This window comes from Pangasianodon hypophthalmus, chromosome 18 (genome assembly GCF_027358585.1).
Source record: "Pangasianodon hypophthalmus isolate fPanHyp1 chromosome 18, fPanHyp1.pri, whole genome shotgun sequence".
NCBI lineage: Eukaryota > Metazoa > Chordata > Actinopteri > Siluriformes > Pangasiidae > Pangasianodon > Pangasianodon hypophthalmus.
Window position 1 is genome coordinate 14,270,925 of NC_069727.1, and position 71,879 is coordinate 14,342,803.

General features: G+C 39.8%; 4 protein-coding genes across 7 annotated transcripts; 2 read left to right on the forward strand and 2 right to left on the reverse strand.

The window, feature by feature from the left end:
* Positions 1-18,721: 18,721 nt before the first annotated feature.
* On the reverse strand, positions 18,722-38,506 carry brd1a (bromodomain containing 1a). 4 transcript variants are annotated; one of them, XM_034313343.2, is made up of 13 exons: positions 38,484-38,506; positions 35,100-36,468; positions 33,730-33,886; positions 33,515-33,646; positions 32,476-32,604; positions 30,055-30,367; positions 28,677-28,928; positions 27,017-27,463; positions 26,608-26,734; positions 23,047-23,180; positions 21,815-21,924; positions 21,045-21,199; positions 18,722-20,117 (listed from the first exon to the last, which is right to left on the reverse strand). In XM_034313343.2, exons 2-13 carry the CDS (start codon positions 36,449-36,451, stop codon positions 19,934-19,936), a joined length of 3,492 nt encoding a protein of 1,163 aa, XP_034169234.2. In that variant the 5' UTR covers positions 36,452-36,468; positions 38,484-38,506; the 3' UTR covers positions 18,722-19,933. The 4 variants fall into 4 exon arrangements, with proteins under 4 accessions (XP_034169234.2, XP_053097606.1, XP_053097608.1 ...); XM_053241631.1 differs by lacking the exon at positions 38,484-38,506 and adding an exon at positions 37,489-38,143; XM_053241633.1 differs by lacking the exons at positions 27,017-27,463; positions 38,484-38,506 and adding an exon at positions 37,489-38,144.
* A 120-nt stretch (positions 38,507-38,626) lies between these two features.
* Positions 38,627-49,514, forward strand: zbed4 (zinc finger, BED-type containing 4). The gene is made up of 2 exons (XM_026923591.3): positions 38,627-39,064; positions 44,718-49,514. Exon 2 carries the CDS (start codon positions 44,920-44,922, stop codon positions 48,670-48,672), a length of 3,753 nt encoding a protein of 1,250 aa, XP_026779392.3. The 5' UTR covers positions 38,627-39,064; positions 44,718-44,919; the 3' UTR covers positions 48,673-49,514.
* Positions 49,515-50,459: 945 nt separating this feature from the next.
* On the reverse strand, positions 50,460-55,802 carry alg12 (ALG12 alpha-1,6-mannosyltransferase). The gene is made up of 9 exons (XM_053241634.1): positions 55,560-55,802; positions 55,164-55,296; positions 54,905-55,078; positions 54,529-54,723; positions 54,331-54,435; positions 52,038-52,260; positions 51,098-51,267; positions 50,924-50,999; positions 50,460-50,831 (listed from the first exon to the last, which is right to left on the reverse strand). Exons 1-9 carry the CDS (start codon positions 55,785-55,787, stop codon positions 50,594-50,596), a joined length of 1,542 nt encoding a protein of 513 aa, XP_053097609.1. The 5' UTR covers positions 55,788-55,802; the 3' UTR covers positions 50,460-50,593.
* A 1,168-nt stretch (positions 55,803-56,970) lies between these two features.
* Positions 56,971-62,507, forward strand: creld2 (cysteine-rich with EGF-like domains 2). Its single transcript, XM_026922741.3, has 10 exons — positions 56,971-57,331; positions 57,460-57,542; positions 58,325-58,435; positions 58,566-58,657; positions 58,734-58,910; positions 60,281-60,379; positions 60,546-60,629; positions 61,135-61,230; positions 61,337-61,477; positions 62,172-62,507. Exons 1-10 carry the CDS (start codon positions 57,203-57,205, stop codon positions 62,249-62,251), a joined length of 1,092 nt encoding a protein of 363 aa, XP_026778542.3. The 5' UTR covers positions 56,971-57,202; the 3' UTR covers positions 62,252-62,507.
* The last annotated feature ends 9,372 nt before the right edge of the window (positions 62,508-71,879 follow it).

The window sequence follows — 71,879 nt, forward strand, 5'->3', positions numbered from 1 at the left end:
AAATAATTTAAACTACTTACACAACCAAAACAAGCATGCAGTAGCTAATGTGAACTATCAAATCTGATTAAATATTTAATTCATCTTACTGCATTTAAGGACATTTAAGGATTTGCCACTGTTGTGCTACCTCTGCTAAAACCTCTCCAAACATTCCAGACAACTTTGTAGGCCTGATATGTTGTGACTAATTAATTTATTATGAGTAAATAAATAAATAATCCTATTTTTGTGCTGTGTTAGGTGTTTTATAGCCAGATTTACTAAAACAAAATCCACTGAATTAGCAGAAAAATTCACAAGAAAGACACTGGAGAGCTTCCAATCCCTTAACACTGAAATTAGATGCAGTTAATGACACTGTGTTCACTGTTCTTACTAACATTACAACGCCTAAATGCAGCTGTCACTTTAATGCCTCGCTAGTTTGGACATCAAGAGTTCCTTTGTGCTCTATTATTTGGAGGCTGTCAAAGCTGTAATATCACAAATGTTTCATCTCAGTGCTTTTGGCCTGATAACTGGCCAGCACAGCAGCAGTGGGGAATTCTAACAAGGTCGTTAGTAAGAGGGGGTTTTACAGTGCAATGTCGTTAGTAAGGGGTTTTACAGTCATTATCTTTTAGAAGCAGGCTGAGGCATTAACAAAGCTGTCAGCTGTGAGTTAATTCACTCAGTGATTATTTGTGTCCTTCACAGCCATATATTTGCCTTCATTTTGTGAGGTGCTTTGCTATTTATGCACAGATAAAAGCTTTGCTCAAGACAAGAGCCTTCAGCAAGACATGATGTCCCAGTGAAGCTTCAGTGAACAGATATGCAGTGAGTGTAGGTTCACCCTTTCCCCTTCCATACTCCTTTCTCAACTCTCTATCACTTTAAGGCTTTTGTGCATCTCCTAATATTGTATTCTTTGCACATCTGCAGTTGGGCTGGTAATGGACCCTTTTTATCCTATTTGAGAAACGTGAGAGACCTTTTTTTTTACCTTTGTCTCATCTGTCTAAAGGACTCGTACAGGAGTGCAGGAGTTGATGTATGGAAGAGTGAGTTTGTGCGGAGCCACAGGAGCATCGCATTAGCATATGTAGACAGGAGGTTAATAGCCCAGAGGCTCTGGTCTGACAGAATCACAAAGGTTACTGAAGCGAAAGGAAAAAAATGTCTGATATCTAGATTTCAAGCCAACTGAAGCAAGTGCAATTAGGCTTCTGTTGTTATGGCTGATTTCAGATGGGACATTGAGTCAAAACTGAAACATTTCCGTTCTAAATATGAAAGAGACAGAAATTTCACCCACTTTGACAAGAGTTAACATTGGCTGGCAACAAGATTCCAATCTGTCAATTTTACAGGATATCTGAAAGAAAAGTCAACAGACAGATGTGATTTTACATCAAATAATTATTACCCATTTTGTACACTTTTACACTGAAATAGATGCTTTTACAATAAACTCAAGCTGTATCACACTGAGCCTTTAGTGGAAAGGCTGTCAAATCAATATCCATCCATTCAGCCAGTTTTATTCTTATTTGTAACAGGGTAGTTAAAAACAGTCCCAAGTCAGGAGTTCAAGTGACACAGCCCATTAAAGTCAAGCAGTAAAAGTCAGTTCTTAGCAGTAGAGTGGTCAGAGTCTTGGAAAAATCCCATCAAGGCCTTATGTCTTTCTCGGCAGGGTTAGAAAGGAGTGAGTACCTCTCTCTCTCTTCATATCTTTTATGTTCTAAGCTTCACAGTGTAAAATAACATCAACAATAAAACTGAGTGACATAATGCAAGCACTTTTTATGGCTAAAATAAATCATATCGACTATCGACAGTGATGCAACAGAAATGCGTTTGCTCTAAAGTCAAGAGATCGCAAGTTTGAATCCCGACAACGAGACAGGAGAGCGAGGAGATGCCAAGGGAGCGAAATTGGCTGTGCTGTCTGGGTGGGAGGGATGGCACACTGTCTCTCCTCTGTCAATCACAGTGACACTAGCCGATCATGGGCCTCTGTGAGTTCATGTATGCAGAAGAGTGTGGAAAGCGCTTTCCTCTGAGTGTGTTACGCTGCCCTGTGATGCTGCATGAGCAACAGTTCAGAAAGATGTGGTTGGCTGGCTTCACACATCTCGGAGGAAGCATGTGTTAGCCTTTACCCTCCCTGGTTGGTAACTGTCGTATGATAGAGCAGAGCTGACTTGTGGGTGGGTGTGAAATATATATTTGAAATATATAGTATATATGCATGTGAGTATGAATATCTATATTATACATTATTTTTATTAAAGGGTATGGTTGAAATTTGCTTCTAAGACAAATGTGAACAGAGTTCATGTCTATGTATTAATGTATTTCTGAATCAAAATTCATTCATCCATTTATCTTCATTAAATACTTTCTGCTGGTTAGGGTCACAGTGAAGCCGGACCCTGTCCCAACAACTCTGGATGAAAGGCAAGAATACAGCCTGGATGAGACACCAATCCATTGCTTGTCAACACTTTTACACACTCAAGCACACACTCATTCACACCTAGAGGCCATTTCTCATAGCCAATCCACCTATCAGCATGGGAGGTGGGAGGAAACCAGGAAACCTGGAGGAAACCCATGCAGGACACGGGGAAGACAAGTGAAACTCCACAAAGACACAGCTCTTACACCGAGCTCAAGATCAAACTGAATCTGAACCAAAATGTAATTTTCATAAATAGTTTTTACTTTTTAAAAAATTACAGTGCAAAAACTTTTCATTTAGATCAAATGAGAAGCAGTGAGGAGCTATTTGAGAAACTTAAGAAAAGCTTCTCCCTGATGCAGCTGGTTGAGAAAATGCCAAGAATGTATAAAACTTCATCAGGAATACTGTTAAGAATTTAAAATGTAAAATTATTTTGTTTAACACTCTAGGTCACTGGATAAAGTAATATGTGTAATTTCATGGTGTTAAAATCTTCATTATTAGTCTAAAAGAGTAGAAAAGAGTAAAAATGAAGAAACCTTTTTGGCTGGTAGTGTACCTACTCATTATTCTTATTTTGTTGACTTTGGTTTGTCAGAACATGAGGGCCATGTGTTCTGCAGTGTTTTTGTGCACTCTCGATGAACAGAGACAGAAGTTTGCCATCACCAAAGGGAGCTATCGACAGGCAGGGAATCAGTCTCATCTTTATGCATAATGAGGAAGTTTATTTTGGAAACATCAGGTCCTTTTTTTCTAAATTTTATCTTACAGGGGATGAGACATGATGTTTCTATTCCCCGCTCTGCACTCCACTTCGCCGCATCACACCACTGCAGAAAAAAAAAGGAGCAGTGGGAATTCATCATGAATACAGAAGCATAATTCAAAGCTGCAGATACAAAACAACCTTGTTTGCAGTGAGGGCGATGCGAAAAAAAGTTAAGACTCTGATTCCACACTCTTGTTCTTTAAATATGATGGTATTTCAATTGTTTTAAATATAGATGGGTCCATAAATAGTGGAAATCCATAGCAGTAACAGAGATTTTGCCGTTGGCTGCCATGTGTTTTCACAATCTCCCATTTCAGCACTACATCTTCTAGAGACACGACTGAAATAAACAAAGAATGTGAGAGCTTTGTGGGAGTAGCAAAGTCATAAGAAATAATTCCCTTTTCTATCACTTTGGGTCTGCCAATAAAAGCATCTGAAATAGATGTGTGTCTCAGGACAGTTTAAAAACGAAGGAATACAGCAATAGTAATCCACAGGACACAGCGACACAATAAGGTCAGGCCTAGGATAATTGCACACCACGATGTGAGAAGCACAACGATTAGGTAATTTTGACACTTTAGATATCTTTGAATCTAATGAGTATAGATGTATATAATTTACATTACTTTGAAATATTATCTTCCAGACTGCCAAGTGTGAGACTGGTTCATTAACCTTACTGTGGCTCCTCCGATTTCTTTGTAATCACTGCAAAAATATATATCTTAGCAATAAGTATAGGCAAATACAGTACTGTGCAAAAGTCTTACACACAAGCAAAGAAATGCTGTAGAGCAAAGATGCTTTCAAAAATAATGAAAGTAAATGTTTCTACATTTTAAAAAACATAGCATAAAGAGCAGTAAATGGTAATAAATTAAACAAAGTCAATATTTGGTGTGATGACCCTTTGCTTTAAAAAAAAAAATGAGTAGTATCAGGTACAATTAGTGCAGTTTTATAAGGAAATTAGCTGTAAGCTTTACTTGCATCTTGCAGAACCAGCCACAGTTGTTCTGGAGACTTTGACCGTCGCACTCGCTTCTTATTTTTGCAGCCTTTATTATGTTTTTTTGTCTGAAAAGTGGTATCTTACTTAATATCCTGCCTTCTTTACTGACATACAAACATTTTTTTAGTAACATTAAATTTTTTGCTGGAAAACTAAGATTTGGTCATCTAAAATGTTTTTGTACTGAATCAATAACTTAGAAGTCATAAAATAAAATCTATAACAAAGTTTGTACTAAAAAATAGGGTGCCTAAGACTTTGCACAGTACTGTACATCTAATATTTCTCATTATGAGCTTATTAAAAATAATTTATGTAGCCTATTTTATACATTTTTACTACTGTCAACTTTTACATTTTCCAACTGTGTCGTTCCATAGGCAGATAATTCAACTTAAATTTTTTTTTTTTTTTTTACAAATAAGCTTAATTATATGCCGGTTGAATAAAACTATTTTGAAATGAATAAACTTCTCTAGAAATAGAGTAAATATAGGAAACTAAGGGGTTGGTTGTTTTCCTGTGACAGCATATTCCAATTTTTTTTATTCTGCTTATACCATATCACTCGGAACAATTACACATTTTTATTTATTACAAAACATTTTGTCCATTTATAGTTACCTTTAATGTAGTGAAACATCAGTGAAACAAGTAAGTTCCTCTGGTTACTTTATAACAGCTCATGACACTCATTCTTCTCTCTCTCTTTTGAATTTACTAAGGCAAGAAAATGTCATGTTATTCATAAACCATAAAGCACCAAGTCATCTGCCTTGAAGACTATCCACCAGTGGAAAACTTTATTTACTTTACAGTTTATCTCTCACTGTAATAAAGTGCTGAGACTGGAGACTCCTTCCATAAATGTTGAATTCTGGCAACCTGCACAATATCAACTATTATATAGTTTTGTTTGTTTGCTTGATTTTTCAAACAGCACTTTTTAAATACAATTATTTTTAGCTTAAATTATGTGAGCATACACCATACAAGTGCTTTGGTTGTTACTATACAAATGATTAGATAACTTATTAGAAAGGGTTCATTAATAAATATGTGATTTGCATTGCAGCCAGAACTACTGTTACAGAAAAGTGATCAATAACTTCTGCCCAATCAGCACCAACAGTTATAGGAAGTACACTGTATCTCAATTTGCCAGTATTCAAAAATTCAGTTGCTCTCATTTTTTGCTGTGCTGGATCCTTTTTCACATATAATGAAAAATTTTATCTGGGTGCCTCATTTCCGAAGAACTGCTGATATGATTATAAATCAGTGCATGCCATCAAAACCAGTTCTGTGCTATTTCCATATTAAGACTCTCACATACAATATTATTATTTCTAACATCCTGTATATGTTTAATATAATCAATACTGTACCTTTCCTCTGCAGGACCCAAGTACTATTATACTGTGATTCATCAAGAACATCAAAATCCCCTCATCTGGTGTCACCCACAAGAGGAGGGTTTCCTGTTTGAGCCTTGCTTTTCTCTAGGTTTCCTTCTTGTGCTTTCTCAAGGGAGTTTTTCCTTGCCACACTCACCTCTGGCTAGCTCATTAGTGGTCTAGACTGGGATTTCTGTAAAGCTGCTTTGTGACAGTGCCTGTTGTTAAAAGTGCTATACAAATAAAATTTTAATGATTCTCTTTTTTCCATTTTTTTTCCATTACTCTTTCCATACATTTCATTAAATTTAATTAAAATATGTTTGGCAGCCTGGGGGTCCCTGGAGGACTAGTGGTTAGGCCTCAGCACTCTCACTGCCCCGGCCCAGGTTTGATTCCTGGCCAGGGAACCAACCCCAGCCACTAGGGTTGTACACGACAATGCTCTCCCAGTGCCGGGCCCGAGTCAGGATAAAACTGGGGAGGATTGCGTCAGTAAAAACTGTGCCAAATCAAATATGTGGACCAATGATCCACTATGGCAACCGCTAACGGGAGCACCCAAAAGAAGAAGAACAATGTGTGGAAGCCTGGCCAAATTTTGAAATTTTGTACTATACATACATGATGTGGCCAAAAGTTTGTGGGCACGTGATCATCACACCTACATGTGCTTTTTGAACATCTCATTCCATTTTCAGTTCCCCCTTTGCTGTTATAATGACTTCCACTATTCTGGGAAGGCTTTCCATTAGACTTCGGAGAATGGATGTGGGGAGATGTGTTCATTCAGCCACAAGAGCATTAGTGAGGTCAGACGTTGATGTCGGGTGAGGAGGCCTGAGGTGCAGTCAGTGTTTCAGTTCATCCCAAAGGTGTTTAGTGGGGTTAAGGTCAGGGCTTTGTGCAGCCCACTTGAGCTCTTCCACTCCAGCTTTGTCAAAACATGTCTCCATGGAGCTCGCTTTGTACACAGGGGCATTGTCATGCTGGAAATGGTTTGGACCGCTTAGTTCCAGTGAAGGGAAATTGTAATGTTACAGCATATAAAGACATCATAAACAATTGTGTGCTTCCAACTTTGTGGAAATAGTTTGGGAAGCCACTCAGAGCCTCATTTTCATCTCTTCACTTGACTGATCTCTGTTCACTCTAACGTCAGTGGAGAAATAATCGCTGATTCGTTCAGTCAGTTCTGTTCTGTTGGTTAAATTTCTTGTTATTAATGTCTTTTTATTAGGCCATTTAAACAATTTTAAAATTTGTCTTCTGTCATGTGTACAGAGTGTGTAAGTGCTCTTCTCTGTTTTGATGATGCTGTGATGCAGAAGGAGCACCACAGACATTTTGACAGCCTGTATCTGATTACAAATTTAAGTGATTAGGCTTATGTCCATTTTGCTATGATGTTACTATCCAAACACTTGATCAAATCATGAGAAATGGACACTTAGCTGGCAAGATTTTGACATATTTAGGCAGACTGACTGCAAACTGGCTCCATACCAACAATCAGACAGCCAAGGACAGAAAGTAACCAAATAGGGAATGTAACTTCAAGGTATTTCAAATAAAAAGCTATTTCCATTGTTAATCAATTTCCTCCTGTTTTGTTGACCGCTTGCTTATTAATGAATAGCAGCCTGTGATATATCGACATGTTTGTCAGACCGCTCGGTTAACCGACAGCTAGACTAACCTCTTCTCCAGTTTGCTTATCTGCTCCTGCTCTCCTCTATAATGGCTCTGTTAGTGGGCTGGTACAGTGCCAGCGGTGACGGCGGAGAGATTGATGTCCACAGCCTGTATGGTGTCGACAGCAAAGCAGGGCACGGTGTTTCTAGCCGTGACAGGCCGCAGGGGGAGAATACGAGATGGAGTGGCCTGTGGAGCCCGTGATCCTGTCCTTACTCTTATGGCCCAATTTCAGGCATCAGGGTGGTCAATGCATACTAGAGAGCTCACACAGAGTGAAAGAAAGGGATATTGAGAAAAGGCAATAAGGCAAAACATGTAAAGAAAGGGGATTTAACACATCGTCTGAGTGGAGAATGGACTGAAAATGCCCTGCATCCAAATGCAACAAAAACCTGCTACATCATTTCAGGACATTTTCTGCAGCATATTCTACATTATTTGCACATTAATGGCAGTGTTTAAACATTTCTGCTGGCTACCATCGTCTCTCTCTCTCTCGCTCTCTCTCGCTGTCTTTCTCTCCTACTCCCACAGGCAGCAGACCTCAAACCTCCAGCATATAAATTACTCTGTTTCCCACTGGAGTCCATTTCAGGCATTCGCTCGCCCACACACACTCTGGTGCCCAACGTACCTCCGCTTCAAGGCTGAGGCCTGGGGTCCAGCCTGGGGGCCACTTCACACACAAATACTGTACTGGATAAAAAAAAACAAGAGCACAGACCAGGTCCTTTTCAAGAGAATTGGAGTTCAGGGTTAAACAGGTACCCCCTGTCATTGTTCCAGTGTACTAACCTCACTCCCAGTCCTCTGGTCCTCCCAGTGCTTCTTTGCTTCTCTCCTTTGTCTAGGAGATATTGATAATGCTAAATGAACCCTTAAATTTATCATCTCACAATGAATACTGAACTGAGCTACCATGCAATATGCATGCAGGATCATCCTTTCTCTAAATTGTATCCATGAACTCCAACTTGTTTCAAATATTCATTTTATATTACTATGAATTTTACAAGGATTTCTACTGAATGTTAAGAGTAGAAATCTCAGCACATTAAAGTTACTACTGCTGGGTACATGGGCAAGGCCCTTAACCTTTTCTGCTTCAGGGGTCATATCATGGCAGACTGTGCTCTGACCCCAGCTTCCTTCCAAGCTGGGATATTCTATATATACTCCAGTTTTCTCCCACCTCACAAAAACATGCCAGTAGGTGGATTAGCTACTCTAAATTGCCTGTAGGTGTGAATGAGTGTACGAGTGGTGCCGTGTGATGGACAGGCATCCCATCCAGGGTGTACTTTCCTTCAGTGTTCCTGGGAGAGACGCCGGATCTACCACAATTCTGAACAAGATACAGCAGCTATGGAAGATAAATGAATGAATTCAGTAATTGAAATGTAAAATAGCAGTTTGTGGTTTTTGGCAGCATGGTGCCACAGCAGGTAGTGTTGGTGCCTCACAGGTCAAGGGTCAAGGGTCTTGGGCTCAATCCTGAGCTCAAGCTAAGCTGTTTGTACACTTCAAATAAAAAAGATGTTTTTTTGAAGAAGAAAGACGCAGTGGTTTCAGTCTTTGTTCTAAAATCTCCCACTGTCCTCAGTTGGTTGAAATATCACGATTGTTTGCACCACTGTGTAAAGTGGCAGAGTAATTCATTGTGATTTGCTTGTCTTTTGCAGCTAGAATACATTTGAGGGAACACTTTATTATACCTTCCTTTTCTGACTTTTTAATTTGTTAAATAAACCAACACTACATCCCACATGTTTCATTGTCACATCCATGCCTCTGACACCACTGCTCTTCTTTATTTGCTCGCTGTTTGACAGGGTTGCCAAATGTATTACAAAAATACAAGCCAAACACAAGCCAAATCCTCAGAATAAACTCCTTTCAAACCCTTTACATTGATTTCAATATAACAGAATCAAAATAAATATTTCCCTAAAGAGTTCTTTTACAAAGGTCCTAAAGTGATCTTGTAATCTTAGAGATACATAAAGAACAGCTATGGGAATGAGTAGACCAGTTCCACTGATGTACAACATAATACACTGATACAGTTATGTGCACACTTAATGCTAAGACAAAGCATTCAACCCATGGCAGAAGTTCAGAGTAATCTATAGATTCTGGAAACATCATGATGTCACACATGGGCTCGGCTATCAACACCTTCTGGCCCCTAGGGGAGCAGTGTCCTAGAAAGACATATAACAAATTTTTAATAGCATAAAGATGACTAGATGTTCACCAGTGGTTCTTGTTTGTATCGTTCTTTTGACATGGGTTTCCTCTATTTCTCCACTTTTCTTCCACCTGTAGGAGGGCTGCCTATGCTAAATTGCCCCTAAGGGTTTGAATGTGTGTGACTCATCCCAGCCAGGCAGTATTTCTGCTGTCTAATGTTCTCTGAAATGGTTCCAAATCTACCATGACCCTGACCAGGATCAATCATTTCCTGAAGCTGAATGGGTTTGTAATTTTCACATCCAACCAATTTTTAAGTCTCCGTACTGTTCTTAACATCCCCTACCCAAGAGTCTTTACGGAGCCTGGCTATCCAGTCGAAAGCAGAAGCCACCCAGCCCAAGTTCTCAGAATTCTCCCCATTATTACAAGTGCACAATAACTCTCTGTATCATTCAGTTGAGAGTGTGAAATCTACATTCACAAATACAGACTTGGGGGAACTCTTGCAAACATTTAAACACACACACACAGACAGCCACATTTGAACAAAACTAGTGTATAGAGCAGACATGCATTAAGCCACTTTGACATGAGGAGCAGTGCAGGTGATGGTCAGATAACACTGGAGGTAATTACCCTGCATCCACCTTGTAATTTGAGGGGCATTGTCTCTTTTCCTTTGTCCTCAGATCAATTCTCTTGAGAATGAGCAACAGTGTTTTATTCACTAGTAATCAGTCAACACCACAGACTGAGTGATGGAGACAGACAGAGGATGACTGCACTGAAACACAGCATGTTCTCCATTCAGTGGAATAGGATAGTGGATCTAAAACTAGCTCAAACCTGTCTGCTATCCTTCATTCAAGGTAAAACAACATGAAAGACATGCAGAAGGGTCAGCTCTTTTTAGTCTCTCTTGGAAATTGCATTGTGACTGTCTTTTGCTACAATTTCAAAATATATCCTGGTGAAGTACCGGCCATCATACCGTCTCCACTGCAGTGACAGAGCTCTGTGACAGGGTGGATATCTTCCAAATTCAGTTCGCTCTAATGACACTCTTGCCAATTTCATCGCAGTGAGAAAGCTATCTTAAGACAGACAGAATGGGCTTTTTTGTGAACACCCGGGCAAGCATCAGGAAGACCCTGACTGAGATTGACATTAAGAGCCAGAGACATAATGCCTTCAGGGCAAATGAAGAGATTTTTACATTCATAATACAGTTTTCTTCTCTGACTGAGACAGACTGAGTGTAAGTTTATAACAAACATTCATCAGTCCTCTTAACTGTGGCAGGAGAAGTCAGGCACTGCTAGATGAAGGAAGGTTCCAATTATGCTGGAAATGTTTTAGACAGAAAAGCTGACTAAAAATTTAAATAGCTCATTTATTAAGCCCAGAATAAATATTAAAAACAAGGTTTATGTGCACTTAATCATCCATTGTCTAGTGTTGGAATGATGCAGTAGTGAATCTGCCTCTTAATTTGATACAAAACAACAAAAAAAGATTTAAGACTTGCTTTGCCTCCTCCAAGTTTTAAACAGAGAGAGAGAGAGAGAGAAACAAGTAAAACTCTTGTAATTTTACCCCATTTTATTGTTAATTCATGCTCTCTCTCTTTCTCTCTCTCTCTCTCTCTCACTCTCTCTCTCACACACACACACACACACACACACACACACTTCCACAGCCCTTCTTCAAGGAGAACAATGATGGTGGCACTGTTATGGTGGCATGGTGGTGCAGTGTCAAGGTTTCTGGTTTGATCCTGAGCTCAGGATTGTGTGAAGCTTTACATATTCTCTCTCCCAGTGGATAAGAGTTTCACAGTTTCCCTCTCTCCGAGTTCTCCGGTTTCCTCTCACCCCCCAAAACACTGAATGTGTGTATGGTGGCCTGCCATGTACTGGCATGTCTTCTACTGTGTATTCATGTCTTGTGCCCAGTATGCCAGGGATCCACAAGTGGGTACAGTCTCAAAGAAAAGTTTTGACAAACCTGTACCCACTATAGCCTTAGATTCCTGCACTTGGCTGACAGGAGTGGAACCAAATGTGATCTTCGTGAGATGGTTTTCTGCTGACCATGGTTGCAAAGAGTGGTTATTTGAGTTGCTATAGACTTCCTGTCAGCTCAAACCCATCTGGCCATTCTCCTCTGACCTCTCTCACCTACAAAGCATTTCCACCCGCAGAACTGCCGCTCACTGCATCGCTCTTGTTTTTCACACCTTTCAGTGTGTACTTTGAACACTGTTGTACATGAAAATCCCAGGAAATCAGCCATTTTTGAAATACTCAAACCAGCCAACAGCTTGGCACCAATAACCATGCAAATGTCACTGAGATCACATTTATTCACATGTTTGATGTGAATATTAAGTGAAGCTCTGGACCTGTATCTGCATTATTTTATGCATTGCACTGCTGCCATATGATTGGCTACAGGTACATACATAAATATATATATATATATATATATATATATATATATATATATATATATATATATATATATATATATATATATATATATGAAATTTCTCTGTCAGCCAATTAATCATAAACTGAACACTACAAGCTGCTCTGTAAATATATTGCTCTGTAACACACCCCCACACATAGACACATATGCTTGTACATTATTTACCCCTTTTTATCATGTATATCATTTGATATAAATGGCAGATTTGATTAGAGCAAACAGAATATGCTGTACAAACCTCCTCCTCTACAATAACACATGTGCTTCCCTGTGTACTGCTGTAATTAGGCTCTGCTCTGCAAAGAAGCATCATATACAGTCAGAAGTGTGTAGTCTCTAGTCTATTTACTTTAAAACTGGACTCAGCTAATTACCTTCACAGCACAACTAATTATGCCTCACTTCAAAGCATCTCCTGATGTGGCTTGAGTTCCCCTGTTTCCAAGGTGGACTGAATCGTGACATTATGGAGAACCGAGTAATAACCATGTTTCCTCAAGGAGAACAGGCACACACTGGCTTGATTACTAGATGAACACAAATCTTTTGCTCTTCATTCCTCATCTTTTGTTGTTGGAACAGAAGACGGTCATGAAAGAACCATTTCCGAAAGCAGGCCAGTTTCAACACTTGCTATATGCTGATAAATCTTGATACAAAAGGAGCCCAAAAGACGCGTCACGACACCAGCTAGTGAGTAATCCATTTTCTCTATCTAAATATTTATTCCATCTGATCATTTTGCAGTACTAACATCAGCAGCTGCCACAGTGTTCTTTGTTACAGTTTCCAGGGCTCTATTAGCATAAAAATCAATCGTGTGTGTAGGTAAATGTGGCCCACCAGCAGAGTTTGGCAATGCAGAGGAAGCACATCAATGACAAATGAGCCTGGGCTTGCCATTTTTAATCAGAGATATGATTACAGAGACTGCATTTGAGAGCTACAACAGATGGAATAGATTTATCCTGTTTAAGTTCATGATGCCTTATCAGTTTGATGCTGGTGTAATTCATAGATGGCAAAGGGGACAATCAGTGATTCAGAAGATTTAAAAGACAAGCTGGCTGATAGAGAGTTTAGAAGCAAGACTCTTCCGTCAGTCATCTTGAGATTTTTGAACCATCACTGGAAACAAGTGCACTCATGATGGCAGAAGCAATGATCCTGTTTGATCCTGTTGATCTGAACCTACTGTCTTCATTTAATGCTTGAAATACTGTAAAGATGGTGCGAACCAAACACCTGTAAAAACATACTCTGTTGGTTTGGAACAATTTTTCATTCTGAGTAATAAAACTGGGCAGGACTTAAACGAGCACTTTTGCTAATGTGAAATTAGCCGTAGTATTCATTCATTCATTCATTCATTCAATTATGTTCAGTAACAGCTTTATCCTGGCCAGGGTTGCGGTGGATCTATATAACACACCAGAGTATAAGTAGACAAACTAATAAAAAGTAAACACAAAACAGGTGAACACATTCGAGGAATAAGCCAATGATAAGACAGCGGCGGAGACAGGACCAAAACCAAGACAAAAGCACATAGAGAACAATTGCACACGGCACGGTTCCCAGCACAACAAGCTCTATGTGCGCTTGTTCTGCATGTGCTAAGTTTGTTATAAGCATAATAATGTATACTTGGAGAGAAGTATGTTAAGTGTAATTTTTGTACTTAGTTTAATTTGGTATACTAGCACTACACTAGCTTACTTTTCAACTACTAGCTTTTCTATGTATAATTGGGCAGAAGTAAACAAGCTGCCAATTAAACTATTGGGTTTTTCTATGGGAAAGTATACAATGTGCAATGTGCTCAGAATACATTTCATCACTTATTTTTAATTTAGAATTGTAGATCTTAGACCTCCTTTACTCAGTACTTAGTGGGCATAGGAAAAAAACTACAGGTTTCTATTGTGCCAGGTAGATTTTTTAATGGAATTTGTGATTGTTATTAATGATATCTCCTATATGGGAATATCGTACTATGTAAATGGGTCTAATGGTTTAACAGGTGACCTGTGACTGATTGTGATGCACTTAATGGTTATCTAAAAGGATTCAACAGATTTGGATGGTGTTAATGATGGTGTTAATGATGATCTGATGGCTATAGGCTGTGTGGTGTAGGCCGGATGGTGATTCAATTTATGTAAAAGACTTCTGTTATATTCACTGTTACAATAATAATTAAACAATGAAATTAATTACACAAACCATGTTCTAGATCTCTACCAGAATAAATTAACCTTTTAAAGGTTTCAGCTAGGGTTGCCAGGTCTCCAGGTTTTCCATGGATTTGGCTACTTTCAGCTGAGGGCAGATTTTTTTTGTCATCTTTTGCAAACACTAAATGCATAGGCTATTATGTAACTACATTGGCTGTGGTTATTAATAAATGTAGTAAAATATCTGGTGAAATTAGGTATGAGTAGAAAGTAGGTATGATAACTACAGTAAAGACATGCAAAATAAAAATAACAGACTACCTTTACTGTGCTTGTCGCATAGATGATTTTACAATTTTCCAAACAGTGGCTTTAAGAGGCAGAGCAAGAGGGGAATGAGGTAGAGTATAGGGTACTTAATTACAGCACATCTAGATTGGCTATGCAAGTAATCAGCAAACATCATATCCCAACCTCATCAAGATATCACTCTGGAGATATTAATGTACTATAATAAAATTATGAATTATATGCAAATTAAGAAATAATAAAAATAGCAATAGCAATAATCAAATTAGAGCACATCTCTAATGTGCCGATGTGTGCAAAGTGTTGAAATTAACAAACCCATTATGCACTGACCTCAAAACGTCCAGCAAATGATTGTAGCTTTATTTTGTCTTCATGGTGCACCCTTGCACAATTTAAAAATTAAGAAAATTAACAAGGAGATATAAAAAAATGTATTAAAAAATACATGAATACATGACATTTAAATAGTGAAATCTCCACCTGCAAATGGAGTGTGCAGGTTAGTTAATTTGTTTCAACTGTATATAAGGCGCCTTGTGATAGACAGCCCAGTAAAAGGCTTTTAACAGTGCAATCATGACCTAAGCAGTTGAAAGTTTTAACATGACACTTGACAATTCTCTAGAATTTTATGCCATCGTATTCATTCTGTACATATTTAACATTTGAAACACCAAATCAATCTTTTTTTAATATTTTAATTGATTAGCCATACAAGCGATACAATGCAATTTCGAATTACAGACACCCATCGGGAAACAGGAACGACAACATGTAATAATATTGGAACATTTAACTCTTTACCTTCTTAGAAGGGTGCTTTGAGCAGGTTAGCAAGCAGTCCGACGACATACTTTTTGATAGTATATTACTTATTTATTTGCTACGCTGAACATACAAGCCAGGCTGCATCGCTACTAATGGCTTCATACATGAATGGTAATAAATGTTCTCACACAACTTCTGTAATTAGTACAGACTCAGTGCAATTACACAGTACAGAGACATTTTATCCTGCTCTAGCGGATTACTTTATAACATTCATTACACAATATACCTTAAGTGGCAGCACCTAATTTAGCCATTACAAAGGTCAGATTTTGAGTTTTGGAACTGGACCACCAATTTGCTGGTTTTGTCATACAGGCCTAGCAGACCTGATCTGATCTGAGACGAGACGAGACGAGACAAAACAAAAGCTCCTTCATTTTCATTTAGCTTCTATTTATCCTGCTGAATTTCTTTCGTGTTCATTGCTGAGGAAAAAAAACCCACAGTAGCAGCATAGTGCTTTCCACACTTGGAATATTACTTAAAGTCTAACTGTGTAATTAATTTCTGTCCACAGTTTACATCTCATACAGTGCCAGTATCCGTTCTGACCAGCCTACTTAATGCTAACTCAGTTCAGTAGCATTGCAAATTCATGGATTTCGTTCCAATTTCTGCTTCAGTGCTTTATTTTATTAATAGCCTAACAGTGTTTCCCAAACTAGGTCCTACCCTGCACTGCACATTCTAGTGTGTTTTCCTGTTCAACACGTCAGCTCATTAGTAAATCCCTGTGCAAAGTTAACAAAAGGAGGTGTTGGAGCAGGGAAATGCACTAAAATGTGCAACACCAGGAGCTGGACTGGGATCTACTAGCATAGTATGAGTTGTTTACAATTAGGGTGCCATTTAACCCTTGTAACTCTTAAAAATTAAACTAAGAATACATGCATTTAACTATTCAAAAATGTGTGAATCCATCTCAGGCAACAGTCTCATTTTTGAAGGGTTTCTTTGATGGCAGTGGTTGCATTTTGCTCTTAAATGAGTAACAGAGTTGAGTTTGTTTAGCATAAATACACAAAAAGGGGTTAACTTCTTAGTAACTACTTAGTAGTAGTTAACTAGAATCCACGCTAATGGCACAAGGAAATTCTAATGATTTAATTCATTTTTTATTATTATTAAAAATGTACTTTAAATCTAAAAAATTCAAAGTGATTTAAAGGATGCTTGAAGCATGAGATGTTCAATGGATTTGCACAGCAATGCAAAAAATATTATGATTTATGCATTTTAGTGATTATATTTCAGAGTAAAGTGTAGTGATAGTGGACTGGGAAGAAATAATAAAGGGAAAACGTGCTGTAAATAAGGTTTTTCTTAATTATTTATTTATCTGAAATGTTTTGTGAAGGACACTTTAGCTGTTTCAAATGGCTTTTACTTTTACTTTACGTACATATTTGTAAGGGTAATATCACTGGGAGACAAATGGCACCCCAAATGTTGAATCACCCTACTGCTTGGGCGGCTTCGTCAGTGGGGACGGATGGAGACTACAGGCTGAGTGGAGTTCGACAGATTATACAGATTTCTGAGACAAGAGGCTTTCACAGATATTTCATATGTGTGATCTTGTCATTTAGTTTGATTATCTGGTACAGCTGCTATAAAAAAAAGTCATTAGACCAGGCAGATCAGACTTTTCAATTATTCAGCTTTCTCTGGTTCTTCTATGTCTGTCTCAGTGCCAATGAGAACAACTGTCAGCTATATGGCTTTTTTTTTACTTGACAGTTGTTCTTAGTGCCAATGAGAACAACTGTCAAGTAAAAACATGCCTTATAGCTTGTGAATTGAAATATGCCTTAAAATGTTAAAGAACCACACTCTTATTTCTTGTACGTTCTAAATTAAGTAGTCTGATTAAGTATATATCTTAAGTGTTACTGATATGTTTCATTGTGAAATACACAGACTAAATAAACTTTTGTACAGCTATCTAAAGGCAGTGATTTGTGTAACAGTGCATTAATGTGCTTGATACTTGAAGTGTTCAGATGTTTTTGTAACCTAGGCAATATTCATGAGCTCAGTGTGAAGTAGGGTGAAGTAAAAAATGAAGGAATTTACAATAAAAAAAAGCTGGAAAAAAGAGAAAATGACAGCAAGGTCAGTCACCCTGTTCCTCAGCAAAGTTTTCCACCACAGTTGTCATTTTGCACTAAACCCTTGTGACACCTCTATGCAATATAAGAGGGATCATACAGCTTCACCCGCTGACTTTGATCAGTGAAGCTCCCAGGCCTCTCAGAACGAAGCGAGGCCTCCTGAGTGGGCCGAGATAATTAGGGCACTTAGGCATCGTCAAAGTCATTTTGACAACACTGATGTGGGAGATTGATATTCATGCTCCACTTGCCACCTTCTCCACCTGAGCGTGGCGTTTACTTCCCCATGCAATTAGTACCTGATGGTGAGGAGAGATGACAAAAGTGGAGCTGGGGCTGTATTAGCATTCAGCGCCATGCGTGCTACAGTAATATAACCAACAGCTATTTTGGCCCTTTTGACACGGTCAATTTCATACTTGCAGATATGAAAGATTTTACATTTTCTGTATTACTTGCTATTGATAGGTATTTTGAGTTTATGAATAGCAAAATGGCCAGGCCTGCTTTACGTGCATAGTTTAGACAACTCATGCAAGACTTGGCAAAACACGATGCTGATAACCATCAGAGGGCCATGACTCTGAAAAAAAGTCTATAATCTACAAGATTTGGCTTTAACATTTTAAAGCAAGAGGTTGGCACATAGAATGGTATGTAAATTTCCTTCGTAAAAGTATGCAAATGAAATGCATAAAAAGGTATTTGCTTCTGCATTATGAAAGCTGATGACTATGAGGACGACAATGTATCTCAAGGAACTCACTTAGAGAACCCAATAATGTAATGTCTTTTTCTGATCATGTAGCCACAGTGCCATCCAGTGGCCAAGACTCTCAGATCAGATCTGTAAGCTGAGATAGTGGGACTGGAAACAAATTAAAATCTTCTGTCACTTTATTCATTCATCTTCAGTAACTGCTTTATTGAAGTCAGGGTGGTGGTGGTGGTTCTGGAGTCTGGGAATTCTGGGCATGAGGCAGGAATACACCGGGATGAAATGCCTGTCCATTTCAGGGCACACAATCACACACCCATTCACACCTGGGGGAAATTCACAAAATCTGACATCTTTATGGGAGATGTGAGAAAACCTGAGATACTGAAGAAATCCACACAGACATCTCGCACCCAAGCTCAGGATCGAACCGGGCACCCTGAAGCTGTGAGGCAGCAACACTACCCACTACCCCCCGCCATGATGCCCTGTCCCCATGCTCAATAAAATAACAAATGAAGACTCTAAGTTCATATGTTTAGTCAGTTTAGTCATCTTTTTTTTATTATCTATAAAAAAAACCCAGCAACCATTCTGTTATCCAATAAAAAAATCTATAATGTATAAAAAGTATCCACCCTTATATCTACCCTTTTGCTACCCAGAGAACAACTAAATGACCGCAGTGAATTATTTCACTAAACAGTCATATCTAACAGTATTTATATAAAGGCTATCATTAGAGAGCCAATGGAATGTGCCAACTGAAACGGATTCATCTCTCAATTAGTTCATTCCCCCATCCCACCCCCCAAAAAAATAATTTAACATGGCCACATCATTCAACTACAACATCATGAAGGTCCCAAATACACAACCAATACATAACACAAAAAAAACAAAAACAAACAAACCAAAAAAAAAAAAAACATTACAGTGTAGACAAGGCTGTTCAAACAACACAAACAAAACTTAAAAAATATTTTTAAAAAAAGGAAATGTCTGGGCAGCATTTTTTTTCTTTTGGTTTCATGAGAACAACACGCATTCAGTTTCCATAACAACAGTAATTTGTGTGAGCATCTAAAGAATACAGATATATATTTACTTATATAAATATATCACAACAAAATAGGCTAAAACTGTTATAAAACATTATTGGGTACAAAAGACATAATACCAAAAAGAAGTTTATGCATATAAACTTCAATAATTTAAATGATAAAAAAAAAAAAAAGAAAAACAATATTCTCACATTATTTTTTTTTAAGCCCTGATCAAGCGTCCTTTCCTGCTTGAACTTCTTTTTCTGCATCAGTGAGGAAGACGCTGAGATGCTAAAGGTAATTCACCGACAAAAAAAATATTATATAAATACTACAAAAAAAAGAAACTAAATGTACAGTACCCAGTGCGGCAACTCTACAGAATAAGTTAGGATGAAGCCATTTACAGTTATTTACAGAGTTCGTAGAACAAATGAATACTTTTGAGTGGAAATGAGAACTTTAGGTGGAAATGAAGGAGGTGAGTGGCAGTGAAGGTGGCAGCAAGCGCCCCGGCACAGTGAAGGAGAAGACAATCAAATGCATTCACGCACACAGTCATCAAAGCAGCAGTCGCCAGAGCAACTTTCTCCTCGTGAAGAGGAAGAAAAAGAGCTTTGGCAGCAGACAATTGAAGATCTGAGCAAGGCATGGAGCATACTAAGGCTTTACAGTCCACCCATGTGCTCTGCGGTCTCTGCTGTTAGTCAACGTCGCTGAGATCGCTGCTCGGCTCGTCCTGCACTCGGCTCTGGTGGCTCATGGCCCGCGTGAAGGCGATCTGAACGGCTTTGCGGATGGCTGAGGTGCGGCCCTCCATCATTTTGATCTTGTCGATGGTTTTGTCGATTCCGAGAGGAACCATTTTGGATTTAGGAAGCCATTGCCTAGACAGATGGAATTACAATATGTAGACATGGGATTTAAGTATGTGCACATTACTATCAAGGCATTATGGTATTTGTGTGGCGGTTTTGGAAAACCCATCAGATGTCACTGCGCCTGAGTTCAGGCAAACTGGCATAATGACAAAAAAAAATCAGGTTTTGACAAAACTTTTTTTCTGCCTAACATACATTTATATCTCTGTCTTAAGAAAACAAATATATTTCACCAAGAAAAAAAAATACATAGAAATGTTTTTTTTTTTATTTACTCTCTAATCTTGCCTTTCTAAAGATCATGTTCGGTCGATAAGGAGACGGTTTAACAAACACAGCTGCACACACAGTCAAACTGCACAAAGCTGTTTTAAGTGCTATCTTGCTAGCAAAGTGTGCTCTCTTTACAGAGAGAATGTTGTGCTTTAATCTTGCTGTTGGTTTCATAGCTAAACGCACAAAAGCTGTCACTTACACAAGGGACTCTCAACATTTTTATTTAGGGACCTTTAACTGTTTAAAAAAAAATAAAATCACAGAGCAAGTCGGTATAGATTTATATTATGTTTACAATAATTTGGCCTATTTTAAGGACTTTTTTTTTTTTTAAATTCCCCCATCCATAGAACTTACACCGGTCATTAGATTCCAGTTGACATTATTTACAGGCATAATAACTTTGACTGCAACAAAATTATAAATTTCCCAGACTCCACTTTGAGAACCATGGCCTGATGCTGTAGAGATGGCAATGAACTAGTGATATGCGAAAGGTTTTTCCTCAGGCTGTAACTCAATTTATTTTAAAAAATGACTGTTCTGTCACTAAATTACAATATTCACTGCAGAGTTAAACCCTTCACATTAACAAAAAATGAACAGAAAATAGTTAAACACTAAGCACTATGCATAGGCAGTCATTTCAAAGCTTACCAGCTGCGTTTGTTGTCGAAGAAAAGGACGAGGTAGAGCTTCTCTTCGGACTTGTACTGCATTTGCTCTCCAATGCGGAGCACGTCCAGTGGTGGGATTGGTATGGACACCCCGTTGTGATTGCAGCCCACCCGAGGCATGTGAGGGTCGATTATCTATGAGAAATAAAGATGTACAGGAGATAAACGTGATGCCTTAAAGCTAGGTATCTGATATGCACATGCATACACAGGAAACTACTTGTGTCCTAATGGCTTCAGTGCATTAAATCAATGAGGCTTTCTTTCTGAAGACGTGTGTGTGCGCGCGCGTGTGTGTGTGTCTCCTGTGATGATACAATGCATTTCACCACACGATCAGTCTAATTTAAAGCATCGATGATTCAGTGAGATATGTTAGCTTTGACATGTGAAGTAGTATAATGAAATGATAACAGTAACAGAGAAAGAGCTGGTCTTGGACTTGAGTGATTCAGAGGTTAAATCTCAGTGAATCTTTACACTCTTACTGTTTATAAATAGGATCCTTTGCTATATTATGAGGTAGAATGCTGCCATCTAGTGGATATTAAAAAGCTCAAAGTTACAAGCATCTAGTGTATAAAAACAAGTAATCACATGCATATTATGATCCTTTAACACACCTGGAAACAAACACAAGTGCATTAATTTAATGAAGACACATTGTGCGAGGGTTTGTAGTAGGTTCCCCACTCATACTGTTTCCTGGATGTAGGGAAATAGTTAGCACACGTTCAGTCACACACTCACCAAGGCAGGGTAGGACGGATATCCACTACATTTTGCCCAAACTAGCTTTAGAGGTTCCAGAACAACTGTTGCAGCATTAGCAGGCATCCACAAACTGCTGTTCCCAACTTCTATGGAAGCAGGAATAATGACAATGTGGTTAGGGGGGATTCGCTGCAAACAGAGCACAACACTTCCAAAGCCATGCTTATAGAGGCAGAGTATTAACAACACAGCAACACGCAGACACCAAAACACACGCCGGAACATGATGCAGTCAGGATATAAAACACACTGTCACTGATTTTTTTTTCTTTCGCAATAATCTATAACTGACGTCTAAGGATGCTTTCACATATTTAGTGTTTTGTCCATTCGAATCGAACCCTGATGCGTTTTTACCTGAGGACAAGGTTCACTTAGGCAAGTCGGAACAACATTCACACTCGAGTATAGACAGAAACAACCGTTCCAAGAGTGTCTGAGTGATGTGGTGATAAAGTGAGAAAGTGACCTTGAATCAACCCAACTGCAGAGGAAGTAGATAAAAAAAAAAAAAAAAAGCTGGGTATTTTGGGTTACACTGCATTTTTAGTACATACGAGCTGCTAATCTGAGCTGCAAGAAAGAAACTGAACCAAAGGACAGAGCTGAAGCACTGCAGAAATGCCATGTGTTCTGGATATATGGACCAATGAATAAAACGAGAAAATAATCACTCTATAAGACATACAAAAAAAACTCTAAAGTAGATATTCATATAATTATCAAAACATTTCAGCACCACCTCCATGTTCTCCATGCTTGGGTGAATTTTGTGATTTCTACACAATCCTGGCAAAGGTTTGTTTATTTTTTCCATCTCCATATTTTCTTACCAAAATTCATGAACACACTTTCAGCCATACATGCCCTTCAGCTTCTTGCTTTATTTAATTATATGCCAAAAAGTCTTTTTGCTCTGATTCGGGCTCTGCAAACAGACTAGTACGTGCGTGAATTCCCTAAGAAATCTAGAGTGGTATTATAATTTTGAGCTTCTGTTCGAATTTTAAAAAATGGCTAATGGAATCAAACAATCTCAAACCTTTGGTCAACGTTAATGGATTTGTGCAGGCGAAGTCTAACCACCACTGATACTTACACTTTCGACTACAGCCCACACAGTGAAAGCAGTACAATAAAGATCATCACTAAGCTCAGTTTAGTGTTAAATAGCACCGCGCTCTCCACGTCCAGAGCTTCCTACTCACCAGCAGCGAGTCTAGCAGCTTTGGCAAAGTTCCCAGTCTCAATGCAAGCGATGAGCTCGCTTTTGTCGTCCACAGTGTTCCTGCGCACGAGGGCTGGCTTCCCCTTTCCACACTTCGGGAAACCCAGAGGGGCGCTGCTTAGAGAAAGAAAGAGAGAGAAAGCTTATGGTTTTATCTATAGTCTGTGACACAAACACACCAAAGAAACTAAGCTTGATTACATCAATCAAATTGCGATCGCAATGTGCAAAGGTTTTGCTGAGTGCCGATCTAATGCACATTTAGAGCATGCCAATTGAAGGACCCAAAGGTGAGGGAAATACGAAACTGATAAAAATCACACATGGCTTGTTTATTTGTTTTTGAAGCAGCAAAGGAAACGAGTCAAGAGGAAAAGGGGTGTGTCAGTATATTAAAACCAAATCCTCTAATCTTCCTCTTATCTTCAAGCACTGTCCACTGTACATACAGTAAAGTATATTCTCTCCTGCAGTCTTCCTTATTTTTAGAATTTTAACCTGAACAAAATCCTTAAGCTGGAAAATGATTAGTTTGTATGCCCACAATGCATCTGTTCAGTGTGCTAATGCCAGCCTATTCTGACCCATTAAAAAAAAAATTAGAAGCTCAGCTGGCTCAATGCACCAAGGAAGGTGAAATGGCAGCTGAATTATCTGACAATACAAAAGCTATTGTTATCACCAATTAGAAAGAAATACAATGCAAAACATAATTCATTCTTCAGACAAGCAAGACACAGCAACTGTGTGTGTGCTGCAAAAAAAAAAAAGTCAACAAAATACACAAAGTTTACAGGGACATTTCTCCAACACATTTCAGAGAATCAGCTGTTCAGACAAAGTTCTTCTGAAGCTACAGTGAGTGAAAGCAGCTGATATTCACATTAATTGATACGAATACCATCTGCTTCCCTCTCCTATAGCTTCATGATCACTTTGTAAGCACAGCTGATTTAAGATTTTTATCTGAAACATTCCGTTTCTCGTGAAAATGACATGTACTGTGCCGCCTCCTTTACTATCTGCATTTATTATGAAAGACAGAACGCTGCATATATTATTACATAGTGGACACACTGATGAAACTGATCTCATGAATGTTTTGGGAAATGCAGTGCAAACATGTTATAAATTATGATGCATGTCTCTCTCTCTCTCTCTATGCATGTGTGTGTCTATCTGTCTGTGCATATTCGTGCGTGTCTGTCTGTCCATCTGTCTGTCTATGCATGTTTGATTGTCTGTCTATGCATGTGTCTCTGTCTATGCATGTCTCTCTTTCTCTCTCTCCCTCCATGTATGTGTCTGTCTGTCTGTCTGTCTGTCTCTCTATGTATGTGTCTGTTTGTGTATATTCGTGTGTGTCTGTCTGTCCGTCTGTCTATGCATGTGTCTCTGTCCATGCATGTGTCTGTCTGTCTGTCTATGCATGACTCTCTCTCTCTCTATGTATGTGTCTGTCTGTCTATGCGTGACTCTCTCTCTCTATGTATGTGTCTGTCTATCTATGCGTGACTCTCTCTCTCTCTCTCTCTCTCTATGTATGTGTCTGTCTGTCTATGCATGACTCTCTCTCTCTCTCTCTCTATGTATGTGTCTGTCTGTCTATGCATGACTCTCTCTCTCTCTCTCTCTATGTATGTGTCTGTCTGTCTATGCGTGACTCTCTCTCTCTCTCTCTCTCTCTCTCTATGTATGTGTGTCTGTCTGTCTATGTGTGACTCTCTCTCTCTCTCTATGTATGTGTCTGTCTGTCTATGCATGTCTGTCTATGCATGTGTCTGTCTGTCTATGCGTGACTCTCTCTCTCTCTATGTATGTGTCTGTCTATCTATGCGTGACTCTCTCTCTCTCTATGTATGTGTCTGTCTATCTATGCGTGACTCTCTCTCTCTCTCTCTCTCTCTATGTATGTGTCTGTCTGTCTATGCATGACTCTCTCTCTCTCTCTATGTATGTGTCTGTCTGTCTATGTGTGACTCTCTCTCTCTCTCTATGTATGTGTCTGTCTGTCTATGTGTGACTCTCTCTCTCTCTCTATGTATGTGTCTGTCTGTCTATGCATGACTCTCTCTCTCTCTCTATGTATGTGTCTGTCTGTCTATGTGTGACTCTCTCTCTCTCTCTATGTATGTGTCTGTCTGTCTATGTGTGACTCTCTCTCTCTCTCTATGTATGTGTCTGTCTGTCTATGCATGACTCTCTCTCTCTCTCTATGTATGTGTCTGTCTGTCTATGTGTGACTCTCTCTCTCTCTCTATGTATGTGTCTGTCTGTCTATGCATGTCTGTCTATGCATGTGTCTGTCTGTCTATGCGTGACTCTCTCTCTCTCTCTATGTATGTGTCTGTCTATCTATGCGTGACTCTCTCTCTCTCTCTCTCTCTGTATGTGTCTGTCTGTCTATGCATGACTCTCTCTCTCTCTCTCTCTCTCTATGTATGTGTCTGTCTGTCTATGCGTGACTCTCTCTCTCTCTCTCTCTCTCTCTCTCTATGTATGTGTGTCTGTCTGTCTATGTGTGACTCTCTCTCTCTCTCTATGTATGTGTCTGTCTGTGCATGTCTGTCTATGCATGTCTGTCTATGCATGTGTCTGTCTGTCTATGCGTGACTCTCTCTCTCTCTCTATGTATGTGTCTGTCTATCTATGCGTGACTCTCTCTCTCTCTCTCTCTCTCTCTCTCTGTATGTGTCTGTCTATCTATGCGTGACTCTCTCTCTCTCTCTCTCTCTCTCTCTATGTATGTGTCTGTCTGTCTGTCTATGCATGTCTGTCTATGCATGTCTGTCTATGCATGTGTCTGTCTGTCTGTCTATACATGTCTGTCTGTCTTTCTGTATGTGTGCATGAGCTTGAGAAAAAGCTATGTTGATATTACTATCCTTGGGGATGTTGGGGGTTTTAGTTCAGAGAACAAATCATGACAGAGCCCTCAGCCTAAAAATCATAAATCTGCACAGTGCCAAATAAACAGGATTTCATACTACACATGCAGCTGTGTACAGTATTGAATCCACACAGCTCTCATTTTTACTAGCCTGGAAAGCACACAGCAAGGTGATGTATATCCCTTGAGTTTCATTTATAGTAGGATAAAACCTTTAAATGTGCTAAAATGCATTATTTTCAGCTTAAATAAGCCTTTTATTGGTAGAGAATAAGGTTGATTTAGGACAGCACCAGTGCTTCTCCAATTTCGCTTTAGCCTCATAAAGAGGTAGTTGGTGCACTATGTACTGTTACACGAAGGAAGTAAAATTAACAGCTCATTCTGATGCAGTTTTGATAAAAAATATTCCTTTTATACTGATACTAGTAGTTTTTCCATGTCTCTTAAAGTGGTTAGGGTAAGTTTCGATTGAATGTAAAGGCCATTTTTCCCACTGCAAGTAAAGTAACTCTGTCATTATCATTGATCCAATTTAAAAACCTTCTTCAACAAGCATTTTCTGCTTGATCAGGGTTTAATCAAAAGTCTCTCTCAGTGTGTCAGTATGTACGCTGTATAGGGATTATAGATTTTTTGTTGTGTGTGTACCTGGCGTTGCCCAGCAGACTGCTACTGGAGGAAATGCTGGATTCTGAGGCACATCTGCGACGAGGCTCCTGCTGCCTGCCGGGATTCGATGCCTTCTTCTCCTCCAGAACAAAACCATTCGATAGACCTGACAAATTCAGAAAAAAAACGAGAGAGATAGAGGGTCAACATGTCTAACAAAATCCGCACAGAGGAGAGTGGATTCTGCCTGAGGGGAAACAAACTGCAGTCTGAATTCAGGACATTTCATATTCTTTTTCCCTTCTCTTCACACCTTATTTCTCTAACCTTAAGCCTAACTCAGGGCTCTACTGCAAACAAAGACTATCCAAACAGTGCAGCTCAAGTTGTCTATTGATATAGTTATGATCTAGTTGTGTCAGTGCTTCTGCACTCCTCTGCGCAGTACCAGGGCGCTTAGTAGACATCTCCTCTTCGCCCTCGCTGCACCGGCTAGCACTACGCGTCCTCTTCCTGGTGTGAAGCAGGGTCTCTAGCCGTGGGATCACTACTGACAGGATGGTCTTGGCACCTATTTGGGCTTCATCCCCTCCTGTGGCCTTCTGGGGGCTTGTGCTTTTGGACTTACGGAAAAGCACCGACGTGCGCCTGTTTACAGGAGCCGAGCGCTCAGCAACGGTGGACGTAGCCACCACACTGACATCAGCATTGTCCATCAGTAACCGATCCCGGGAGAGTCCATTCAGCGTCTCCGTGTGCTCGGGCTTTCCCAGCCGCTGTTGTTCTGAGGTAAGCTCGACAGGGTTCAGCGTGGGCGGCTCCGACGGGCCGTCTGATCGGACGACAGGGGGATGAGAATCTGACGGCTCCAGCTTTGGAGGGGCCGATTTGTCTCCTGAAAAAAGACAAAAGGCTTAAGGGCTTAGTCCAGTTTGCAAAAGCACTGACAAAAAATGAAAAAGCCTTGTAACACGTTTTGAGGATTCAGATGTGAGGATCCAGATGTGAGTATCCATCACGTTATATATGAATTATTATTGAGGACAGCGAGTCAATAAGGGCCCGGCTGGTACTTTTAGCCCCATACCTGAAAAGTTACACATTCAGGTTTCACCTTCTTTATACAACATTATATCACATTACACCACAGCACGGTTCAATTCTCAAATCAAAAGGATTAATTTTTTAATAACAGCGACTCTGAAAGTAGTTCTGGCTGAAACACAAATGACGGTGTATATTAATGAACTCATTCATACTTTACAATATGTTATTGTTTATATAGAAACACATGGACTTGTTTTCTGGACTCTCCACAAACACATTAAGAAAACCTTTTATTCAAAAAAGAAAACTATATAATCATTGATGTAGCGGAGTTTTCTGTTAGGAGAACTTCTTTTTTTTTTTTATATTGAAGGAGTCTCCAGTGTCAATAATTTGTTACGGTCAGTAAATTTTCCACCACCGGAGTCTTTAGTACAGAGGATTCGGTGCTTTCTGGTTTTTTCAACATGACAAGCATTGTTTTTATAAACAATATAGTCTTATAAACTACTACACACTGAGGAAAAAAAGACAAGCTGGTGAGGGAATGACTGTTTATAGCTGTTATAACGCAAGTGATCACAGGAACTAACTTGTCTCACAGACATTCCATAATAAAATAAATGTACATATAAATGGTTAAAAGTAAAACATGTCATCAATGAATAAAAAACTGGCAAATTGCTGTTGTATAAAAGGAATAAACCACTTCAGGATGTGCTGTTAAAGGAAAACAATCCACTTCGAGGTGGTAACAGTACCACTCGGCCACACCACCCTGGTGTGGATGATTTTTTTTCTATAACAGCACATGTTTTATTCCTTATTTATACCACACAGATTATTCTTAACAAATTACAAATGGGATACTTTCACGAATAGTTATCAGCCTACTGAAAGCTCTAGTTGATTGAGCACTTTGAAAAGTGAATTGGAATTACAGGTTCAAGTACCTCTCGGATGAAACAGACCCAACAATGGCGTGTCCATGGTGTTAAAACCTCGCCTACACAAAAAAAACAAAACCCTGTAGTTCTTTCACGTGTTCAGCTCACACTAACCTTCCTCGGCTGGACTGTGCTCTGCTGCTGGCTCCTCTGCTGGTCTTCCGTGTTCAGAGGAGTGAGACAACGTGCTCCTCAGACTCATTTCCATCCTCACGTCACTGATGGCCTTCTTCAGCAGCTTCAGTCGTTTACTGCGTGAAGGGCTCGTCTTCATGGCCGTGGTCAGATCCAGCTTCTCCAGAAGCTCCTTTAACTGCTCCTCAAGTGACATGTGCTGCCTGTTGGCTGGGATCAGCAGCCGGTCCACTGAGAGAGAAAATGAGAAGCTTGTGTTTTTATTAACGGCTGTGTATTCAGTAAAAGGTGCTAACTGGGGTGGAGGGTGCAAGCAAGCTGCAAGCTACAGGGTTTTATACCACACCACTGCTGAATTATCAATTCTGATTGGTTAGAAGGTGTAGTTTTCTATACCAGCACGGATGCACGGACAACTTTGGGACATGATGTTATAGGAAAATCGTCAATCTTGAAGGGGCAGCGGTAAAGCTTCATGTCAGACATCACACCACCCCACTGTTCATTAATTTCCTATAACATCACAAAGTCTTTTTTTTTCCTTTCTTAATAAAGCCTGCAGCAATGAAATCAGGTTTCCGTTTACTGAAAGTGTGTTTAGCCTGCGCACAGGAATTGTTATTATGTCAGACATCTGCATTAGATTACTGAATTCACTGTTCGAGTATTCATTATGCCCTACATCCACATGTGAGAAAAGCTGAAAAAGAGAAAACCACGTCTGACTACTTTGTTAATCCAAGGTGATATTTTTCACTAAACTCGGCTGGAATGTTCATAAAGTTTGAATTATAACAGCGGGGTCGGCTGAAGTACTGAACTGAGATTGAGTAAAGCTTTTGTTTTGTGTTTAATATTTCTGTTTATTATTTCTCTATATTACATCTCTCAGACACAACCACCACGAGACATGAGGAAAGTGTAAGTGCATTGGAAAATTATATACCTTAAAGAGTTATATATAAATAAATAAATATTTGATCACTACGTTTTACGGATATTCGAATATATGCACTTCTGACCTTGAACATCATCACTAATAAATGTATAATAACCTGCAACACTTACTTTAGCTATCTTTGTGTGTGTGTGTGTGTGTGTGTGTGTGTGTGTGTGTGAAGTTAAATGCTATCTGTAATCTTTTTTTTTTTTTGCATTATCAGGATAAGAGTAAGTGTCAGTCACATTCTGATTGGTGCTTTAAAATGTGCATCATGATTACATGTAAAATGATCACTCAGCTACACAGACTACTTGAATGAGGAGCAGAAAATGTTAGCTGGAAATGATTTAGTTTCTCACCCGTCTGTACAATATCAAAAAAAAAAAAAAAAAAAAAAAGAATGTTTGTGCTTACCATCTTCCCACGAGAAAGGAGGAGGTGCCTCGACCTTGGGTGGTTCACATGTGTGCATGCCTGTGCCTGGCTCGAAGCCGATGCGTTCGACGTGGCGACGTGCCTTCCTGAGCAGAACTCCTCCCTGATCCCTCAGTCTGGCAGCCGCACGGTAAAAATATGTGTCCTTGGCATTGTATTTCATGCAGTTTGCAATGATGAGATCGAAATCCGCCTCAAAGTCATCCAGATTACTGTAAGCCTGTGCATCTATACGTTTCCTCATGGTGGAGAAGTCCATGGGGTGCGTGATGTGGTCGAGGTAATCAGGTACCTGAAAGGAACATGTAGATATTCAAATCTAGTTCTCTTTAAGACAGCATGCCTGTATTTCTCACTGCCATAACTACAAAAGAAAAGGCTATTTAGATATTTATTCCAGAAGAAGTAAAAGCTACACTGATCAGCCATAACATTAAAACGACATGCCTAATATTGTGTAGGTCCCTCCTGTGCTGCCAAAACCGCTCTGACCCTTCGAGACATTGACTCCACAAGAGCTCTGAAGGTGTTCTGTGGTATCTGGCACCAAGACTTTAGCAGCAGATTCTTTAAGTCCTGTAAGTTGTGAGGTGGGGCCTCCATGGATCAGACTTGTTTGTTGATCGGATTGAGATCTGGGGAATTTGGAGACCTTTGTTATGCTCCTCAAACCATTCCTGAGCTAATTTTTTGCAGTGTGGCAGGGCGCATTATCCTGCTGAAAGAGGCCAATGCCATTAGGGAATATTGTTGCCATGAAGGGGTGTACTTGATCTGCAACAGTGTTTAGGTAGGTGAAACGTGTCAAAGTAACATTCACATGAAAGCCAAGGTTTCCCAGCAGAACATTGCCCAGAGCATCACACTGCCTCCTCCAGCTTGCCTTCTTCCCATAGTGTATCTTGGTGCCATCTCTTCCCCAGGTAAGCGACAGACACGCACCCGCTGTCTACATGATGTAATGATCCTCAGACCAGGCCACCTTCTTCCATTGCTCTGTGGTCCAGTTCTGATGCTCACATGCCCATTGTAGGCACTTTTGGCAGTGGACAGAGGTCAGCATGGGCACTCTGACCAGTCTGCAGCTACGCAGCCCCATACACAGCAAGCTGCGATGCACTGTGTGTTCTGACACCTTTCTATCATAGCCAGCATTAACTTCTTCAGCAATTTGTGCTACAATAGCTCTTCAGTGGGATCGGACCAGACAGGCTAGCCTTCGCACCCGACACGCATCAGAAAGTCCTGGGTATCCGTGACCCTGTCACTGGTTCTGGTTTTGGTAGGTACTAACCACTGCATACCGGGAACACCCCACAAGACCTGCTGTTTTGGAGATGCTCTGACCCAGTCGTCTAGCCATCACAATTTGGCTCTTTCAAAGTCGCTCAGATCCTTACGCTTGCCCATTTTTCCTGTTTCCAACACATCAACTTCGAGAACTGACTGTTCACTTGCTGCCTAATATATCTCACCCCTTGACAGGTGCCATTGTTACGAGATAATCAAAGTTACTCACTTAACCTGTCAGTGGTTTTAATGTTATGGCTGATCAGTGTAGAAGACTATGGCAGAGTATTTGATATCCAAATGTGTTGCTGGTATGAAGTAGGCATGTTCGTGGAGATATTTGGTGAAATTTAAGCAGGAGTGGACAAACCATGAATTTATGAACTAGCCCACCAAGCAACTGAAAAGTTCAGTGTGTTGCCCAGTCATATAACTGACTACGCTAAAAAAAAAAAGTAGCAGTTAACATAATGTCATGTAAACGTATGGGGAGCTAGTTAACTAGACATAGAAATGAATTAGTATACGAATTCCTGGAGAGAGGATAACTTTATGTATCCTCTCCTAAAATGTTTCTGAAGTTTGTCCCCTTGACAAAACGTCATCAGTGTTAGCTGTTGGCCAATGTTTCAGCTATGAGATGTGGAGTTCTCTCCTCGCATCTCACGTAAAAAAGACTGCGCCTTGGCCGAAGTGTAGCGCAGCAGGCGGCGGGTTTCAAAAGCACAAGCTTTACTTACAGCATTGAGGTGCATCACACCATGATGTTCATTAAGTTTAAACATACACAACAAATTAATCCTCTGGTTTTGCAAATGTCATTAGTCTAGTATTTATTTACTCAGGTTGTTGGAAAAGAGATGAAAAACACTAGTGACTGCTACATAACCAGCGTCCTGATCTACTTCTCAACCGGGCAACTACACAAACAACTAGCATGGACACACAATCTGATTCATCGGGCTAGTGACTGTTCACTGCTGCTCTATGTATTCAAAAGTGGAACAATTTAGTAATCTTTTTAGAGTTCCCTAAGATTATCACCATCGAGGGAAACTTTAGTGAGATACAACTGTGTGAGTGTTTTTTTTCACCCCGTATGACACTCACCTCCTCGATGCTAACTGGCTGTGCAAAGATCCTGGCCTGGTCTTTTTCCTGCAGCTGGTCCAACACAGCCCTTAGCAAAATGCTTAACGGGGAGAGCTGCACTTCTAAAATTGACTGCTGCAGTTTCACCTGGGGAGAAACCAAGAAACAATGAGCATGCACTAAAAGAAAAGAACAATGCAAATGGTTCGCCTATGCAACTCAAATTTATGGTGCCATATGGCTTTAAGAACACAGTGTGCTCTCTGAAATTTGGTTGATCTGAGGAATGCTCTCACTAAACCTGTTCAAATTTTATAAACTGCATGAAACGTCATCCTAACAGGAAAAATCCACCCTGAATGACTCATGTTTTAATCTTTATAATAATTAATACGTGATCTTCAATAGCATCCAATGTTTATTTTGTAATGAAGTTCTGTGTTGACTTTTTTTTTTTTTTGTTTAAACTTCTTTCATTGACATTTTGGTCTATTGTCACTTTGGTTATCGGTTTCCTACATCACGCACAATGCCATTTGACTACCTGCTAACTAGCCGAGCCGAATTTGTGTAACTCGGTGTAACTGCGTCATATAGCTGCATTGCATTCTGGAACTTAGAGTCCAGTATTTGCTGTCTCCACTTCTTCTGTGCTGGATTTCTCATCAATATGACATTGAACATCGCTGGGAAATGGTGAATGAGAAAAGCAGCTCTTGCGCTTTTGTTCTCAGGGACTCACTGAAATTCTTTCTCCTATTAAACACCATTTTAACTTTGCTAGTGAGGTCACCCTCTGACCCTCTCAGACCCTCTCAGTGTTGCCCCAACTGCTAACTTCTCATAGGCATACTGAAAATACAGCAACAACAAACAAACCAACAAATTAACACCAGAATCCCTGAGCGTATCACCAATATTCTAATAAATAAATACAAGGTTTTTCTTTAGGTTCCTCTGGGTATTTTTGCAGTTGTGTTACTGACTCTTTATAGGTTTCCTGAGCTCCAAGCTCTTCATAAAAGTAGCTGAGTGAAACAGTGAACCAGGTCATTACCTCCTCTCTCTTGAGCTTCTCTCGCTTCCTGATAAGCTCCAGCAATAGCCTGGCTCTCTCGAGGTCATGCCTCAAACGGTGCCACTCCTTCAGCTGTTCCTTCAGCGCCCGGCTCTCTTCCTCGCTGTGCTTCTGCACAAATGAAACACAATGGTTTCAGATAACATTATTCAACATTTTCAGGCCACTGAAGCGCAGGGTCTCATCGGACTCACAGGCTGGGCAGTTTTCTGGGACTGCAGGCTGGAGTGCAGTCGTCTGATCAGTGGCAGCCCGTTCCGTGATTGTCTCTTCAGGGTCCAGTAGTTCAAGACCAGCTCGACAAATGCCTTCTTTCTCTGGAGAGAAACTTGACTGAGGATTGAGTCCAACCTGTTGCATGCAGGAAGAGATTAGAATGAATATGGACAATCTAAATTCACTTTGCTCTCATGTTTAACTCTGGCCTTGATGCAAGGACCAAAGTAAAAAACAAAAATCGGCATGAAGCAATCCTATTATCACAACAGACACTTATGTGCACTCGGCCCTAATCCTCTTTTCTTTAAAGAAACGTTCTAGTGATTAGACAAAAAGAATCTCTATCTACTACATCTGAAGAATGTCCAATTACTTCGGACAATTATTTGAGTGTAACGAGAACTCAAAACACTTATAAAAGTTTTATAAACGATGACTAAAGGCATGTGATGTGACGGTCAAACGTTTACGCAAAACACGTATTCGTAAACAACGTTCCAAATCTGCAAAATTGATCACATACTGGTACTAATGTAGTTTTATGTAGACACATAAACACGGTAGCACCTCACGTACCACCTGACTCTGTGTTGTGGAAACACAACATAGCTTTAATTGTTCTTTCCCGCAGAGATTCTCAAACTTTTTGCAGACCACTTTAATCGTAAAATAAATCACACAGGTGTCCACAGTGCAGATTTATTTATGAACATAATGAGACTATGCAAATCTTAGGCTCATTTTTTAAAAGTGTACGATAATATTCTGTTTAGAGCCTTAGAGCTTTTACTGTGCTCTGAACTTTCCACCAACAGAATACATTAGGCCTAAGTTGACATTATTTATAGCCGACATGTTTTTGAGTTTTGAAGGATGGATTAAACCCATTCGATTCAAGTAACCAGACGAACAGGCTAATAACTATAAGAACTATGTAATAACTTTCATCACTGGAACAAAATTTTTAGGAAAAAAAAAAAAAAACACAGAAACCATGGTTGTGTTTCACAGCCGCTTGGGGATCCAACTTTGAGAGTTTTGGATAGAAAAAAACACCATAAGAACAGCTTTGATAAAGACAGTGTTTCCTCCTTTACCCTCAAACCTATCGTTGGTGAAACAGTTGCAGTTTTTTATTTGCGAGGTTTACATTAACATCCGCAATTAGGCATTCATTATAATTTAGTTTTGAGTCAACAGCTTTTTCAGTGGTGTTGAAATTCATCTCTAAGGTAATATCACTCATGCTACAGATTCACTATAAAGTGATTCAAGAGTATTTCTTTAATGTATCATCAGCAACTCTCTGTATATTCATGACTCTCACTTTCCCTCTAAAGCTTACCTATGAGGTGGAAAACTGCAGACAGTCATAGCTGGGACTGCTGCTACAGACTCTACGCTCTTTTTATTCTTTTTGTTCTTCTGCTTTTTTGTAAGACTCATTTTCTTCTTAGACGTCCGACAGATTCCGTTTTTGGTTTTGTTTTTGGGGTCGTCGTATATAGCGAGGGGCCTTTTGACGCACCCGTTGGGGGTGTGAGCTCCGCAGTAGGCCGTCTTCTTCACAGTGAAGGTGGGCTCGCCCGAATCGTTAGTCTCTTTAATGGGCTCCATCTTCAGAAAAAGGCCAGCTTTCTGTGCGCAGCTGACGTGGAAGGCGGTGTAGCAGTTGGCCTTGTGGCACTGGATGCAGGCGCCGACGCCTTTCTCCTTACAGAGGTAGCAGGTGAGTTTCCAGCGGGCGGGTGGAATGTTAGCTATGCCGTCGATGGGCTCGATGAAGACCGTGTTAGAGAAGCCAACCTCCGGCACCCACAGCGCACAGACCACATGCCCCCAGCGATCATCCTCAGTCTTCTTAACAGCGCCACCTTTGTTGGGACAGAGGATGCATTCGGCGGGCTGAGTGGGAGACTGCAGGCAGTGGCGGCACAGCCACTGGCCCTCGGGGATGTACGGAACTCCGTAACACTCCTGATGCACTGCGAGATTACACATGTCGCAGAAAAGGATGGCGTTGCTGTCCTGACATTCGCCGTCCATACAGATACAGCACACTGCATCCTCGTCCACCAGAGACTGTGGATCCTGCTGGCCCTGGCTCTCTAAGAATGACTCCTTCTCAAAGCGGTCCACAAGGAACTCAAAGACGTTGGGAGAGACCTGGCTGAAGCCCTCGCTTCGTCTCTTTTCATTGACCAGCTCCAGCCAGGCGTAGTCTTCCTCGTCCATGTCATATTCGACTTCCTCGTCTAGCTCCTCCGGGGTTTTCTCTTCGTACCTATAATACCCCTGAGGTCTTCGCGGCACGGCTGGAAGGTTATACTCCACAGTGCGGAATTTCGGTTCGGGCAGGGTGCAGGATGACGCCTGAGCCCCTTGTGTGTTTACAGCGGCGTTCTTTTTCAGACGGTTGTTTTTGAGACGTGCCGACCGCAACGGGGCCTGCTGAGGTTTTTCTGTGTTCTCTTTATTGCTGGTGCATTCCATGATCTCCTGAGCCACAGGGTCGTCATCAGTGATGACATCAAGCTTGTCGAAGATGCTGATCCGGTGCACGCGGCCATCGACCTCCAGCTCCACCATGCGTTGGGCTTGTGCGTACGTCAGGGTCTCCCTGTTTGGTGACGGCTTGATGGGAGAGGGTGCCCGCTGCAGTGCGGGGATCCTGTTGTTCCGTGCCTTCTTCCCCATCGTCGACCCTCAAAAATCTGCAGAGGAAAACAGATTTAATTAACAGATACAACCTAAAATAAACATGCAGTCAGAACCAGTGATTCATGTACACATCAAATTTCCAAATCAAATGGCCAATGAAATGTTGCTCATGAAGTGCTGTTAGTTTTGCTCATCTGAGATCAAAAGGTCTCGATCACGGGTGTAACACCTTCAGAACTCGGGTGGCCTTTAGTGAAAAAGCTTTCCGGCTGTCTGAGAGGACGGGGCTTGTGATGATAAATAGTGGGGAGTCCCACTGCTTTTTTAAAAATACTACTTTCACCTGACTTGTGATCTTTATCGGAAGCCTGAAGCACATGCTGCTGTTGTGATAACCGCAGAGTAAAACCTCAAATCTTTCAGAAGGCACGGAGAACAGCAAGTCTGTTTCAATGAAGCAAACAAGACGGAAAAATCAACTCACTGTCAGTTTGTGAGCATTGCTCCAACACTGAGCTGATGCAAACCCATCAGAGCTGTACTCTTCAGCTGGGCAACTTGTAGCAGCAGTAGTGTACACAGTAATGAATGGACCTCAGTGTTAGTTCCTTAACACGAACACAAGCTGATGCACATATAAACAGAAGTTCCCAGAACACATGAACACATGAAGCAGAGAGGAAGCGTTTCTATGGTAATTACTACTGACAGATTGGGCTGCAGACCACAGTGTGGGTGTTGTGGTGTTGTGGTGGGGGCGGGGAAACACTCACGACCCCAAACCTTCAATCTCATTCAGTTCCCTTAAGTCGTACTACTGGCTATCTTCTTGATGTCTTCACTCAGGTTAGAAGAAGCACCTCAAGCAGCAGAACTGCTCCTAATAAACCACTAAAACAGCAAATGGCGCCAGAGCACACAAACCAGGCACTAATACTGCCAGAGACCCTTTAAATACATGTCACAACAACAAGCAGATCTCATAGCCTTGTGTCTCTACGCTGATCACAACAACCACAGCAGCTCACAACGACAGATCGCCATCTTTCTGTAGAAAAACAGCGCATCATTACCTGGGAGGCCCTATGCTTTCTTTTAGCTGGAGACAGAGGCAGCGGCTGCTGAAAGCAATGGCGATACGGCCTGCTCGGCGGCTCGGATTCCGCACACAATGTTCTCATCCAAAGAGCGCAGGCTGAGCTTCCTGTTGACGAATTTGAATTACACCGAAAAGTATCCACGATGGCCTCCAAGACTATGCTTCCCAAAACATGTAAAATGGCCGAAACCTAGGTTTAAAAGCCATCCATTAAATCAGCGACGTCCTCTTCCCTGTTAACGCAGAGCTGCTACAAGCTTCGCCTTCCCCCCCACAACAATGCGGACGGGGTCGCTCCACAAAGCCCCGCCCACTACGTACGACGTGATGACGTGGCACGTTCAGGGGAATCAGAAACACGTTGTCGCCATGGCTGCATGCCAAATAAATTCAAAACTCCCTAAGTAAGTGCTCTAGCTGTGGTAGGAAATAATGGGCTTCTACCGCGTATCTAGTGCACTTACATGTCTCATAGAGGGTTATTTGGAATATGGCCAAGGATTCGGGTAAATCTTCACAACCGTTTCCTCGCCCTTTGTAGAAACACATTTGTCCGTTCAAACGGATATAAAAACATTTTATTGTGGCTGTTATACTGCTGTACCTTAAAAAAACACACAAACGAAGATAATTGCACAGTAATTTAGTATAATAATAATAATAATATATTTCTATGGCGTATGTATTCTTATAATTCTTGTAACAGGAAATGCAAATAATAATGCAAATAATAATAATAATAATAATAATAATAATAATATAACAACAATAATAATAATCTATCATTTCTATGGTGTATGTATTCTTATAATAGGAAATTCAAATAATAATAATAATAATAATATAATTTCTATTATGTATCTATTTTTAGAATTCTAATAACAGGAAATGCAATAATAATAATAATAATAATTTTATAATAATCATTTTCTGTTATATACACATGTTTATAAACACATATTGACACACTTGCTGTGCTTCTGCTTTTCTGCTGCCGTCCATTCAGAGGCTCAGAAGATAAAAGCCTATATTTAAATCCCCAGAAGAGCCCCTTTGCCCCACCCCTGCTGGCGCCTTGGTGCCCCTGAAAGAGCCCCTCAGGTCAAGAAACCCCGTATGTTTGCCTTCCTAACCCGATAAGGCTGCTTCCAACACATTTCCTTCTAAATACAGAGCAGTGTCGAGGCGCTGAGGCTCTTTATGAAGCTCTCACACGGCGCTTACACACCAGCCAGGCCCCAGTCACCTCCACGGTCTCGCACTGTAACGAGTATTTAATGATTATTACTATTATTATTGTTATGATGATGAAGATGATGATGATGATGGCGGCCCCCTTTCGCCGCCATGTTGAAAGCCCTGCAACCCTCGTGACGTCACTGGCGCGCGTTCCTTCCGGTGGACGCTGAGTGGAGCTGCAGCCGCTGAGTGTTTAACCCGCACTGGAGACAAAGCCACGAACATAATCACCTCGCTTTGGATCAATCAGACGTGTTTATTTACCTTATTAAATAACTCCTACCGAGTCAGTTACTCGCCAGCAGCTGAAGGTATGTGAGCTTTCTGAATTCCTCTGAGCTGAGGCTTTAGACGGCGGTAATGAAAGGCGCTGTGTGGGCTTTCGGGTAGATCCAGTTCTCTGCCTGGTTCTACTACCACCAGGGTCTGGTTCTGCCCCGCCAGGCAGGTTATTGCCCCCCCCTGTGCTGTGGGCCGCGCTAGCTAGCTGAAAAAGGCCCTTGTTGTGCATGGTATGTGGCTAACCCTGATCCACTTTACCCCTCTGAAGCCTCCTGATGTGATGTTGATGTGTGAAGTCTCGCTTTGCTGTAGTTGCTCTGTCACTCTGCTCTTAATCCATGTGACAGTGCGGTGGCCAGCGTTAGCCTCAACCATTAGCCTCAACCATTAGCTTCAGTCATTAGCTTCAACAGCTGAAATGTGTTCCTCTAAGCTAACAGGCTAACTTGCAGCTCCAGATGCTGCTTCCAATAATAATAAATAAACAAACAAATAAAAAAACAAACAAACAAGCTAGCACTAGCATGTGGTACAGACTTGATTTAAATCAGGAACATGGTTCCAAAAACGTGACTAAATGCATATTAATCATTAAAAAAAAAAACACTTTATTATTAGTTGATTAACAAAAACAGGTTTGGTCGATATGGAAATTAACCTAGCCTTTTTTTATTATTAAAAATATTATTATTGTTGTTATTATTATTATTATTATTATTATTATTCCTACCACTACTAGATACTACTTGTGTTTTGTCCACTGTAAGTGAAAGCGTTCAGATTCGTTGAAACGGTTGTTGTTTATATATTTTTACAAGCTCTTTATCCAGTGCCAGTGTACACCAAAAGAAACAAAAAACAAAACAGAACCAAAACCAGAACAGAACCAGGTGCTGGACTTTCGCTTTAAACAAGCTAAAAGTAGCAAAACATTGTTTGATTAGCTTTCTACTCATTAAAACATCAACAGCGACGCGGCTAGCTAACGTTAATTCATTTCCTGAGGTAATTACGACTTAAACCTTTTGTGTGTGCTCTTCTACATATTTAATATGCATTATTATACAGTTATTGCCCACTTTGAGGCGCTGTGAGTTTTATTAATTAAGCTTTATTGCTTTTGTTTCGGTGGAAATCGAGCAGGAAAAAGATCCGAGCACCACTGTATAGTAGTGAACTACAGTTCCGGGTTAAAGCAGTTCCACCATCTGCCAGATCCCAGCTCAGGATTAACAGCTCAACACCAAACCTCATGGTTCTGATACATGATCTTTTCCTAAATAAGATATGGATTACACTTGATAGCTGATATGGTGTTTAGATTCAAGCTCTGGTCAGCTCAATCCAGAAATCTGAGCTGCATTGCATTTATATTTGTTCGCTTTTTGTCCACAGACACTATTCTGTAAATCAGTAAAATCTTAAATAAAAGATAATAAAAGAGAAGCAGCTGTAGGTGAAGGACCTGACCCATGAATCAGGAGCCTACTGGCCCCGCAGTGATCAGGGGACCTCCAGGGTTAGTCGCACTGCTTCACACGGATTCATTGGCATGTCGATAAGCCTATGTGAGCAAATAATTTTGTTTAAATATGTGTTTTTAAATTCTAATACCCAGGCATTATATGATAGGTCGTCCTGGGATTTGAACGTGCGTTCATCTGCTATCACTAACTTTCTTATAACTTATGACCGCAACTGTAAATTAGTTATAAGTTTACATATGCCTTGCAGAATCTGCAAAATTGTAATAATCAAATTAAAAATAAATAAATAAATAATAAGATTTTTATGAGGGATCATAAAAATTGGGTTTTGTTTTTTTATTTAGTTCTGCCCTGGATAAGCTATTTCACATAACAGATGTTTAGTCCACAAGACACAATAATAACTGAATTTACACAAATTAATCAGTTCAAAAGTTCACATACGCTTGATCCTTAATACTGTGTGTTACCTGGATGATCAACAACTGTTTTTATGTTTTGTGATAGTTGTTCATGAGTCTCTTGTTTGTCCTGAGCAGTTAAACTGCCCACTGTTCTTCGGAAAAATCCTCCAGGTCCTGCACATTCTTTGCTTTTCCAGCACCTTCTGCGTATTTAACCCCTTTCCAACAGTATATGATGCTGAGATCTTTTCACACTGAGGACAACTGAGGGACTCGTACACAACTATTACAAAAGGTGCAAACATTCACTGACGCTCAAGAAGGCAACACGATACATTAAGACTTTTGAACCAGATGATCGGTGTAAATTGTTATTTTGTCTTCTGGGAAACATGTAAATATCTTATGTAGCTTCTGAAGGGCAGTACTAAATGGGGAAAAAAAAAAGAAAGGTAAAAGTTTACACTCCCCTGGCTGTTAATGTATCATGTTTCCTTCTGAGCATCAGTGAATGTTTGCACCTTTTGTAATAGTTGTGTACGAGTCCCTCAGGTATCCTCAATGTGAAAAGATGGATCTCAACATCATATAGCCGTGTTGGAAAGGGGTCAAATATGCAGAAGATGCTGGAAAAGCAAAGAATGTGCAGGACCTGGAGGATTTTTCTGAAGAACATTGGGCAGTTTAACTGCTCAGGACAAACAAGAGACTCATGAACAACTATCACAAAACATAAAAACAGTCGTTGTTCATCCAGGTAACACACAGTATTAAGAATCAAGTGTATGGAAACTTTTGAACTGGTTCATTTGTGTAAATTCAGTTATTATTGTGTCTTGTGGACTAAACATCTGTTATGTGAAATAGCTTATTCAGGGCAGTACTAAATAAACAAAATGCAATTTTTATGATCCCTCTTGGTTTTTTTTTTTGTGCAGATTCTGCAAGGCGTATGTAAACTTATGACTCCAACTGTATATTTATACTTATCTTATACATGATCTATGACAGAACTGTTGAATTCTCAAATCTGATTGCTCAAAAGGTGTTGATTATTGCAGCTCTGACAGTAGTGCCGGCTGTAATTCAAATTCAGTTCACAGATTTATATTAATGCACTTGTTCTAATACGTTATTGTTCCTATAATAACAACAGTTAACATGGACTTATATGGTGGATGCTCTACATAATTTAAGCCTAATAATAAACATATTAAAAACATATGTTTTTCTTTGTGAGAGTTTATTTACCATTTTATGTCAGCCCTTTTTATTGGTGAGCATGTTTTCCACCACAGGAAAGTCTTCAGGATAGAAGACTTTGTGCTTTCTGTTTTCTCTGTAATATGACAAGCTATGCTTTTGTTTTATTAACTTCAAAAGACACCAAAAAAGAGAATCTGGTGAGTCATCGAATGTTTATATCTGCAATAACATTGATAACAGTAACTATCTCATCTCGTGGACATACTAGAACATTTAAATGTAACTCTAAACAGATAACAGTGTTCTTTAATAAAAACAAATGCAATCATTGCCAAATTGGTGCTGTATTAGAGGAGTAAAACACTTCAGGGCCTGCTGTTAGAGGAAAATAATCAGCCTCAGGGTGGTAACAGGAACTATGCTTCACGTCAAGCCACATCACACCACACTGTCATTGATTATTTTTCTATAACAGCACACCGTGAAGTGTTTTATGCCTTATCTAGTACATGCGTATAGGATATACAGTCAGGTCCGGAAGTATAGAGTTTTTGTGATTTTGCCTTCCACAAAAATATGGAATTTACCATCTAGGAATTACAGCCATTTTCAGCAAAGTACCTCCAATTTCAGGGGCTCAAAGGTATTTGGACAAAGTGAAATAATTGTAAATATAACCATAATTTTAATACTTGGATGAAAACCCTTTGTAGTCAATGACTGCCTGAAGTCTGGAGCCCATGTTCTCAAAACTCAAATTCTGACTTTCCTCCCTGGAGATGCTTTGCCAGGCCTTCACTACAGCCACCTTCAGTTGCTGCTTGTTTGTGGGTCTTTCTGCCTTCAGTCTTGTCTTCAGTAAGTGAAAAGCATACTCAATTGGGTTGAGATCAGGAGACTGACTTAGCCATTGAAGAATATTCCATTTCTTTGCCTTCAAAAAGTCTTGAGCTGCTTTCACAGTATGTTTAGGGTCATTATCCACCTGCACTGTGAAGCGGCGTCCTATCAGTTTTGTAGCATTTGGCTGAATGTGAGCAGAGAGTATAGCCCTATACACCTCAGAATTCATCTTGCTACTTCTGTCAGCAGTCACATCATCAATAAACACCAGTGAGCCCGTTCCATTGGCAGCCATACATGCCCATGCCATAACACTTCCTCCACCATATTTGACACATGATGTGGTATACTTTGGATCATGAGCTGTTCCTTTCTTTCACCATACGTTTCTCTTCCCATCATTCTGGTACAAGTTAATCTTGGATCCATCAGTCCAAAGAAACTTATTCCAGAACATGGGAAGCTTTTTTAGATGTTTTCTGGCAAAGTCTAATCTGGCTTTCCTGTTCTTTAATGTTACCAGTGGGTTGCACCTTGTTGTAAACCCTCTGTATTTACATTCATGAAGGCGTCTCTTGGTTGTAGATTTTGACAATGATACGCCTACCTTCTCCAGAGTATTCTTGACTTCTGTTGATGTTGTGAAGGGGTTTTTCTTCACCCAGGAAAGGATTCTGCGATCATCCACTTTAGTTGTCTTCCGTGATCTTCCAGGCCTTTTGATGTTGTTGAGCTCACCAGTGCTTTCTTTCTTTTTAAGAATGTACCCAACTGTTGATTTTGCCACACCTAAGGTTTTTGCTATCTCTCTTATAGATTTATTTTGTTTTTTCGGCCTAATGATGGCCTCCTTCACTTGCATTGAGATCTCCTTGGACTTCATACTGGTAGCTCCAGTCAAACAGCTGCCAAATGCCAACTCAATACCTGATATCAACTCCAGACCTTTTATCTGCTTCATTTGTCTTGAAGTAATGAGGAAATGGACCGCACCTGGTCAATTAACTTCTTGATAGTCAATTGTCCAAATACCTTTGAGCCCCTGAAAATGGAAGTACTTTGCTTAAAATGGCTGCAATTCTTAAATGGTAAATGCCATATTTTGTGGGACCGCTTAAAATAAAGCTGAAAGTCTACACTTCGATCACATCTTGATTGTTTTATTTCAAATCCATTGTGGTGGTGTATAAAGGCAAAATCACAAAAACTCCTGTCATTGTCCAAATACTTCCAGACCTGACTGTATATCATGTACACTGATGTACATTATATTGCTTTCATTAGATAAAATGTAGATCACTTTTATTAATTCTAAAATTCAAAATAGCAAATCAACAAGTGTGAGTAAAGTAAAGCATAGCCACATGATTTTGTAGCCTCAAGCTAGAAAGATGGTTTCTCGTTGCCCATGTAACTAAACTATACATATAAAAATTGTTCTTGTAAATATGCTGATCATGAATTCGTTTTTCATTACATCTGTTCAGTCCAATTAACACATGAGCATTCAGATGTACCAGAAATTCAATCCCTTTTGCATATGCAGGGGAGGAACCGAATAAATCTGTTCTGAATTATCACGATCAGTAAAAATAGAATATTCATCTTATATTTGTTAAACAAAATAGAAATAACTGGGCCCTGGTCTGTTTGAATAAACAGTCTATATTATACTCATCACTGAGTAACTGCCTCTTTAGTGGAATAATTTCTCTTAATTCTCTCTCTTCTCTTATTTACAGATTCCACTAAGCAAAGAAGTTTTCATTCTCCTAAATGGATATGTTTCATATGTCTTCATCATCCGGATTTGAATATAACATGCTGCTGTAGCCATTCAACCGGATGTTTGAAGAGACAGCCACACAGATGACACTGGAACACTCGATAAGCTGCTTTCATTAGAGAAAGTTTAGTTTCTTAGCAGAAATTCAGTCTGCTAAAATGGATGGGGAGGAAGGCCTTTCTCAAAAGACTGATGATGTGCACTTGGAACATAACGGTTCTGTGGAGAATGACAAGAGAAAAGAGGTCAAAGAAACCTGTTTGAAAATTGAGGGGCAAGACGGTTATGTTTTTAAATCATACAGCATGACCCCTCATGAGAATCCACTGGCAAAAAAGTCTTCACTTGTGTCCTCGTCCCTGAAGGGAACACTCAGTGATGTATCTTCTCAGGTTGATGGACATTTAGTAGATGGTCCAGAGGCAGAAACCTGTGATAAGCAGAACTGTTCAACTTCTCCAGCCATTTCAGATGATACAACTCATACTACTGAAATAGACAAAGATAATTCAATAAATGACACAAGTGTACATATCAAAGAGGAACCAGTTGAAACGGGTGAAAGTTCTCAGGAGGACGATAAGTTATTCTTTGATGGGGCTGTAGGCCCCTTTGTCACTAGAAGTAATGATGATGATTATGATAACCTACTGAGTGGCTACACAAGTACTCTTTACGATGTTGCAATGGATGCGGTCACACAAAGCCTTCTGACATCTATTAGAAACCCTCTTAATCCAAGAAAAAAATCTCCTGCATGGAACCATTTTTTCATATCTCCCCGCGATAGTACCAAAGCTATCTGTATGTATTGTATGAAAGAGTTCAGTCGAGGTAAAAATGAGAAAGACCTCAGCACTAGTTGTTTAATGAGGCATGTGCGAAGGGCTCACCCTACTGTACTTTTACAAGACAGTGACTCGCCAAATACTTCATCTAATTCTGCCTCATCTCTAATACCTCCTGTCAAATCACCAAATAATGATCTGGCAGCTAGCAGTAAATCCCACTCAAACAATCACACCTCACCCTCCACCTCTACAGCAGAAGCCGCAGATGTAGCATTCAAAGAGGTATCCCAAAAAGTCAAGCCAAAAGTGGAAAAGAGTGCCAAGGCTGACTCTGGTGCAGCCCCATCCCCTCATTCCATTAACAACCACAGTGATGACGCCATGGACATTGGGTCTGACTGCTCAGGATCTACGCCTAAGAGTGCAAATTCTCGAAGGCGATCAGCCGTGTGGAAACACTTTTATCTGTCTCCTGCTGATAGCTCCAAAGCAGTGTGTATTCACTGTATGAATGAGTTCAGTCGGGGTAAAAACGGGAAAGACCTAGGGACAAGTTGTCTAATTCGCCACATGTGGCGGGCCCACCGAGACATTGTCATCGAAGAAAATGGACAGGGTTCAACAATTCCTCCACCATATACAACACCGCCAACACTGTTATCACACTCGCAGATGCAGGACCCTGTAGAAGTCAAAAAAGAACCCCCTTGTACCTCCTCATCCCCTGAAACCATGTCAGATGAAGTGCCCATGGATGACCGTGAAAATATGGAATTTAAGGAGGAGGTAAACGATGCCTCATATCATTCTGGACACGAGTCTTCACTGAACATGTCTTTTGGTCTAAAAAGTGAAAGCATACAGCTGTCATCCTCCCCAGAAGATTCTGCTGAAGTCTCAAGCCTAACTCAAGAGCCAAGCTCAGTTTTCCAACAAAATAAAAAGATAATGAAAAGAGTGAAATCTGAAGTATGGCACCACTTCATTGTCTCCCCAGTTGACCAGCTCAAGGCTTTGTGTCGATACTGTCCATGTGTCATTAGTCGGGGCAAACGTGGAGATTTCGGCACAAGCTGTTTGATGCGTCATCTGATGAGACGGCATCCTGATGTCCTAAAGAACCAAAAAAGCACAAGTGACAAAGCGACCTTACCTCAGTCACTCCATAGAACCCTCACTGCAGAGGAGGACATGTCATCAAATGCGACTGACAGCCCTGCTAGTGAGAAGAAACAGCACACACAAACCATTTTTAGCAAAAAGACTTCAAAGCTGTGGAATCACTTTTCTCTTTCTTCTGCAGACCCTACAAAGGTGGTCTGTTTGCACTGTAACCGCACAATAAGCAGGGGGAAAAAGACAACAAACCTGGGCACTAGTTGCTTGTTTAGGCACATGCAGAGGTTTCATGGACATGTGCTTGAGAATAATAGTAATATCTCAGGGGATGCATCATCTGCAGAAATTCAAGTAAAACAGAAGCTCATGGACACATCTGCGTATGAGGAGAGTAGTGAAAAATTTGATGATTGTCACCCAGTTGCCAAAAAAATCACCAGACTCGTTGCTGAAATGCTTGCACTGGATCTTCAGCCATCAGCTGTGGTGGAAAATGTTGGTCTGAACCGATTACTGGAATACCTCCAACCACAGTATTCTCTTCCTTCTTCATCATACTTCACCAGCACTGCCATACCAGAAATGTACGAAAGTGTAAAAGAGGTTGTCCTGACACACCTCAAAGAGGCTGAGAGTGGAATTATTCATTTCACAACAAGCATATGGGTAAGCAGCCAAACGCGGGAATACCTGACTCTTACAGCCCACTGGGTGACGTTTGAGTCACGTGTCCGACCTCAGGGCCAAGATTTCCACTGCTCAGCTCTGCTTGGTGTCTCCCCAATAGACTGTGATTATAACATGCTTAGCATACAGAAGCAACTTGAGTACCTTTGGGACACCTGGATTGTTTCCTCAGGCCTGAAGCTTGGATTCACTGTCACTGATAATCAAGCCATTGGAAATGTTCTGGAGGACAATGCTCACACCCTCATGAACTGTTTTGGTCATAACATAGATCTCATCGTTAATGAAGCCATAAAGAGCCAGAGGATGGTACAGAACTTGTTAAGCATCGCGCGAAAGATCTGTGAACGAGTACATCGTTCGGCAAAGGCAAAGGAGAAGCTGGCAGAACTTCAAAAAGCCTATAACTTGCCTGAAAATCAGTTGATCCAGGATGTTCCCTCCAAGTGGAAGACCTCATATTTTATGCTTGAAAGGTTAGTTGAGCAAAAGAAAGCCATTGACGAAATGTCTTTAGAGTGCAATTTCAGGGAACTTATAAGCTGTGACCAGTGGGAGGTGATGCAATCAGTTTGCAACGCTCTGAAACCTTTTGAAGTGGCCTGCAGGGAAATGAGCAATCGAACGGCCACTCTTGGCCAGGTCATACCGCTCATTCATATTCTCAACCGCAAGATAGACATGCTTTTCGACGAGACTATGGGTATTGATAACATGCTTAAATCTCTAAAAGAGGCCATGGTGACCAGAATGTCTCCCACACTTCATGATCCACGTTATACATGGGCAACGATGCTGGACCCTAGGTACAAGACATCCCTGTTCACCGAGGAGGAGGCTGAGAAGTGTAAGCAGGAGCTCATACGAGAAGTTCAGAGGGTATCCATATCTGCGTCTGCAGAAACGAAACCTCCATTGTCTAATGGGTGCAGTGAGGACCCAGCTCCATCTAACAGTTCAACCACAAACAAGGACAACCTGTGGGCCCTGATGGATGACATAAGGCAAAAGATTAAGCAAGATGACCGGCCAAAGTCATCCGAGCTTGCTGTTCTGGAGTATTTGGAGGAAGATATACTTGACCAGAGCTGTGATCCTTTGGACTATTGGAATCTCAAGTTGTTCTTGTGGCCTGAGCTTGCCAAAGTAGCCGTACGTTATGTGGGTTGTCCACCCAGCATTGTACCAGCAGATACACTGTTCAGCACATCAAGTGTGAACTGTGCCCTGAATCAGTCTCGACCATTGCTAGAAAATCTTGAAAGACTCTTATTTTTAAAGGTCAACCTTCCTTTGATATATTTTCAGTACTAAGAACATTTTTTTTTGTGTGTGCAAGACTTTCGTAGACCCCAATGAACCCTGACCAAGGACCAAATCACTTCCGAGATGGCCCTTTAAACTTAAAATACTTTACACTGAGGTATAGATTTGGTATATAGAACATGTTAAGTTAAATAAATGTTTTGTATGCATACTACTGTTCAATGCTTGATAACTGGAGTTAGTCTTCTACCCGGTGAAAAGTGTTTTCAGGGAACGAGTGTGGGGGGGGGGAGGGATACGTAGATTTAGGGGTTGGGGTGTGTGTGTGTGTGTGTGTGTGTGTGTTGCTGTACACTTTTTTTATGGCCAGATATTTTTTCCTTCTCTCTCCTTGTGCCTTATATGAACTACTTCAGGTCAAAATGCTGTATATATTATTTGATGTGCAACAATGTTTTTGTCTTCTGACTTAATGATTATGTAAAATGCAAACAGATGCTGAATACTGTTTTTATATATAAGAATACGTGATCCAAAAAGAAATGCTGTGACTGAAAACTGTTTAAATGTCTTTAATTTAATTATTTCATTGTGATATTATGGATAACGGTACTGTCCATTAGAATTAGTACTTTTTTTTAGACTTGAAAAAAAAAATTAACATTATGTAAAATGGTGTTGTAATTTCAGGGTGAGCAATCTGTTTAAAAATTAATTTCTCAGGCACAATTCTTCTTCTTTTTTTTTTTTTTTCCTGGGGTATTAAATTATGGATCAATGTCAAAATGATGTACATTTTATAAAATGATTTCCAAAAATAATTTGCTAAAGAGTCAGACTGAAACCATGCAATTTTGGTGGTTAATTTGTTAATAAAATGTTTACCCTTTCCTTGTTTTTAAACTTGTAAAGATTTTCTTTCCCAGCATTGGATAACTACTTAACAAACATTTAATCTGGTTTCAGTGTAGTGAAGTGAGTGCGAGAGCTTTCCTATTCTTACACAGGAAACTTTGTGCCAGTAACTGTTTTCACTCTTTGGAAAGGGAAGTGGTGAGCAGATGACCAAGCCGTTACACAACGCAGGTGGCTCTTGGTTGGCAATTAGACATTAGGCCCACACAAACCAGTTTTTCTTGAGAGTCGAGAATAGGTGCAGTGTGGCATCACAGTCTCTGGATAAACACAGGTTCACTTAGCTCCAACTGTTGATAAAAACACTCTAGGATGTTCTTTTTTTTTTTTTTTTTAAATAAAGTTTATTACCATATTTGGACATCTAATCTGAAAAATTTGTGGCATTAGCCATTTATCAGCATAGCTTCCAACACTGAAGAGGAATAATGTAGTCTCATGGAGGGGGGGAGAATAAAAATGCAGTAAACAGTAAAAAAAATAATAAAGAAAGAACAGTAATTTTCAGTGTAGTCATTTTCCAAATCACTCGCACCACGTCCCTTGTAGAAACTGTGAAATGTTTCCACATGGCTGATATTTTTCCTGTTTCAAAAACCTGAAATACAATTTTTGACACATTTCTGGCTGAAATTTCAGTGCATCCTTAAATATAGTAATAAACTGCTCTTAACTGTCTACTTATCTAAGTTGAACAACATTCGACGGATTTTATTTCACATTAACAGAATCAAAACATTTTCTTTTTAGCTTAACCGCACACAAGGGTGCTGAATCTTTCAAGCGGGAAAATCAAGTTAAGAGCACCAGAAAAAACATTACTACTGTGAGATTGGAGGAAGGGGGTGGAGCTTTCAGAAGGTGTCAGTTAAGATCAGAGAGTTCAAACACCTACACAACTGTCAGCCATTCCAGATTGATATGTTGATTAGCTCTGTTGCCGTTTTTATTGGGGCAGAAAAAAGAACTGTTCTTAGTTTTGACTACTAAGTCATACCAGCATACTCTGATCTCCTACACAAAATGGTAGGAAATGAAGGTTGACACGTCTGCATCAGCTAAGCTCAGAGTGTGTCAAACTCTCAAGAAGCACAAGCTTACTGGTTAATTTAACACTGAGTGGAGGAAACTGGGAAGCACTGACAAGCAAGCGTTCATAACCCTGGATGTAGATGAGGGGTTTGTGAGAACCACTCAGTAGTGATATCAGTGTTGCGTTTGCCTCCATCAGTACATGCGAGTACGTCTTCATGAGTGGGTCTATAGGCATCAGATCTTCTCTCTTGTCATACCTACAAAAAAAAAAAAAAAAAGGAGCTTTGTCTGCTTCAACAACATACATGATATAGAATACCAATGTGTTGCATTTTTTTTCTTTACTCACCTCCACTTACTATTCAGCTCCAAGAAGCGTGAGACGCCCGTCTGCGCAGCTAGTACATCTATGTGCAAGTTCACATCTTAACGACAAACCGTATAGATATGTTACTAGATTTCACAGTGTGTATTTTTCTGGGTAATTCCTAAGTATTATCTGCCGCTACCAGAATGAACATACCCATGTTAGCTGGCACTAATGTGTGCAGTTCCTGCATGGCTCTGCCTCCTGGGTAGTTGTATTGTGAAACGTATAACGAAATGCCTGAATAAACTCCATTTGCAACCAAATGGCCAATTACAGCAACAGCCCCAATTTTATACAGCCATGACTTTTGATAGTTGTTCAAACTGAAACAAAAAGAAAAATGTTTCTTCAATCATGGTCTTGCACACCATTTTATATTAAACTCATTTTATATTATAATATAAAATTCTTATACACACACACATATATATATATATATATATATGGCCAAAAGTTTGTGGACACCTGACCATCACACCTATATGTGTTCCTTCTGTTACTACAAAGTTGTAAACACACAATTGTCTAGATTGCCTTTGTATGCTGTAGCATTAAGATTTTCCTTCACTGGAACTAGAGGGCCCAAACTTGTTCCACTATGACAGTGCTCCTGTGTACAAAGCAAGCACCATAGATTGCCAAGGCTGGTGTGGAAGACCTTGAGTGGGCTGCACAGAACCCTGACCTCAACCCCACCAAACACTTTTGGGATTAACTGGAACGTCGACTGCACTCCAGGCCTCCTCGCCCAACATCAGTGCCTGATGTTACTAATGCTCTTGTGGCTCAATGGGCAAATCCCCACAGCCACGCTCCAACATCTAGTGGAAAGCCTTCCCAGAAGAGTGGAGATTATTATAACAGTAAAAGGGGGACCAACTTCATGCTAATGCCCATGGTTTTGGAACGGGCACATATGGGTATGGTAGTCAAGTGTCCACATACTTCTGGCCATATATTGTAGCTCATTATCTAGTGCTTCAACTCCAAAACAAGAACCACAACAGCAGAGAAAAAAGTATGTGAAAAATTGTACATGTTCATCCCACTGAAGTGCAGCAAACATAGTCGAGTCAGTCATTACGTTACTTACATGAAGGAGCATCCTCGAGCTGCCACTACATTGAAGATGGGGAACGTGTAAATGATGAAGCGCAGCTCCTTGTGTGGCAGGAAGGAGTACAGCAAGATGAAGCCTACGGCAGGTATCAGCATTGTGTGCATCCGCCTGTCCACAAGACCAAACGGAACAAAGACGATGGTGGCGCCAAGGCCACGAGGAAGAGCCGAATAGAAGTACCAGAGAAAGGGGGAGGTTTACTGAGAAGGCGTAGTTAAGGAGATACAGCAGAAATGCAAAGGATGCATCAGTTTTGTCAGCAAGTATCCAATGATTAAACTACATATAAGCTTGGGCTCATTCTTTGTACACGGATTATTGAGTTAGCAGTATTATGACATGATAATGTATTGTGTGCACCATGCAGTAAAATGAGCATAGTCTTCTTCTGTAAAATTTGGCTACAAGATACTAAACTGAGATCATGAATAGATAACACGTGCAATCGTTTATTTTTTTTATGCTATCAATTTTCAAAATTATTTTGTTTTGGTTAATTTGTGCAAACAAACAACCCGGTTACAGTAGGAAAAGTATTGATTAAATATCTTTTGCCATATTAAATCAAGCACATTTTGCACACAGAAAAAAAAATCTTTTCGTATCCTCTCCAGAGCTTTGCACCGTCCTCGTTAGCCGATAGACTTGCTGGTGATGGTTTCATGTCTCAATATGATTAACCTTTCACAGTTAATACAGGAGTGCAGAGTTATCTCAGACAATTTATAAAAAAACTGAATTAACCTGTCAGCAACTATTATTTGGGTAAATGTGGCATGCATCCTCTTTAATTCAATTCAATTTATATAGTACTTTTAACAACAGACAGCTTGAGAAAGCAGTTGTACATACATCTGTATGTAGATTTATATTTAGATCCTTAAGGAGTAGGCCAGAGGTGACGGAAGCAAGAAAACAAATTTCCTAAGAGGAGATGAGGAAGAAAGCAATAAGAGGAACTAGACTCAAAAGGGAAGTCATCCTCTTCTGCGTGACACTAGATAACACGACTGTAAATCATTACTACACCAATCAGCCATAATATTATGACCACTGACAGGTGAAGTGAATAATATTGATTATCTTGTTATAATAGCACCTGTCAAGTGTTGAGATATATTACATATATAAGATATATATATATATAAGATATATTATATATATATTACATATATAAAAATGGGCAAGCATAAGGATTAGAGACTAGACTTTGACAACGAGACTTTGACAACGGCCAAATTGGGATGGCTAGATGACTGGGTCAGAGCATCTTTAAAATGGCAGGTCTTGTGGGGTGTTCCCGGTATGCAGTGGTTAGTATGTACCAAAAGTGGTCCAAGGAAGGACAACCGGTGAACTAGCGACAGGGTCATGGGCGCCCAAGGCTCACTGATGCGCGTGGGGAGTGAAGGCTATCCCGTCTGGTCTGATCCCACAGAAGAGCTACTGTAGCACAAATTGCTGAAAAGTTAAAGCTGGCTATGATAGAAAGGTGTCAGAACACACAGTGCATCACAGCTTGCTGTGTATGGGGCTGCGTAGCTGCAAACCAGTCAGAGTGCCCATGCTGACCTCTGTCCACTGCAAAAAGTGCCTACGATGGACACGTGAGCAATGGAAGAAGGTGGCCTGGTCCGATAAATCACATTTTCTTCCAACATCACTATGGGAAGAACACAAGCTGACGGAGGCAGTGTGATGCTCTAGGCAATGTTCTGTTGGGAAACTTTGGGTCCTGGCATTCATGTGGTTGTTACTTTGACACATACCACCTACCTAAACATTGTTGCAGGCCAGGTACACCCCTTCATGGCAACAGTATTCCCTAATGGAAGTGACCTCTTTCGGCAGGATAATGCGCCCTGCCACACTGTAAAAATTGTTCAGGAATGGTTTGAGGAAAATGACAAAGAGTTCAAGGTGTTGACTTGGCCTCCAAATTCCCCAGATCTCAATCCAATCGAACATCTGAGGGATGTGCTGATCCATGGAGGCTCCACCTCACAACTTACAGGACTTAAAGGATCTGCTGTTAACGTCTTTGTGCCAGATACCACAGCACACCTTCAGGGATCTTGTGGAGTCCATGCCTCGACGGGTCAGGGCTGTTTTGGCAGCAAAAGGGGGACCAGTACAATATTAGGCAGGTGGTCATAATGTTATGGCTGATCGGTGTATTTCACAAATGTATACTGTAAAGTCTTATTTGTTAGGGATTATATATACAGAACAGCATTCTGAACTGTTTTTAATGACCAAAAGGATATTCCCCAGTTGGAGCTTTTGTTCAAGATGGTGTTGTACCAGAGAACCTGGCCTTCAGGCCATAGCAGCTTCCTCCAGAACACAGAATCAACACCAACAGTGAAACCTACAAAAATATATATATATATATGTTTACCGCAAAGCTGCATATAAAGACAACACGGAAAACCCAAGCCCACACATTCAAAACTGCACTTACCCAGTGACAAAATGCCAGCTGGTACAGCATAATAAAGCAACTTTTTAATACTGAGCTTCCTGGATCGAAGTGACATCAGCAACATGAGCCCAAGCAGGAGGCAGAGCTCTGAGCGGAACACGATGATGGCGAAAGCAGACAGCATGATGAACGGGCCATGCCTTTGGGCCATCCAGGACATGAACGCCAGCAAAACTGTGAAATAAAAGTCTGTTAGGTCCATGTACAGTTTTAGCTTCATTAAAAATTTCATCAAAAACTATTTCTATCCCCAAAAATATACATGGAAAAGTACTATATAAACAGTAACGAATTCCCATAACATACAGAGTTCCTTGATATTATATGCACACACGCTTTCGGTTAGAACACACACCTATAGGCAGAGCGAATACGTTCGGCAGAGTCCTTGTGCTGTAAAACATCAGGTGAAACTGTGAAGCGCACATAAGACAGAAAAGGCCAGAGACCAGAGATCCAAACTGTCTCCGCACCTGTTTCTGCATGTGCCATAGAGTCAGGCAGACGCACATCCCCAGAACACCACGCACTGTGGAGAACACAATATCAATCACATGTCAGTGTGCGAGTGAGAAAACACACACGGGGTAGTCCTTTGGAACTGACACACGTACCAGTAATCTGTGTGTAAAACTTTGGAGCCTCAAGGTGGGAGAGTAAAGCAGCCATAGGTGTGCTGAGCACCGAGACGAACAACGGCCCAAGGAAGGTGCGAGGAACCACCCCAGGGAATTCATGATGATCATACTGCAGAAGAGAGAGCACAGTCAGGGGCTGTAACACACCTCAGGGTGGGGGGTGTGCCTGACCCATGGAAATCTGCAGACTTGCTAGACTTCAGACATATAGACTTGTGTCCATAGCAAGAGTTAAACAACTTTCAATCACACAACTAACATATAAAATCTATAAACTAGTGTGATGAATTTTAAGCCAGAACCTACTCCATGACTTAACTAACATAAAACACTTTTACTAGAATTTTGAAATGCATAGTTGCAGGTTCTTACCTTTTCCAAATCAAATCTGTGATAAAGAATGTCATGAATGGCTTGCAAGTTAAAACTCTCTTCGACTTTGGTAAAAGGGCACGCAAATAAATGCAGAGAAATTACGACTGTCAATATGAAAAACTGAGGGAGCTGGGGAATTCTTCGCTTCCGCGCCATGCTGGAAGAGCAAGTCAAACTGCGCATGCGTACAATAAACCGGTTTCCCAAGCCAACCATGTACGTCATCAAGACGGAAGTAAACAGGATTTGTTTGTTTGTCTGCCATTACTTCTCAGGATTTCTGGATTAGCTCGTGTACTGTAAGGATTAATTTCTCTAAGAGTTCAGTGTTTTCTCTAACGCATGTAAGACTTGAATGTTTTTAGACTTTAGGTCGATTTCTGTCGAAACATAACCTGAGTAACGCGGGGTCGTGTACAAATCAGAGACCTGGCTCACATCCGGGTATTAGCAGGACCGTTTATGGGATTTGTAGTTTTCATGAATGTAATAAACTGCAAATTATGTTGAATGTATGATTAAGAGCCACGTTAAAGAGTGCTGTCTATGACTGAAGTGAATGTGATATAAACTGACACCATGTAACATAATTACAAAAATACACAGGTTATGCTCATTATAGTTTTATGTAATGTTTAGATTTATTATTATTATTATTATTGTTGTTGTTGTTGTTATTACTGTTGTTGTTGTTATTATTATTATTATTATTCCTTTGTCTTTTTACTTGTATTTTTACTTGTCTTGAGTAAATCTTTTTGCCTGAAAACTGTTATTTAATAAAAAATAAATAAAATACAAAAATACACAGGTTATGCTCATTATAGTTTTATGTAATGTTTAGATTTTATTATTATTATTATTATTATTATTATTATTATTGTTGTTGTTGTTGTTGTTGTTGTTCCTTTGTCTTTTTACTTGTCTTGAGTAAATCTTTATTGCCTGAAAACTGTTATTTAATAAAAATAAATAAAATACAAAAATGCACAGGTTATGCTCATTATAGTTTTATGTAATGTTTAGATTTTATTATTATTATTCCTTTGTCTTTTTACTTGTCTTGAGTAAATCTTTATTGCCTGAAAATGGTTCTTTAATAAAAAATAAATATACCAAGCCTCCAGACACTCTAAAAAAGTTTTAGATTTAAATAGTGATCTTGTTGAGAATTGTGTTGTACACCTTGCCGTCATTATAAGTATTATAAATGTTTAAAAGCCTGATAGTTTTCACATGTTGCAGTGTTTTACTAAAGCAGACCTGTGAGGACTTTAACACGCGACAAATCCAACGCCTCGCACGCGGTTTGAAATGGAAGGCCCGCGCGTGGCGGCATCCGATTGGCTCTTCCTTTGACTGATGGAGAAGTCATCCAATCAGAAGAAGCCACAATCGTAACAAGGGAACTAATGCGGAAGTGGAACAGCGCTGGTAGCCGGCATGAGAGTGAAGCTTTGCATATCCATCAGTATACATAGCTGTCCACTAGCGGGTACAGTTTCCTGATGATGGAAGCTACTTGTTGACTGGGGGGTTGATGATATAAAACGTTTTGGCTTTGTCTGCTTTTCTTCCTTTATAGTACCTTTATGTTATCATGATTTTTGGAGTTTGGTAGTTAGCCAGCTTCTGTAAACATGCCACTGTCTGACACGGTCAGTCTGCTCTTCTGTCTTCTTTTTGTTTTATCCCTTGGATATGGCCACGCAAAGGATATTGGGGCTCTGTGTTCCACCTGTAAACAAATAACTGACAATTTCGACAAGGTAGGTCCTGTACTGTGTGGTTGTGCACGTGCAAGAGTTTTGGATGAGCCTGAAGTGTCAGACTCTGCAGAGGTGTTTAGTTCAGTCACTAAAATCATCAACTTATCTACTGGCTTTTATTCATCTAGGGGTTTGAAAAAACTGCAAAGAAAAACTTTGGTGGTGGAAATACAGCATGGGAAGAAAGGAAGCTGTCAAAGTATGAGAGCAGGTGAGACAGAGTTCACTACAGATTTGCTTCAACTTTTGTGAAATGCACCTTTTAAAAGTTGAGTCTGCATGCATGTAAAGTTTGTGATTTGTGTTCTTCTGCTACCTGTTCATGCATCCATCATCATGCATTGTGTGTGTACACTGTTGACATGGTTTGTATGCTGTGATTTCAAACTCTTCACACTCCTGGCGAACGGTACCGAAGCATTCGGACCCTCACAGCCAGACTGCAACAGTTTCTTCCCCCAAGCCATCAGACTCCTCAACACTCAGAGACTGGACTGACACCACACACACACACACACACACACACACACAACTGAACATCACGCCATCCTCTTTGCAATTTTTGCACATCTCCGTATTCAATTTCTGCTGCTACAAATATTTATTATATACTGTATATTATCTTTATAGTCTCTACCCGGCTGCTACTCCTTATGTTTACATTTACAGCAATTTATATTGTTACTCTTTTGCACTACTGTCATCTGATTCACTTTCCACTAGAACTAGTCAGCGCTACACTGTAATTTACTGTACCCACTCTTGTCTTGGTAGTTTTGTACTGTCTTGTGCCATCTGTACATGTTTGCACTGTGCACTTTATGTAAATATATGTAGTCTCCTGTAGTTCTGTGTTTGTTTTATGTAGCACCTTGGTCCTGGAGGAACGTTGTTTCGTTTCACTGTGTACTATCTAGCTGTATGTGGTTGAAATGACTGTAAAGCCACTTGACTTGACATCCCTGAGTGACGCCGTCTTCCCTGTGTTTCCAGTGAGATTCGTCTGGTGGAGATTCTGGAGGGCTTGTGTGAGAGCAGCAGTTTCGAGTGTAACCACATGGTAGAAGAATACGAGGAGCACTTTGAGACTTGGTGGTTCAAGAGGTCAGGATTTGAGATCCACCTCCTGAATAACATCCAGCATTTTTTGTTTAATTAATATTTAATTTGTAAAATGCACACTCTCCATAGTCTACTAACTGCTTCACTGTAATTCCATGTTAATTGGTTGCAGGAAATCAAAGCACCCGGATCTGCATAAATGGTTTTGTATTGAAACAATCAAAGTGTGCTGCCCTAAAGGAACATTTGGACCAGATTGTAACTGTAAGTCAGTACATTTGCTTCTGCTTTGTTTAATGGTATCCTTTTTGTTAAGTTACATTTACTTGTGTTCACTCAGCCTGTGTAGGAGGATCTGACAGACCTTGCCATGGAAACGGTAAATGTGATGGTGACGGGACGAGGGGAGGAAGCGGCAAGTGCACTTGTGACGGTGGATATAAAGGCGAGTTTTGCCTGGACTGTGCCGAGAGATATTTCAGTGAGGAGAGGAACGACACCTTCTCCTTGTGCAAAGGTAAAGATCATTAAGGCCAGTGTAAACTGATAACAATAAGGTATCATGACTCTCAAACATAACCCAGCTTGAGGCATATAACAATTCTTTTTATTTGTATATTTAAAGATGATGTGCTTCACAGTGGTGTAACTACACACAGCAGGTTTTACTAGGCGGATTAACAAGCACGCACGGATGACAGACAATCTTTTCAGAATAAGGAACACACAGGTATGTGGAAACACTGACAAAACAGACAAAATAAAGTACAGTGTATGGTTAAATCATTCCTGCTAGCACATCATGCAAGCGATCCTGTGCTTAAAAATGCTGAGAGAAAATTAAGATATTAAGATTAAGATGCTAAACAGACTCCAATAATATCTTTTATATGTGATGTAAAGAGAAAAAAAAACAGCTCATTGCCAAACAATGGCGAAGACGTGATGACATTTTGTCAGGGCGCAAAAAGACATGATTTTTTTTTTTTTTTTTTTTTTTTTTTTTTTTTTTTTTTTTTTAAGAAAAGGATAATAACCCGTTTATGAACACGTCTGTGCCTGTTCTAATGCACTGTCTATATGGCCAGCTGGTGAGCTACTGCCACTTTTTAGCGTAGTCAGTTGCTAGTAAAGCACATGTTGGAACAGAGGTATGTTAGGTACCTTTCCTTCTGCCAACTCATGGATGTAGGCTTTCATGTTTTTGTTGGATCACATTACTGAGAGCTGCTGCTGGTGACACAATAGTGTAATAATCATGATTTATGAATTATTATCTACATTCAGTTAACTTCCTAGGCTAAAAAGTGGCAAAGAACATAATTTAAATGAAAAACATGATGAGCTAATAATGTGCATTAATACAGTCTATAGAAAATAAATCCTGAAGGGATTTTCTGTAGCCATAGTCTCATAGGTTTTTGTAATACAGTTGTTGTGCTGCACTGTACTGTATGTTGTTCAGTTTTGTCACTGTTTCCACACTCTGAGAAATATCACCTCGCATCTGATCAAGCTAATTAATATTCCACCCCCAGCCGCAAATTAAAGTTACTGACAGCACCAAGAAATATATAAACCAAACTGAAAGTGTTACATTTAAGCAAACTAAACAAACAAAGTTGTCATCTGCGAGATGATATTTGCGGCTTAGATTTTTTTTGTTCTTTCTCTGGTGGTTGGATGAGTGAAGTAAAAACACTGGTGACAGTTATAATAACAGCCTACTCGCGCTGTTTGCCGACTGGGCAACTGTGAATGAAAAACTGATAGCCTGGATACGTAATGTACTTGTCCTGGGCACCTGGGCTAGCGATTCAATTGACTTACAATGGAACCTGAGTTTAGCTGGTGCAACTGGCTTGTGGGTTGTGATCCTGTTTGCAGAGTGTCACTCATCTTGCACGACCTGCACTGGAGCTACTAATAAGGCCTGCGCGGACTGCAGAGATGGCTGGGAAGAAGATGAGGAAGAAGCATGCATTGGTGAGAAACATTTCTTTGATGTAGATATCCTCATTTTACTCTTTTACTCTGCTGGTATTCCAGGCTAGTGTCAGCACACACATGCACCTTTAGAGGAGAATTTAGACTCAGATCCTAACATGTGTCCCAGAGTGATCTCATCTCTTGCTTTTCTACATTCTTTCAGACATTGACGAGTGCTCCAAAGACCCTCCTCCATGCAAAGACAAGGAATACTGCCTTAACACAGATGGCTCATATTCCTGCAGTGGTTAGTTAACACTTCTTCAGTTCTTGGTATTACACACAAAGGTGCCAACAGCTAGGCTTTAGCTGTGTAGGATTTATGTATATATTTTTATGATGCCTTGATATGGGAGAAAACTACTTAAAGCTAAACTATTTGCTTTCTTAGTCAGACAAAATGTGAATAAAATGAAGGGGCAAGGATGCAGGATGTGAAAGTCCATTTGCTTTCTAACTACCATTTGCTTCTGATAATGGTTATTTTCACTTCTCACCAACTTTATCTAGGTGAATTTGTGACCCTCGGTTTTGTGAACCAATAAAACAAACAAGAGGGCGGGACTATATTCTCTTTTTCTTGGGTAAAAATGCAGGGTAGTTGTTGTTGTTGCTGCTGTTTATTATTTATGCTGTTATTATGTATCTTTTTCTCTGCCTGCTAAGATTTTCTTGTTAGCAGTGTTGGCATTTGGATATAGTTTTGCATGCGTGTAGACTCACTGTGTTGATCGTTCTTTTCTCTACCACAGTGTGTGACAGTAGATGTTCAGGCTGCAAAGGGCCAGGACCTGGGAACTGCCTGGCCTGTGCCGAAGGCCACAAGGACGAAGAGGGCACCTGCACAGGTACACATCAAGCTCCAACGTCAGCTTTAACTTTATCAGTGTGTTTGTTTTGTGCTTTATAGATTGGATAAGGTTAATTGTTACCGCTTTGTTCTTTCTTTCTCAGACGTGGATGAGTGCGAGCTGCCTGACGCAGTGTGTACAGAGGAACACCAGGAGTGCGTCAACACTAACGGCAGCTACAAGTGTCAGTGCGCAGGTGGCTTCGAGGAGCAAGATGGAGTGTGTGTTCAGCAAGCACAACCAGGTATCTTTTATAATTGACCTTAAAAGATATAGCTATTTATCTGAGGCTGTTATTTTTCAGATCTAGCATGTGTAACATACACGCACACACGCACACACACACACACACATACACACCCACACACACACACATATATATATATATATATATATATATATATATATATATATATTAGTTTTCAATCCAGTGATGAATGATACTTACAGTTTTTAGGTCTCAGACAACAACATCAAATGTAAAAATGTTTCTATGATACTAGCTACAAGTGTTGTAAATATCCAGCAGTTCCTAAATGGGGAAAAAAAAAAGATAGGAATATGATCAGAAACTGCTGATCTGACCAACTGTCCTAACCTAAGCATGCTTGACTAACATCCCATGCCACACCAGTCAAGCAGAACTAAACACAACAGCGCAAGTGGGTTGAATCAGGAATATTCAACATGTACAAACCTTCTGTTTTATAAAATAATCACATGATGCTGTGCTTATTCTATTATATCTTGTTTTATCAGATGTTTGTACGTGATCATTATTTGTTATTTGCTTGCTATTGGACTGTTTGAGTTTGAGAAAGTGCTATCTAAATTTTTTTATTATTATTATTATTGTTATTATTATTATTAGGTCAGCTTTCACTTGTTACTTTTCTCAGACTTTATGAGACTTATTTTGTCCTATTTTGTGTCCTCAGAGGACAGTCAGGAAGGACCTGCTGAGGATACCGAGGACATCAACACAGAAAAATTTTTACCAGAACACCAAGACCTGTGAACTGTTGCTGGAGTTCTTGAGTCAGCCACTAGGGGTCAGTAATGGCTCTGATCCACCACATGGTATTTACTGTATATACTTGACAAACTGCACTTATATACCTGGGGAACATGGACAACTCGTTATTCCGGTGGAAAATGGGATGATGTCAAACCCAGCACTGCTGCTCAAATGAGAAAAGGCTGTAGTCTGGTTTTTTTAATCATTTTTTTTCTTCCTTTATTTGTGAAGTAAAATAAAGTCACACCACACTGTCTATTGTGTTCATTTTGTGTAGGATTTCCTAAATCAAAGTTAGTCACTTTGTCAGTTAGTCCTGACAGTTTGGGGTATTTGCATATACTTCGTATGAGAGAATGAGGAATAATATAATATGGCATTAAAAAGAAAAATGAAATCTATTAATGGTATGCTTTGGGTCTTTTGGTTAAACTATTTTTAGTTTTTTACCCCTTCTCTTTCTCCCTGGCCACACTGGAAAAGAATCTTACCATTAAGAGTTTCTTTTTAAAACCTATTCACGAAACTGCTGGAGAAACATTTACTGAGGAAATGCTGTGCTAAGAAGAAGGGCAGGGTTGACAGTGTTGCTATGGATGATAGCATTTTCCGTGAATGAATATCGACTGACGCGTACTAACTATCCCAATGTTCGGAGGGCTGGGAGTGCTGATGCGAAATAAATAAATAATATGCATAATTACTATTAAATAATTATTTGGGTGATTTATTTATTAAAAGAAGTTAAATTAATTTCAATATAAATATGATTTTTATTGATGACCTGCACTTTATATTCACAACTGTAAACAATTACCTTGTAAATGTACAGTATACAGTAACTGGTAGCAAATTTGCCAGGTAGTTACTGTACATGATATTTATAGCATTCTTACTGTAAGGCCATACATTACTGCTATAGCTTTATAATTATACAGTTATTCATTTCAGTTGACATAAGAAATGATGAAATATTAAATTTCACAATAACAGCTTGCTAAAATGAACAATCAAGTTAGACTACAGGGAACTGCAAAAATGAAAGACTACACAGGCAAAAAAAAAAAAAAAAAAAAGAAGAAAGCAAGGTGTATTGGTAGTTTTCTTAAAACATCAGGCTAGCTGGTAAACATTACTGACCTAGATAGGTTAATATTACCTAGCCTGATTACCTACCTAGATTGCTTAGCTTTACTCCCAGCTTAACCTTGTTACTCGTACCCTGCTTCACTAAAATAATTTTAGGTTTAATCAAAACAAAAGGGTAAAAAATATTTGACTTTGCTTCATGTAAAAGCTTTGGAGATTCATATTTGTATGAAGAGGGAAGTGCCTGACCGTAATGACACTCCTGACCTGAATTTAAAGATCACGCCACGGATTATCAACTCAGTCTCTATCCAGTGCATGTGCAGCATGTGGGTGACTGTGGTCATGGACTGAGAAATGCTCCTCTATACGGAGAAAAGAACAGAAATTCAGTTATAATGGAAATCTACCAGTAGTTGCTGTAAATCTGAATCTACATCTACTAAATTCCAGTAATAAAGATAAAACAGGGATGTGACATTTTATCCAACTCTGGACCAGCATAGTCAGAAATGTTTTGGGATTATAGGGCAACATTTTCAACACTTTCTTTCCTTGTTTTCTAGTAACTGCTTTGGAATCTTGTTTTACAGTAAAGTTAATGATGCTGTATGTTATAGTATGTTATAATCATAACAATGTTCCAGCAGCTATAAACTGAAGTCCTCTAATACAGACTGCTAGTACTGTAAACATTTTCCCAGAATACCAGGCAGGCTACTGTATCAAACTGTAGAACTGGTCTGAACACAGTATTTTATTGTAGAAATGACAGAAATTCTTTACAGTGGAGCAAGTCAAGTTTTTGGAGTGTTTTTTTAAAAGCAGGCATTGGGGGAAGCAGTTAAGCTGAAACATAAAAGACTCATCCTCATCAGCTGTAATCTAAATATATAGTTTGTTGTGCATTAATTCCTAATTAGAGTGATTTACAATCTAGAAATTCAGTAGTTAGATTAAGTTAGGTTGTGTCCAAAAAATAAAATAAAATTATTGCTGCTTTTCTTAGATCCAAGGCTGAAAGTGGGGTCTGGGGACCTTCAGGGGTCTGTGAAGCATAACCAGGGGGCCGGAGATATAGCCATAGCCATGCTCCCTGAAACATAGCCAGGGAGTATGGGATTTTAAATTTTTTTGACCATTATCAAAGTTATTATACTTACTATTAAATTCTTATAATTATTAGATTGTTTGACTGGTCAGGTGATGGGTTTGATCCAAATAACACACAAAATAAACAAGTAGGTTTACAGTCCAACTTGGCCAATAACAATCCTTAAAAATTGTGACCTGAAATAATAATAATAATAATAATAATAATAATAATAATAATAATAATAATAATAATAATAATAGTGTGTCTCTCCAATAAGTCTGTACCAGGGGTCCATTTCTTTTTTTTTTCAAAAAGTCAAATGAGCCCCTGACTGACAAAGGGTTGAGAACCACTGTCCCAGATTTTCACATTCTACAGTAAAATGACTTCATTGCTTGTTTAATCAAGTGTTCATCTATTATGGCACAGGTTCCCTCTCTGGTCCTAGAGTACCCATTCTCCTTCATGTTTAATGTTTTCCCTGAACCCAACACAACTCAGACTACTACTCAGCTACTCAGTTAAATAACAGTCCTTCCTGAGTTGAAGTGGATATATTAGAGCAGGGAAAACAGTCAAATGTGCATAAATGTGCAAACAGTAAAAAGACAGTGCATACTCCAGGACTCTGATATTTTTCAGTATGAATTATGATATTTTTAACCACATGGTGGCAGTATAGAACCACATTTCGGCATTGTAACAGGTAGACCTGAGGGCCGAAGGTGGTTCAGTTCCTGTCTCCGCTCCTCAGAGATAACAGTGTGTGGCGTGATTAAGCCTCAGTTAAGGCTTGTGCTTATAAAACGTTATTCTGGATCAACTGCCAGAGTGCTATGTGTTCAGTTACACACTCTACAAGCTACAAAGAACCAGCATACTTTGCTGACGTTTTTTTAATCCACAATCATTCCTCGTTTAAAAGGAATAAGTTACTTTGTCTGCATTTGAGAGACCTCTGTTGGAGAGAAATCTAGCGCATGCTCAGGCATGTAACAAAGCCTGCACCTTCTATTGTGTGTTTGTAGTCACTCAATCCCTCCTTATTTACCTCCTTCATCTCTGGAGCACTTGCCCACTGACTCACATGAAGAACAGCAGAGTATACGCTTGCCTTTAAGTGCTGGTGTAAAGTTTAAACATGCCTTTTTTAAAACTTTCTTTGGTGCATTGTGATTCGACTTTATACTTAAGTACGTATAAATATTATGCTCAAGTTTTTTTGGTTTTTTTTGATAATTGGAATATCTTTCTGTACAGGCATACATACAACACGGTCCACACCTAATATCTGAATATACAAAACAAATGAATGCCATTAACAATTATGAAAACTTATAGAGTAAAGTGACATAGTGCAGCGCCATAAGGCCAAGACGTGAAGTGATCAGCATCAGATAAGTAAGGAATAAAACATTTGCCATTCCGAGGCTGATTATTTTTCTGTAACAGCAGACCTTAAAGTATTTTAATACTCTTATACAACAGCAACAATTACAGTTTTTAATTTATTAATGAACAACACAGTACATTTTTTATCTGGTTATAGTTATAGTATATTTAATATAGTGTTACATCTTTGAAACAAGCTTCTCTCAAAATTATTTTAATGGTCAGGTTTCACTGTTTCCTCCTTAAAACAAAAGAGCAAGAGCTTCTGTTCTCACTCACCATTTTCCAGCGGCGTTCAATGTCACATTAATAAGAAATCATAGAAACACAGAAGTAGCGCAGACATGAAACGGTCTCAAAGTTTCAGAATTCAGTGCAGCAATATGATGCAGTTGCACTGAGTTACAGCTAGTTAGTGATCTACGAGACAACAAGCACAATGGTGTTGGTGATATTTAGCATGAAAGTTGAAGCTTTGGAAGCTGATCTGTTTGAGCAGAGTGTACAAATGAGAAGGACTAAAGGAATAAAGCGCTGCTGCAACGCCATCTTTACATAGAGTGAAGGCAAGAGCCAAATCCCACTAGCATCACTATCAGCAGGTAGTCGAATGGCATTGTGGGTAATGTAGGAAACCTTTAACCATTGTAAAAAAATAGATGAACATGTTGATGAAAGGTGTTTATTTTGGATGTCACTGAAGACCACATGTTGAATATAAAGATTAATATGTTCTTCAGGGTGGATTTTTTCTGTAATATGAAGAGGGAAGGTTCTAACCCCAATGACTCTCCTGACCTAAATTAAACTCTCCTGGAGAAAACAGTGTTACCAAAGCAGTCATACTCTCTCCCGCTGTCTCTCACACATACAGAATAGGAAACAGCTGTAGCATGTGCTTTTGCTTAGACCCTCTTTTCTGAGGCGAACCTCTGATCCGTGCCTCTCAGATGTGGTTGCCTTACTTCCTACACACAGCTGGAGCTTGAGCCACCATCAATAAGGCGAACAAATTTTGCCCACACGGCACAGCTGAGCTCAGACGTTTGGCCTCTTATGAACCTGCGAGACGCAGCAGAGGGAACAGGAGGAGGAGGAGGGAGCTCTCTGTGATATCAGAGACACTGTGCTGTGTGGGAGAAAAAGTTGACTGTAGCACAGATTCTGATTCATATCCAAGCTGGTCATTTGGGTTGGCACTGTAGGATTATGCTGTTTGCTGGCGAGAACATTTATACTTTTTTTCACTACAACGTGCCTTCCATTTAAAGATCCTATTCTGTTTAGTAAAAGCACTGGATATTTCACTGACATCCTGCAGTGGACTGGCATACAATCCCTGGCATCTCAGGAACGCCTGTACAGCTTATTCATGCAGTTATTCATTTGGAAGCAGCACAATGCATAAAATCATGAGGTTACAAGGCAAGCGCTTCGGTCAATGTTCACATCAGACATCAGAATGGGGATAAAATGTGATCTCAGTGATTGATTGTGGCATGGTTGCTGGTGCCAGGCGGGCTGTTTTGGGTATTTCAGAAACTGCCAATCTCCTGGGATTTTTTTAATGCACAACCCTCACTAGAGTTTACACAGAATAGTGTGAAAAATGTGAAAATTTTTTCCAGCCAATTGATTTAAAATTGTATTTGGAAATACCCAATATATATTCTCCCATATATACTATTAGCAATATCAACACTCTTAATTGAAGTGGACAAAAATACCTTGGGGATTTCTTTCAGTATATGTGTGTGTGTATTACCGCATACTGTAAACATCATATTTATAACACCAACCATTGTAAACACTTATTTCATCTTGTTCCTCTGCCTTCTGTCAATGTCTTGAAACAGGAAGATGTTTCAGGAACCCAACTGTCATCATATGAGGATGTTACAACGATATGTACACAAAGTAGTTGGGAGAAATTGTGAAGTCATCATATGATTCTCAGGATTCTGATCCTTAGAGATCCTTCTTGTTGTAATAGCTGTAGTTTTGAAATTGAATTAATAGTCATGTCTATTGTTAGAATTCAGCAAATGCCCTTAGACTTATAAGTGAGTCATAAGTAAACAGATTTTCTGTGCTTTTCTCATTATGGAGAGAAGTTTTTCTATGATAATGGCACATAGTGTACTGATGTAGTAGACAGAGATTAGGTTAAAAAAAAACATAAGAGTATCTCTTTGACGTTTTAAAGCTGAACATTGTGTAGTGGATTTATTTGATTCAGTGTATTGACTCCCTTTGCACGAAACTGCCTAATTTGTACTGTATGTTCCTGGAGACTGAGGCTTAACAGGTAGATCTCATGCTCACTTCAGTCACCATGTTTATGTTCTGGGAGAGTCTGGATGGAGCGCTGTTGGCACAGTCATCGTCAGAGATTTGGCAGATAAGAGAGATGGAGTAATGCACGTCTCTGTCTCCCTTTGATCTGCGGCCCAGTGCGTGCATCTGTGTTCTGATCTCCCATTCACCTCACACTTTAAACACCCAAACAGCTCTGATCTGAGCGAGCACTTTGTCTGGGGGCTTTTAATGCAAGCACGGGCACTGACGTGGTTGTGGTCTGTGACTTGATGTTCTGGGCTTGTCTTTTCCATCTGTGGTGTCTGGATGGTCCTGTTTGGGATGCTAGCAAATTAGGTGATGACATGGTACACACATTAGAGACATTAGCCTAAGAAGAAAACAAGACGTTTTTCATTACACTTAAATCAAATGACCTTTTTACTTTGTGCTATAGGGGCTACACTGCAAAAAATGACATCTTAGCAAGTGAAAATATCTTGAATATAGTCAAATGTATCTAGTATTTCCTATTACAAGATTAAAACAAACCAAATATAAGAGCGCTAAAACCTATTTCTAGACATTTCTACTCATTTCAAGCTTGAAATAGTCTTATTCTCTTGGCAGATCATTTTTGCTAATTATAAGCATTTATTTCTAGAAAGACGCAAAATAATCTGCCAATAGAACAATAAAATGTAAGATAATGTAAATAAAATGTAATAATCTTACATTTGGTTTGTTGTAATCTCATAATGGGGAATACTAGATAAATCTGTCTATATTCAAGATATTTTCACTTGCTAAGATGTCATTTTTTTGCAGCGTAGGCTTCTTATTTTATCCCATTGTCAGCCACTTCACTGATTTTCAAATCTTTTAATGAGGGACATTGTTTCATATGAAATTACAGATATTGGCCTACTATCTAGGGGTGTTGTGCTTTGAAATATTTACAGTATTTTAAAAATATCACAGTATTAAATAGGAAGGGGTTGCAAAATTCAACTCACATTTTTGTGACAATTTGATCAGGTAAAAAAAACAAACACAAACTAGTAGACATAAATAGATGGAAAAACATTTTAATCAGTAATTTTGAAAAAGTCATCGGTGACTGTCTGATCATACACCATGACTAACCAAGACCATGGGCCATTACCTTCTGTCATCAAAACGGCCCTGTAAAATTCAGGAGAAAATCCTGGTAGTTTTCATCCACCATCTTCGTTGATCATATTCATAGTTTAGACATGTGTTTTAATCTTTTCAATCAGGCTGATCACAGCAGAGGCAGTTGTAGCAATTTATTCAGACATGTACAGCGAGCATATTTTGTTGGCTCTGGTAGAGTTAGCACAGTGAATTGAAGTGTTATCTGAAAAAAAGGAAGCTCGGTTGTGTGATTTACAATCTGATGTCACCCAGAAAAGGACGGATTCATTTTTGAGTCTGGTTCTTCTCAAGAGATCTCAGAGAGTTTTTTTTTCTTGCCACTGTCATCTCTGTCTTGCTCATTAGGGATCTGAATCTACATCTGGATTTTTGCTGTGACAGCGTCTATTATGAAGAGAGGTATATAAGTAAAATTGAATAGATGATATCATCTGTCTGCAACTTACAAGTTTAAAGGCCTTAATGAAGGGCTCATGGGGTTACACACATAAGCTTGCATTATTAATGTACAACAGAAAGCTTTGGCAAACAAGCACTAAAACAAACCTGCCAACTCAATTACAGGCCAGACATCTGATAAAACCATTTGATATTTATAAAATCAACAGTCAGCTATTTGCCTGTAGTCCTGGGCTTTCCCCTCTCTGAAGAAGGATAACTTGGCAAATTAGTCTTTGCCTCTTCGCAAAGTCTGTTTACTATAAACGGTGCAGCCACATGAAAGGACAGGCCAGCCGCAGACTTCTTAGTTGCACTTATTAAAAAGGACCTAATGTGGAGCAGACCTATCTTCTGTTCCGCTATCATGTCACTTTCATTTCCTGAGCAATATTAATTCATATGGTTTTGTTTTATCTAGATGCCGACTAGAGAAGAGGTTCGAGAGTGAGATTGCTCCTGTCTGAGAACTCAGCGAGGCTCAGCTGTGGAATTCACACTGCCCTCGTGACTCGGGTCGACCGGTGCCTGTTGTGTAACAGAGCACTTTTCTGGGAGATCACTGCCACTGAGGCAGATCTTTGTAAAGCTGTTGTTATTCCTCAGAGCTTCCTGAGGGAAGGTCTTTGCGAAGGTCAAGGGAGCTTTGGTATCTTGGTGATTTTCTCACAGATGCAGGTGGTGCAACAGGACCATGTACAAATACAGATGTTATTTCCTAATAGGTATCCCATGAGTGCAATGTAAACAAGAAAATAAAAAACGCATTATATTATACCACAGCACTGTTAAATTCTCAAATCTGATAAGTCAGAAAGTGTTGCAGTTTTTCTCAATTGCTAAAACACTAAACCCCATTCTCTGAACCAAAGACTCAGTGGCCTAAACCCATTTGTCAAATCAGTCACTCTTTTGGCAAAACCTTAAACAAGTTCAGGTCATTAGACACCATTTGCAAATCTCATCCACTCTTTTTGCAAAACACATTCTCATTCACTAAAACACATTTTGCACTGTGATGCACTCGTGTTGCAAAACGGTAAACACGAGAGGCAAAAGTTAAACACAACTACAGCACAGTTGTCATCGTTCACACGCAACGACTCAAAATTGTTCACACTTGTTTCTAAAGATGTGATCAAGCCACAAAATATAAGACAGTACAGAGTGAATAAGTGGCACGGGTGAGTTGAATGTTGACATCAATGGAAGGAAACAATCTGAGAGGCAGAGGAGGAAGAGTACATAAGAGAGGTGGTGGATGAGGAGGAAGAGGATGAAGAAGAGCGAGACCAAGAACAGTAATTCGAATGAAATTAGAGCAACTGTCATAGATCATGGAATGACAATGAGGGAAGCAGGACAAAGAGTACAGCCCAATTTAAGCAGGTTCTCTGTGGCCACCATAATCAGGATAATCAGAGAAGAGAACAGGTTATTGTTTCTTTTCACTGTATTTTGGTCATTGAAAGTTTACTGTATATGTTCGAAAGGGGACTGAGGAAAAAAAGGAAAACCTTTCTTATCATACAACATTTTACAAATAGAAGCAATGTCCGTTACTATTTTCCCTGTATGTATACATTCGTAAGTGCATTTTCCTTTTTTGTAGAATTGCAAGACTATCACATGAGGGTGGAAGGACTGCTATGTTCTCCCAACAGCAAGAGGCTCTCATTGCTGATATGGTAATTCAAAACAATGCCAAGCAACTGCGTGAATACAGCAGAGAGTTGTTGAAGACAGTGTAAACTTTGAAGGAATCAACAATGTCAGCCTTTCTACCAGTGACCATGTCCTCCAACGCAACAGGGTACGCATGAAGCAAGTGTCTGTAACATTGCCTGTGAAGTGGATGAAGTCCTCTTGCCTGACCCAGCACAAAGGCGTGTTGCTGCAGCTGAATGATTCTCTCATTGACTTTGATTTTGCAGTTGCACAACATTTATGAGTGTACTGTAATATGCTTTTCATTTTTTCGGCTTTCGCCGTTGGACTACTGTATTTTTACAGTATGCAAGTATTGAATATACAAATATACTGTATTACCGGCAGTACTTACAATATACAATATACTCACTGTTGTGATTTTTTTTAATTTATTTTTTTACTACAAGTTGTAAAATGCCTTTATTT

What these genes read in the sequence shown, in the direction of transcription:
- brd1a (XM_034313343.2), bottom strand. Translation starts at nt 36,451, where the DNA reads ATGGGGAAGAAGGCACGGAACAACAGGATCCCCGCACTGCAGCGGGCA. An exon ending in TCCTTTCTCGTGGGAAGATG is followed by an intron (nt 28,929 to 30,054) that starts GTAAGCACAAAC and finishes TTTCTCTCTCAG; the next exon opens with TGGACCGGCTGCTGATCCCA. An exon ending in TTCGACAACAAACGCAGCTG is followed by an intron (nt 20,118 to 21,044) that starts GTAAGCTTTGAA and finishes CCATCTGTCTAG; the next exon opens with GCAATGGCTTCCTAAATCCA.
- zbed4 (XM_026923591.3), top strand. Translation starts at nt 44,920, where the DNA reads ATGGATGGGGAGGAAGGCCTTTCTCAAAAGACTGATGATGTGCACTTG.
- alg12 (XM_053241634.1), bottom strand. Translation starts at nt 55,787, where the DNA reads ATGACGTACATGGTTGGCTTGGGAAACCGGTTTATTGTACGCATGCGC. An exon ending in ACAGATTTGATTTGGAAAAG is followed by an intron (nt 55,297 to 55,559) that starts GTAAGAACCTGC and finishes TCTCTTCTGCAG; the next exon opens with TATGATCATCATGAATTCCC. An exon ending in GCTCGAGGATGCTCCTTCAT is followed by an intron (nt 51,268 to 52,037) that starts GTAAGTAACGTA and finishes TTTTTGTTTCAG; the next exon opens with TTTGAACAACTATCAAAAGT.
- creld2 (XM_026922741.3), top strand. Translation starts at nt 57,203, where the DNA reads ATGCCACTGTCTGACACGGTCAGTCTGCTCTTCTGTCTTCTTTTTGTT. An exon ending in TAACTGACAATTTCGACAAG is followed by an intron (nt 57,332 to 57,459) that starts GTAGGTCCTGTA and finishes TTATTCATCTAG; the next exon opens with GGGTTTGAAAAAACTGCAAA. An exon ending in CACCTTCTCCTTGTGCAAAG is followed by an intron (nt 58,911 to 60,280) that starts GTAAAGATCATT and finishes TCCTGTTTGCAG; the next exon opens with AGTGTCACTCATCTTGCACG.